The sequence below is a fragment of the Brienomyrus brachyistius genome, chromosome 2, assembly GCF_023856365.1.
Source record: "Brienomyrus brachyistius isolate T26 chromosome 2, BBRACH_0.4, whole genome shotgun sequence".
NCBI classification, from domain to species: domain Eukaryota; kingdom Metazoa; phylum Chordata; class Actinopteri; order Osteoglossiformes; family Mormyridae; genus Brienomyrus; species Brienomyrus brachyistius.
This window is the reverse complement of record NC_064534.1, coordinates 1,671,280-1,743,368: the sequence shown is the minus strand read 5'-3', so window position 1 is coordinate 1,743,368 and position 72,089 is coordinate 1,671,280. Positions and strand designations below refer to the sequence as shown.

The 72,089-nt window shown below is 45.9% G+C and overlaps 3 protein-coding genes across 5 annotated transcripts in view; 2 read left to right on the top strand and 1 right to left on the bottom strand.

The window, feature by feature from the left end:
• The first annotated feature begins 6,993 nt into the window (after positions 1-6,993).
• LOC125728076 (beta-1,4-galactosyltransferase galt-1-like) lies at positions 6,994-11,589 on the top strand. Of its 2 annotated transcripts, XM_049005146.1 has the most exons (4): positions 7,041-7,133; positions 7,228-7,371; positions 8,400-8,481; positions 9,169-11,589. In XM_049005146.1, exon 4 carries the CDS (start codon positions 9,196-9,198, stop codon positions 10,528-10,530), a length of 1,335 nt encoding a protein of 444 aa, XP_048861103.1. In that variant the 5' UTR covers positions 7,041-7,133; positions 7,228-7,371; positions 8,400-8,481; positions 9,169-9,195; the 3' UTR covers positions 10,531-11,589. The 2 variants fall into 2 exon arrangements, with proteins under 2 accessions (XP_048861110.1, XP_048861103.1); XM_049005153.1 differs by lacking the exons at positions 7,228-7,371; positions 8,400-8,481 and having other exon boundaries at positions 6,994-7,133.
• Positions 11,590-21,092: 9,503 nt separating this feature from the next.
• Positions 21,093-54,975, bottom strand: LOC125727418 (neural proliferation differentiation and control protein 1-like). 2 transcript variants are annotated; one of them, XM_049004102.1, is made up of 9 exons: positions 54,662-54,975; positions 38,207-38,353; positions 29,500-29,589; positions 27,839-27,997; positions 26,452-26,518; positions 25,936-26,023; positions 25,769-25,848; positions 25,363-25,462; positions 21,093-25,008 (listed from the first exon to the last, which is right to left on the bottom strand). In XM_049004102.1, exons 1-9 carry the CDS (start codon positions 54,762-54,764, stop codon positions 24,937-24,939), a joined length of 906 nt encoding a protein of 301 aa, XP_048860059.1. In that variant the 5' UTR covers positions 54,765-54,975; the 3' UTR covers positions 21,093-24,936. The 2 variants fall into 2 exon arrangements, with proteins under 2 accessions (XP_048860059.1, XP_048860064.1); XM_049004107.1 differs by having other exon boundaries at positions 25,936-26,020.
• Positions 54,976-69,486: 14,511 nt separating this feature from the next.
• cux2b (cut-like homeobox 2b) overlaps positions 69,487-72,089 on the top strand; it is a 126,600-nt gene continuing 123,997 nt past the window's right edge. Inside the window, 2 exon segments of the mRNA XM_049001679.1 lie at positions 69,487-69,548; positions 69,893-69,955. Of these exon segments, the coding sequence (XP_048857636.1) occupies positions 69,543-69,548; positions 69,893-69,955 (69 nt within the window). The 5' untranslated portion in view covers positions 69,487-69,542.

The following is a 72,089-nucleotide window of genomic DNA, read 5'->3' as shown; positions in this document are numbered from 1 at the left end:
CCGAGCTTCAGTCGGCAGGTTGGAGGGGGCTGTGGAAGCTGTTCTGTACGATTTACGGGAGGCCCGGGACGGAATGCTGGAAATCATTTTACTGGAACAGGACTTGTTTGAACAGAACCCTGTACTTAAGCAGATCCTGGAAGAAGAATTTATGACTCATTAGGAGGCCGAAGACTAAAAAAGGCAGATCGTGATGGGGAACGCTATCGGCATGGCCTTACGCCGCTTTATGCTAAATGTTTTTTTAGAAAAAGTTAGTCCTCTGTTGTTGCATGCCATTGATGAAAAGTGAATGTCGGGATGTTCCAAAGGATGGTTATGCGTGTTGCTGCTTTCATAGACTGATATCTGAGATCGCGGAAGTTGGGGATAATTATCACCGCGGAAAAGTTTTACTCACCCAGCTGATGAGGAAGAGAGAAGGGGAATCCCCCGAGAGTCTCATACACGCCTGTCTATATTGTATTCCTGACAATGACTTTGATTATAATCACATTTTTGTATTTTACGCTTTAATCGTAGATGTAGTTGCCTTTAAATTTCGTGATAAGCAACCTGTTGATGTTAATCTATTGCTTTCTACTCTGCATACCTGTATCTCTGAAAAAGCCAGTACATGGACCTACTGCATATGACTTCGCTAATCTACCTCAACAACTGTCACGGTTGTAACTGAATGTGTAATACTACCGCAACAGTATTTTTAAACTGTATCTTTGACAAAATGTATACCTGTGTAATACGATTTTTAAACTACCTCAGTAGTATTTTTTAAACTCTATGCATGTATAATACAATTTTAAACCGTCTCTTCTGTAAAATGTATACCATTGTAATAAAAAAAAATAAATAAATTGAATATCGACGTAATAGTCTTTTTAAGTACACAAATGTATATATGACCATGTTTATCAGGGTGGCCGAGTGGTTAAGGTGTTGCACTTAAGATCCAATGGATGTATGTCCGCGTGAGTTTGATCCCCACCCCAAGTAGAACATTTTGTGGGTAGTAGTAGTAGGTTAAATGTAGAGAGAGAGAGGGAGGACACATTACATTGTTGTGCACTGGGTTCTGTGCACTGGGTTCTGTGCACTGGGTTCTGTGCACTGGGTTCTATGCACTGTGTGTCAGCAATGACAATTAATCACTAAATTCTAAATAAACCCACCCCCAGACACCTACAAAACACATAATCCTTACTCTTACCCCCCACTCATTTTGTGAAAAGCATGCCTGCTGCCAAGACTACAGCTCGTGTCTTGAGCCGTACATACTACGACCCCAGCCACCCGGGGTCATACGGGGGTGGGGGGTGCCTCCAGACTGCAGAGAGCGGTAGAGGAAGATACGGGGAAAAAAGTGGGTATCAGAGTTTGGCTGTCTATGCAAGACAGTGATACTTTACATAAACCGGTTAAAAAGAATTTCCCCAGGAACAGAGTGTTTGTACCGACAACCTTGTGTCAGGCCAATTTATGCGACATGCAAGGGTTGGCGACGTACAACGATGGGTTAAAGTATCTGCTTACGGTGATTGATATTTTTTCCAAAAAGGCCTACGCGTGTGCGTTAAGAGACACGACTGGGGTGGCAGTGGGTGTGCGTTTGTATGTATGTATGTGTGCGCGTGCACCCACATTCATTCGTTCGTCCGTCCGTCCGTCCGTGGTCAGTGTTAGTTGTGAACTGTGTGCTTGGTTTTCTAGTCCTGCTCTCTGTTTAGCCCAGTTCCTTAATTGTGTTACTTAGTGTTTTTTTAGTTCATTCTTATTTCCCCCAGCTTGTTTCGGACCCCTCGCGGTCCTTTTGTTCAGTGTTTTACCCCAGGGGGGCTCTGTTTTTCTTTAATAAACCCCATTTTCGTCTTGGAGCTGCTAGTGGATCATCACCTTTTTCCTGCCTGTGCCATAAAGATTGGCCTTTTCAGAAAGTATAGGCAGTGCTGTGCTTCGCCTACTACCACTTAGACATTTTTTTGTTGCAAGCACAGGTCACAGACCTGTCTTCAAATTTTATATTGCAAGTTCAGTGACAAACACCGAAAATAATTGCCGGGTCACAAGCACAGACCCCCTCTAGCCTTTAACACAAAGGGGGCAAATAAATAATCCAAATGTGCAGAAAATCAATAAAATGAAAATTAGACACAAACTAGTTCAACTCGAGAAAGAAAATATTATTAAGATAAGAGAAGTTTTTAAGTTTACCATTCATGTAGTACTGGAGACTCACTCAGACCATAGAATCATACAGATTAGCATTAAAGACACAATTTAGTCATTTAAGCTTCCAAAAAGAGGGGCAGGGCGACTGCTCATTTGTACTACTCCCTGTATACTTTCTCATAATGCTACACCATGGGGTTCCCACAACAGGCCTTGAGGAAACCTCTGTCCGGGACAGGTTACTTGTCACACAGGTGGACCACAGTCATCAATGATGAGATATTTACCTATTTCATTAAATGATTAAAAAAATTATACTTGAATATTCTAATGGAACTGTAATTCATCATGTACCGGCAAGAAACCTTCAGCATACAACACAATGTTTTAAGCAGCAGACATGCTTTAATCACAGGACTTGTTCACCATGTCATATTAACCAAACAGTCTTTAGTCCTGACAAACTGCAAGTACAAGAGACGTTTCCAAGAAATGGTCATATATAACATGCCTTCAGAAATTCATGACACACTGTCTGATATTACAATACAGTTCATAAAAATGCCGGGGGCGAACCTAAAATAAAAGGAAGATGACACTTCACGATTCTAATACACATATCACTTAATTTCAGAGTACCGCAATTCACATAACTTCTACTACAAGAATCTCACACCGACATGCCAGGTAAAATCAGGCTCAGACGACACTTCTAGCTGCAGAAGAAAAATACATTTGTGACCAACTTAAATTCTGCCTCAACGTCTGCCTTTTAAAACGCGACGCTTCATTCCCAATATATTTGTCTAAATACAAATATGGCTAAAGTGTCTCGGGGATAGTTAGCCGCATCTTAAAAACGTAAGAGCCCCACTGTTCGCAGCGTTACATCAGCTAGCAGCTCGCACCACACCGCACACTCCCTCGCGCTCAGTGCCATTGACGTGTCCGGCATCGCAAAAAGGGTGCTGTACGTCTTTAAAAATACTCCATCGAATGTTTTTTAATGTAACATGATGGTTTTTTCAAAGTAAGATGTACAGATGTTTTAAAATGTTACATGAAAGTTTTTTGCAAGATGCAACATTTACAGGTGTTGTACAAAATGTATGCATTTATCAAATGTGTTTTTGTTAATATAACTTGAACATAGTTCATGTTACACAAATTGTATAAATTTCTCAGATGAGTATTTTTTGGTAATATAACTTGACCATAGTTTTTTAGTTACACAAATCTTTTAAGATGTAACATGAAAGTTTTTTCAGAGTAAGATGTTTTAAGATGTAAGATGTTTGGGTGTTTTATTTTCCAGAGGCGTTGTACAAAAACATTTTGTTACTGTATGTGTATGCAGCCTAAGTGTGTTTTTAAAATGTACAAAGTTTTATGCATTCATTTTGCCAATTAGTTTTGAAATGTAATATGAACATGGCTTTTATTTTATAAAAGCAAAGTTGTAAAAATTTTGTATGCTTTTTTTATCAAAGGAGATTTTGTTAATGTAACATGAAGTTTTCTTATTTTAAAAGTTGCACAAGTGTTTTAAAATGTATCATGTATACCTGTGTTGTATTTTTCAAGCTGGTACAAAAATATTTGTGTACATTCATCAAATGAGTTTTTAAAATGTAACATGGCTGGATGTTTTATTATTCAAAATAAAAGTTGTACATATATTTTGTTATATGTATGTAGCACTGTCACGCTCAGCTCATACGATCCTCGTGTGTGCCACACCCCCTGATTATCCACGTGTGCTTCCCTGATTGTACCCAGCTGTACCCTGTTGTCTTGTCTATTTCCGTCCCTGTTTTGCCTTAGTTGATGGTCTGTCATTGATGTTAGTTATCGTCTGGTTCCTGTCCTTAGTCATTTCAATAAACCCCTAGTTTGCCCCGTATTCTGCCTGCCTGATCCTTGCCTGCCTGATCCTTGCCTGCCTGATCCTTGCCTGCCTGATCCTTGCCTGCCTGATCCTTGCCTGCCTGATCCTTGCCTGCCTGCTTGTCCGTGCACCTTACCCGCGTACAGCGATCAAAACAGAATGACAGACCATCTCAACGAGGCACAGCAGCAGACCGAGAGCCAACATCTCGGTCTGCTGCAGGAGGCATACTACTGGCTCTCCCAGCCCGACGTTCAGGAGGACCCGTCGCGCTGGAGCTGGCCACCCAAAGCAACGATCTCCTGCTGGCAATGTCCCCATTAGGGGGCAGGTACTACCTGGGAGAAGTGCGTGCCCACCTCTATCAGCTGGTTCAACGGATGACTGTGCGGAGGTTGGGAATAGACGCACCGTGTGTCGCGGTGGAGGTTCCCCAGTCGTCTGTTCCGCCAGACGTAGAGCAGCCTCCAGCGGCAACCGTGACACGGCGGGAGAAGAAGCGGAGAAAGCCGGCGATCGCCCCGACGATCGTCCTGGGAGCGTGCACGCTCATCCCCGCTTCCCTCCCAACCGGAGAAGAGGACTTCCCGGCCGAGCCCAACATCACCATCGCTGCTAAACTGCCTGCGCAGGCAACTTTCCCCGTCCTGGAAAAGCGCCCAGCTGCCGCGGAGCTGCCACCGCCCCTCGAGCGGTATTGCTTCCGGACTGAGCGGCTGGCCAACAAGGGGGCCAGCGCGGTATGGGACGCTATCCCGCGTGTGCCCTCGACGTTTAAAGGCACGTGGTCAAACTGAAGAACAATGTATGGCAGACCTACCTGTTGACCGTGTTGAGCCATCACCCCCATTTACTTATACGGGAATGGACTGCTTTGGTCCATTTTACACAAAACAAGGCCGGAAAGAATTTAAGTGGTATGGGTTGCTGTTCACGTGTCTGAGCTTAAGAGCCATTCACTTAGAGATGTTAGAGGATCTCACAACTGATGCATTTTTGAATGTTCTAAGATGTTTCATTGCAATACGAGGAACAGTAAAACAGATTAGATCCGACCAAGGTACAAATTTTGTGGGGGCAAAAAATGAATTGGAAAGGGGTTTGATGGAATTGGACAAAAAGAGGATCTCTATATACCTTGCAAGAAAACAATGTGATTTCCTGATGGATGTTCCTGAGGCCAGTCACACAAGAGGTGTTTGGGAACGCCAAATAAGAACAGTCAGGAGTGTGATGATTACTGTTCTTGCGCAAGCTAAAGGAAGACTTGATGATACTTCATTGAGAACTTTCTTCTACGAGGCCATGGCGATTGTCAACAGCCGTCCACTCACAACGAACACACTCAACGATCCAAGAAGTATGGAACCACTGACACCAAACCATTTACTCACGAAGTCATCTATGCCCCTTCCGCCTCCAGGTTCCTTTGTTAGAGAAGATTTGTATGCCAAGAAAAGGTGGCGAAGGGTGCAATACTTATCAGAACAGTTTTGGAGCCGATGGCGTAGGGCGTATCTGGCTAATACAAGCCTCCGACAACAATGGCATATGCCCAGAAGGAATGTGCACGTTGGAGATGTAGTGATTGTTAAGGAGGACAAAATTCCCAGAAATGAGTGGAAGATAGCCAGAGTTGTTGAAGCAAGTGCAGATGATGATGGTTTAGTTCGAAAGGTTAAATTTCAAATAGGACAAAGTAATTTAGGAAAGGTGAACGGTTGATGCAGCCATCATTTCTTGAACGTCCAGTTCAAAAAATAGTGGTACTTGTAGAGAACAATTCTTAAATCCGCATGGAAATCCTCCCAGAACCTGGTTAGCTTGTTATTTAACATAACATGTATATGGGAGTTGAAAATTTGTGTGAAAATTACAAGATTAATTTCATTTGTTTGTGTTGTATTTCATTTAATGTTTATTTGTATTTTGTCCAGCGAATGTATTTTGTTTTATTTTGTTGCAAACATGTTACTGTTTGAAATATTATTTATAAAAGGTTAATTTACAGTTTTTCTGGTAACAGTGCCTCCTATTGTTCAGCGGAAACAGCTACATTTACGTGATCACATGACCTAACGTAATGAGCAATGAAAAGAAGACAAGGTGAGCAAGTAGAATGAAAATGGCTAAGAAAAGAAACTCAAAAAAGACTACAAGAGGTTACAGTGTAATAATGTCTCCTAATTCTGATCAGAAGGAGCACACGGTATGTTACTATTTTGCCTTTTCTTGTTTTTGTTATATGTATGTTTGTGATTTTGCGCTGTGTTGTAAATGCAGTAGACCATTTACTTAAGACTCGTGAATGGTTACCGTATGTATAATGGCGAAAAGTGTTTTGTAAAAATTGAGTTAGTAATAGTAATATTCTTTATTTCTGTTTTTCACGGTGTTTGATTTGCCACGTCGATGGAAGGAGAGATTAAAAAATATCGTGCTGAACATCAGTTGAATCGTGATCTGATTTCTGACAGAAGAAAACAGGAGTAATTACAGTATCCATAAGAACACAATTGAATAAAATCTAATTGAATAAATATTACCAACCATAACTAATTTCATATCCCCACACGCAACATCTGGAAAAATTATCATCAACCATGAACAATATTTGTGACATCACATGGTCCCCTGCCTGGCCCCGCCCACAATGACCTTTGACCCTTTGATCTTCGTGACCTTTGACCCAACCTGTCATTTTGACGAAAGCGATATGATTCTCTCTATCTCTCTATCAGCTTACTAGCCTGGCTGAGGGAACTTGTAGTTCCTCATGGGAAGAAAGCATGAATGAGCCGTCAGGGAGGTGGACCGCATTGGTCGCAGGTTGACCTGTTCGTCACAGACGGACGCGCTGTCATTGGAGCTTCCATAGTTGGTCATGCCCAAAGCGATTCCCATAGTGAAACACCGAGCAAAGTTAGATAAAGAACTGTCCTTATTAAGGCAGCCTGACTGGTGACTCGGTGGTGTTGGTAAGGAAGGGAATTATTACCTATGACTGTGCCGATGCAACTGCTGATCTAAGAACATTGTAGGGAGTAATTCAGTTATTTGGATTCATCCCAGAGCTCAAGTAAGTTGATTCATGTTTTATTTGAGAGAAACTCAAGACCAAATAAACGCTTCATGGCTTGAGACTAATACCACTGGGCTTTGTCTTACGGCAGCTCTGATAGTAACAAGGCTTCCTGCCTCATCTGGAAAACCTTATAAATAAAGGGAGCTGCGCGGGAATGGGGAAAGTTGGACAATCCATGCAAATGGGGAAAAAATGAAAATATTACCGCAGTGGGAATGGAGATGAATAAAATGTATGGTAACACCGTGGTAACACTAATTGCTGGTTTACGCATATTCTTATATGTGCTATATTAATTGTCCTTTTGTTCTGTTAAATTATTTGTTCTTACCCCAACACCACCTGGTAGCAATGTGGTCTGGGCTGTACAGGGGTACATTAATAATTAATAATAATAATAGACGAGAATACAGATTCGCGCTACAATGCATAAAAAATGAAAATTAAATATCTATTTCACTGCCTCCGCATAAAACTTATTCAAAATAAGACATTTTGCTTTAGTTAATGTCAATGGACAATTGATACCCCTAAATGTACGAAGTGCTGGGAGAGTAATTTAATTTCACATTGCACTGTCGTTGTGCGGGTGAATGCAGGGACAGGGTGGGGACGCTTTTCGCGTACCTTTGCAGGGGTAGACGGAGATAGATATCATCCCCGTGCCGCTCTCTAACACCTAAACTTACTGAGCATATGTGCTACGCAGTGGCATTCCGCCTGTGTCGGCTTGCAAAGAGGGTGTTATTTTATTTTTTATGCTGTAATGAAAAAGAAAGAGATTGTGTTGATTGCATTTAAGCCAAGGCATCGAATTATACAACTTGTTATACAAGTCATACAAAGTGTGCCTCGGTCGAGTCATAAACGATTCTTATCCTTTCATTTTTAATTTGTAGGAGTGTTTGGTTTATTTACAGACATGGACACAACTCCATTATTTGAGTCAAAATATAGATACTCCTGGTCAAGTATGACTGCAATACAAGTTAAAGCTGCTCAGTCTAATTTTTACTTGAGTAAAAATGTGTGTGTGTATGTGTGTGTGTGTGTGTGTCTGTGTGTGTGTGTGTATGTGTGTCTGTGTGTATGTGTGTGTGTGTGTGTGTTCATGCACATGCATTCATCAGTAAAAAAACGATTACTATCTGCATTATTACCACCAACGTATGACGTCATTATCACCAGCTCGCTGTTGCTGATATGTCAATCACTTCCCACCCACTCCCGCACTCAAAAAAGAAAATTAGTCTTCTGCAGAAGTCTACTGGTCAAAAAAGGGATGGGATGATGTAAGTAGACAAAAAAAGGTATCAAAAGAACAGAGGATGCAAAATGAAAGGTGAACATGGACTAAAGTATTAAGTCTTCAGTAAGAGGGAGACGGACTCAGCATCTCTCGCATGAACTAGCAGACTGTTCCATAATATAGGGGCACCGTCACTAAATGCTTTACGACAAAGTTTTATTTCATTTGTATGTCGGATAACGACATTCGGATCGCTACGTTTTGTGATCTAAGTGAATGATGTGGCGTGTAGATATTGATCAGTTCTGTTACATAGGCAGGTGCTTGACCATTGACTGCCTTAAACGTAAGTTAAAAGAACTTTGAAGTCAGTGCAGGGAGGCCTAACTATTGGACAGGTTACATCATAGCAACGATTCTAGCTGCTCTATTGTGAATATGTCATAAGGTGTTTAATGTGTGATGTGTGCTCCCTTAAAATGGAGCATTACGGTAGTCTAACCTGCTGTATAAAATTCAGTTTAGTTTTATACAGCACATTTCACAACACCTTTGCCCCAGGACACAAAAGGGTGCGGCAAGATCACGTTCACAGGGTAAATGGGACCACTGGTATTATTAACATTATGAAGAATGATGATCTCAGTGTATTTCGCTCAGCATATTAATAGATGTTACTTCTGTGCTCTTGAAACTTCCATACATGTTAAATTAACCTATAATGGGTATGATCAGTTAAGATATTATGCATTTATAATTTTCTGTGTTTTCCTTCTCCAGATATACTGAACAGCCAATTTCATCTTCATGGAGAAAACGTGTTTTACAAAATATTTTTTTTTGTCATTAATACTTTTTGCAGTGATGTGGATAATCTATAACATATTCTTAGGGCGAAATCTGACTATATATCCACATTCATGGGGAAATAAGTTACATCCAACAGCTGATCTGAGTAATCAGTCTGCAGCAAACTTGACTGAGCAAAATATAACGCCGATTAAGGAGACAAAACATTTCCTAGTCTCTGCCTACAAAGATCACAGGATTAATGGAACCATTCGTATCATTAGCATATTTAGGAGGGATGATGTCAGAAGACTTTATTGCGTCATTGGTTGTGTTCAACATGGATATTTAGTTACAGCAGCAGAGGTCGACATACACAGTGATCATTTTGGGTTCCCTTACCAGACCACAGACCTGCTGTGTAAAACTGAACCAAAGTGTGATGCTACAAATGTCACCATCAGTAATTCTCCATACACCTCAGACATTCCAGACATGATCTTTCTTCCCATCCGAAACAAAGAGAGGAAAGAGCACAACTTCACATACAACTTCACTGTCTGCATCTCCAACCTCTTTGGAACTTATAACAACGTACTGCAGTTTGTGCAGACCCTAGAAGTGTACAAGCTCCTGGGCATACAGAAGGTGGTCATCTATAACACCAGCTGTGGTCCAGACCTCGATAAGGTTCTGCAGTACTACAGGGAGGAGGGTACACTTGAAATCCACCAATGGCCAATAGATCAGTTCCTCAATCCCTCCAAAGGCTGGAAATTCCAAAGGGACAAAGGTGACCTCCATTACTATGGGCAGTTAACTACTCTGAACGACTGTATCTATAGAAACATGTATAGATCCAAGTATCTTCTGCTGAACGACATTGATGAAATAATTGTGCCTTATCAGCACGCTACACTGGAGCTTCTCCTGGAGGACCTGCAAAGGCAAAACCCCACAGTAGGAGTCTTTCTTATCGAGAATCATATCTTCCCCAAAACCGTCTTTGATGATAAAGGCACATTTAACTTAACACAGTGGAAAAACGTTCCAGGAATAAACATCATGGAACACATTTACAGGGAACCTGTCAAGAAAGATGTTCAGAACCCCAGCAAGATAATCATGAACCCAAGGCAAGTGGTGCAGACATCAGTGCATTCAGTGCTGAAGAAGTACGGAGGCACACTGAGAGTTCCACCTGGTGTGAGCAGAATTGTACATGTCAGAGTTCCTCTACAGGGGAGACTCACCAAAGAGCAACTGATTGTGGATAAAAAGCTGTGGGAATATCAGAAGGACCTTGTGCCAAATGTTGACCGTGTGTTGAATAAATTAGGGATCTACGACTGAATTATTAAGTATGTATATCAAAAGGATTGTTTTCCAATTTATGTGATAAATCACTCAAAAAAACATGTTATGAAATTGAACAAAAATACATAATAATGTGATTCTTATGAGAAAACAGCAAAGGCACATTCTTAATTAGGGTTCCTTTAGTGTCCTCAGTATAGTGATTCAAATTTCATACAAAAGTTGCTAAGCACTGTTTTATTTTCTGAATGCATAAGTAGTTCTGAGCGGAAATGCTGTAGGTGACGTCAGACGCCGGAGACTTGGCGGAAAATCTGAATGAACAGCGTGGGGAATTTGGAATCTCTTCAGGAATACATCGACTGGTACTTCGACATTATAGTCATGATGAACGCAATTGAATCTTCTCCAGCCAAAAGCGAGACGCCGTCCTCCAAAAGAAGTCATCCGGCAGACTCCCCCAGAACAGTATCGCTGATCTGACTTTGCCGGCATCCTGGATTCAATCGACAAGCGATTGTCCAGCTTCGACATGAGGTTGTCTCTGGTCGAGATTCTACATCAGGAATTCAAATCAAATTCAATTCAGCCAGCAGCAGGTGGAAACACTCGCTGCTGAAAACGCCTCACTACGGGACTCGGTTAAGTCTCTAACTGAGAATGTGACCCATCTGAATGAAGAAAATAAAAAAATAAAAGAGACTGTCATCGATCTACAGGCCCGTAGCATGAGAAATAACCTGGTGTTCTCAGGCATTCCGGAATCTGCCGAAGAGGACGCAGAAGTTACTGTCAAAACCTTTATCAAGAACCACCTGAAGCTTTCGGAGGACACTGTGAAAAACATCTACTTTGAGAGAGTCCATCCGCTGGGAGCCAAGAGGCCTGGTGCACTAAGACCGCGTCCTATTGTGGCTAAATTTGGATATTTTAAGCAGAAGGAGCAGGTGAAGAGCTGCGGCAGGGAGCTGAAAGGAACGGACTTTGGCGTAAAAGACCAGTTCCCCAAAGAGATCCTGGAGCGACGCAGAGTTCTGTTCCCAATCCGACGCAGATTTATTCCGACGGGCTCCCGAGCTGCCATCGCCGTAGACCGGCTCTGTACAAGTAACATCTGAACGGCTTGTACTCCTGTTCAAGTAACATCTCTCTAGTTTATACATGTTAATCTGCTAATTTAACGTGATGTCATATCAAATACATTACCGTCAGTCTCCGCAGAGCTACAGTGCTAACAATTCCGCTTCTCTCTTGTCCTCACGTATACCCTTACTCTCTCTCTCACTTCCCCCTTCTCTCACTGCACCGATCACCTGCTTTTCTACTCTGTCACACACAACACCCTCGACCGTTACGCATCTGCACGACATGACCACGTACATATGCACTCAGCGTCAGCACAACCACTCCGACCTCATTGCGCACGCAGACACACAGGACACACACAAGCGCGTACACGCTCGCTCAAACCTCATTCATTTGCATGGACAACATTAGCTGCACACACCGGTCTATGGGCACACTAAGGTTTGTCTCATGGAATGTGCTCCAGAGAAAAGGGGTTAAAAATATTTAGCCAGCTTAAAAAACTACAGGCATACGTTGTTTTATTACAAGAGACTCTGCCAAAGCTACTGATGAACTTAAAACACCTGAGTTTCCTAATGTGCTCTCAGCCTGCTATAACTGTAAGCAAAGAGGGGTAGCAATTTTAATACATAAAAATGTTAATTTCACAGTACTCAACATAATTATAGATCCAGATGGTAAATTTATAATCATTAAACTATCTATACCTAACAAAATGTATTGTTAATATATATGGTCCAAATGTTGATAACCCCTCATTCTTCCACGTTTTCTTTACCACACTCTCTGAACACCTAGATTGTGCACTTGTTCTGGGGGGCGACCTCAACTTCGGAATAAATAAAGGGGCTCCATGGGCATCATTCCTGATTTTGATGAAAACTTGGTATTTTGATCCTTATAGAGAACACTGAAAATTCCCCAAGTGTTATTGAAAAATTCTGATGCCGTCCAAAGTTCTAAAAATGACTGAGTCTTCATTAATGAAGTGATGAACATGCAAATGTTCTCCCATCAGTAACAACCCTGATGTACTACTAAATAATAATATGATAAACTTACCAGATTGGAGTTGTAAAGGTATTAAATACTTGGAACATATATTCGAAGGAATAGACTTTATTCCCTTTGACATATTAGTTAAACGATATGGGATTAACAAGAATAGATTTTTAGAATATCAACAAGTTAAATCTATAGTAAAAAAAAGAAATTAAGGTCTAATCAAATCAAATTACAAATACCACCAAGTGTGGCAGAATTCTTTAATCTCAAACCCCCCCGAATTACTGTATAAAATATACAGGACACTTTCTAAAATGGATGAATCAATATCCCTTCCTATTGCAAAATGGGAGGCAGAACTATAAGTCAGCTGGGACCACAATTTCTGGTCTAAGATATGTTTAAAACCATTTGAACTGATTAGAAATCCCAGTTTACAGTTAATACAATACAAAATCCTGCGTAGAGTGCACTATACAGGGCATCGGATGTTCAGGATGGGTGTTACGTCTTCTAACATCTGCTCACACTGTCAAGGCGACACGCCTGACAGTTACATCCACGCTTTTTGGTTCTGTCCACCTACTCAGATGCTCTGGCTCAGGATCTGTGAAGACTTATCAAAGTGTCTGAAATATACCATTCCAGCATCCCCTTCAGTCTGCTTGTTGGGCGACCTAGATGGTGTCACTACAGATTTTAACACAACCCACATGGCTTTCACCGCCCTATGCATTGCTAAGAAGACTGTCCTTATGAACTGGAAGAATAAAAATAACCTTAATATCAACCAATATAGAGACAGTTTGTTGAACCATATTAGTCTTGATACAGCTTCTGCCACCACACTAGATCAATCTCTCTGGGCTCCTTTGATCAGCTCCATCACCTAGTAGGGGTGGGGGGTCAGGGTTTTGTCCTGCTTTGGTCGGTGTCGTTGGCATGGGGGGGGGCATATTAGTTCGGGGTGTCTGGGGGTTCCCTGGGGGTGGGTTGCTGGGGGGGTTCGGCGCTGGGACTGCGGTCCTGGCCTGGATGGGGCTTTGGTGGCTCTTGGGTGGGGTCCTTCTGGCGGCTGCAGGCGGCGCTGCTGGGGGAGCCTGTGCCGGCGGACGTAGGTTCCCGGCCTGGCGGCCGCGCTGCTCCTAAGTGGATCCGGGGCGGGCTTGGGGTTCTGGGGGCGCTCTGCCTCCGGGCTGGGGTTCCGGCTGGGCCGGGGGGGGATTGGTGCATGCACTGGGGCTCGGCCCTGGTGCGGGGGCCTTTGGCGCATCGGTGGAGCTGGGGGCCTCCTTAGCTGGCGGGGAGGTTGTTACTATCTGTCCGCAAGGGGTCCCTGCTTTTGGGGTATACACTCTGCGGGGGGGGGGGATCCAATAGAGGAGGAGGATGGACTCAACCTGTCTTTTGTCTTATGCAGTCTGAGAGTTGACTGAATGCTGGGCTGGGTGTAGTTTTTCCTCTGTGCAGGGGTCCGGTGGGCCTCCCTGGGTTCTGTGGGGCCCGGTTTGGATGGGCCTGGGCCCCCCCCCCATTTTGGGTGGATTTCGGGGAACAGGGGTGCCTATGGGGGTCAGCGGGGGAGCTGGCTCCAGAGGGGGGGGTACTTTGCCCCCCCCATTCCTTTCCTCCCCATCCCTAAATGCTTCCCTCCTCCCGCTCCATCACACCACCACACATGTAGGGCTTTGAGGTGCAGGTGCATGGCTGGGATACAGGGGAGGTATTCCTCCTCTGTCCCCTCGCGACCACCTGTATCTTATTCATATAGTACACCACAACTTAAACACTCTCATTACCTATTCTCTCATGACACATACATTTAGGGCCTTGGGGGTGGGCACACAGAATGGCATCCAGAGGGCGGTCTGTTCATTCAGCCTTACCTCTGGTGCCAGTGCCCACTTCTCAATTTTAATCGCACATAGACATTGAGGGTTCTGGGGAAGGCCGAGCTAACACCAGCTGTTGGTTGGCAGAGGGTAGTTAGCGCCATGCCCTTCCCCTGTTTTAAAAGCATTTTAAAACAACATACACCAACACCACATCTGAGCGGGCGAAGGGGGGCATGGGGTCTTTTCACACCCCAGTTCTCTGTTCGCCATTTGAGCTGGGGGCTGAGAGGAAGAGCTGGCTGTCTGGTCAGGGTCTGGGCTGGTGGGCTTCTCGGCTGCTGCGGGGTCTGGGGTGGTCTTCTGGTCTCCACGCCAGAGGAAGAAATAGGGGTCAATATAGAGTATATATGGAGAGTGAGAGTATGTGTACAGCGTTAATTTCTGTGTGTCTCTATGTTGGGTGAATGTGTGAATATTTGTTTATGTGTGCATGAGGGTGGGAACGTATGCTTGTATATGTGTGTGCCTGTTTGTCTATACGCATGTCTCAGGTTGGGTCCTAGACTCCACCTGAATTAACATCTCGGGCTCTATTCCCCCCCACCACACTCCCTGCCGGTGGATGGGGCCCCCGGCCGCTGGTGCGTTGGTGGTTCTCGATGTCCGGGGCTGGATGCTCGGGTGGGTAATGGCTCACTCTCGGCGGTTGCCTGACGGGGTCTGGCCCTCCTGGCTTTCTCGGGCCCCTGCTGTGTGGTGGGGGGGCCCTTGGATTTCTGGGCCCGGGGACCGGTCTGCCCTGGTGTGGCCGGCCGCCGACGGAGCCTGCGGACTCGCCACCACGGCCCCCTGGGGAAACTTTATGAACAGCAACGCGCTCACACACTGACTGGTGTTCAGAGACACACACTGACTGGTGTTCAGAGACACACACTGACTGGTGTTCACAGACACACACTGACTGGTGTTCAGAGACACACACTGACTGGTGTTCAGAGACACACACTGACTGGTGTTCAGAGACACACACTGACTGGTGTTCACAGACACACACTGTCTTGATCAGCTGTTGCTTCTGTAACGGGTCAGTTCCTGCCTGTACTCCGCGTTGCGTTTGAGGGTGTTATCAGGTGTGTGGGGTGCAGGAGGAAGGGATAAAACAGACGCCGCTGTCGCTCCTGAGTTTATTGAACCTGTTGGTAACAATAGGAAAGGGGGTAAACCTCATGTGCTCCGGCCCTCTCGCTCTCTCTACACAAAGTAAAACAACGTATATGCTTATGCATAGACGTGTTTTCTATCCCCTACTTATGATGAATAATAAATCAAATAATTATACAACAATTAACTGATTCATTAACTCGGGGGACCCTGCCACTAGATCCTCGCCTCTTCCCGCATAAAAAGGAAAACAGAATCTTGTATAAACAAAAGTAAAATAACAACCTTTTACACATCTTAACATGTTCATTGTGACTCATACAGATGTTGGTTGTTGTCTTCTCTCTTCAGCAGGTATTGAAGCAGATTATCTTTCTTTTCTCTCCCTCTGTCTTCCTCTCCTTCTCTTGAGGAAATAAATAAATAAATAAATAAATAAATAAATAAGTAGAAATTAAGCAGTCCCCCGCAGAGGGGGGGGGGGGGGGGATGGAGGGGGAAAAAAAAGAATTCACAAACTGGACACTTCTGTAGATTCTGCAGTTCACGAGGACGTGATTGGTCTCCTTCACCGCACCATCAGTTTTGCAGTCCCAATTCCATCGTTGCAGCGGCCCGTAGCCCCTGACTACCCACCGCGGTCGAAGCATACATTGAAACAACAGATAAGACACCCAAGGAGAGCCTTAGCCTGAGTCTCATGATACGCTCATTGAAAGGAGTCATATCAGATGCCATCAGAAAGAGCCGGTCTGCTACAGCTAATAGCTACACCCTGAGTATGGCAGCCGTCAGACCGACCAGACCAAAAGTAGGTATGAAGTAGGTACACCCACCTACAGAGATCTGGCCACTCCCCGGTCTGTGTACCTCAGAGTGCTGCCTGAAGCTCCCCCAACAGCAGAGGACAAGATGTTCCATGTGCCTACCTGGATGGGTCACCTCAAACTGGGTCCTGAGTGCCGCCATGCAGCAGGTGCGTGTTGAATAAATCAGGGATCTTCAGCTGACAGTGTGTTGAATAAATCAGGGACAATTGCACTAGTCAACGAGCTATTAATTATAGTTGAAATAAGGAGGGTAATTGTAGTAACATTCTTCTTTAAAAAGACATGATTGTATAATGTCTGAGGGGCAGTGGGTGGCATTCGTGTGTGACACCACCTCAGATAGCTGGGCAGACGACACTGGCTGAAATTGCTGGAGGTGGCTGATTGGTGTCTCTGAGGGATTCATGTCTGGGACTGAGATTTTAAATTGAATGTTACTGTTTTTGTCAACAGCCACTACATAGCACTCAGGGATAAATACTAAACACACGCATTGCGAGGGCTGCCAACTCTCATATGTCTGGCATTATGCTCACAATTTTTGACTCGTGTCTGCCGTGACTCTCACACTCTTTGACTCTCATGTCTTTGCCATGACTCTCACGTTTTTTGACTCTCATGTCTTTGCCATGACTCACGCTTTTTGACTCTCATGTGTCTGCCGTAACGATCACGCTTTTTGACTCATGTGTCTGCCGTGACTCTCACACATTTTGAAGCTCATGTGTCTGCCGTAACTATCACGCTTTTTGACTCTCATGTGTCTGCCGTGACTCTCACTCTTTTTGACTCTCATGTGTCTACCGTTACTCTCACGCTTTTTGACTCTCATGTGTCTGCCGTGACACACATGCTTTTTGACTCATGTGTCAGCCGTGACTCTCACGCTTTTTGACTCATGTGTCTGCCGTGACTCTCACGCTTTTTGACTCTCATGTCTTTGCCGTGACTCTCACGTTTTTTAACTCTCATGTGTCTGGCGTGACGCTCACACTTTTTGATTCTCATGTGTCTGGCGTGACTCACACTTTTTGACTCTCATGTGTCTACCATGACACTCACGCTTTTTGACTCCTGTGTCTGCGTGACTCTCACACTTTTTGACTTTCATGTGTCTGGCGTGACTCACACATTTTGACTCTCATGTGTCTACCGTGACACTCACGCTTTTTGACTCCTGTGTCTGCGTGACTCTCACACTTTTTGACTTTCATGTGTCTAGCATGACTCTCACGCTTTTTGACTCTCATGTGTCTGCCGTGACTCTTACGCTTTTTGACACTCATGTGTCTTCTGTGACTCTCACGCTTTTTGAGGCTCATGTGTTTGCCGTGACTCACGTTTTTTGACTCATATGTCTGCCGTGACTCTCACAATTTTTGACTCTCATGTGTCTGGCATGACACACACGCTTTTTGACTCATGTGTCTGCAATGACTCACGCTTTTTGACTCTCATGTGTCTGCCATGACTCACGCTTTTTGACTCATGTGTCTGCCGTGATTCTCGCACATTTTAAAGCTCATGTGTCTAGCATGACACACATGCTTTTTGACTCTCATGTGTCTAGCATGACTCTCACGCTTTTTGACTCTTATGTGTTTGGCATGATGCTCACGCTTCTTGATTCTCATGTGTCTGGCGTGACTCACACTTTTTGACTCTCATGTGTCTGCTGTAACTATCACGCTTTTTGTCTCTCATGTGTCTGCCGTGACTCAGGCTTTTTGACTCATGTGTCTGCCGTGACTCTCACACATTTTGAAGCTCTTGTGTCTGGCATGACACACATGCTTTTTGACTCATGTGTCTGTCGTGACACTCATAATTTTTGACTCTCATGTGTCTGGCATCACATGATTTTTGACTCATGTGTCTGCCGTGACTCTCACGCTTTTTGACTCTCATGTCTTTGCCGTGACTCTCATGCTTTTTGACTCTCATGTCTTTGCCGTGACTCTCACGTTTTTTGATTCTTATGTGTCTACCGTAACTATCAAACTTTTTGACTCTCATGTGTCTGGCGTGACGCTCACAGTTTTTGATTCATGTGTCTGCCGTGACACAATTTTTTACTCTTATATGTCTGACATGACACTCACGCTTTTTGACTCATGTGACTGCTGTGACTCTCATGCTTTTTGAGTCTCATGTCTTTGCCGTAACTCTCACGCTTTTTGACTCTCATGTGTCTAGCATGACTCTCACGCTTTTTGACTCATGTGTCTGCCGTGACTCACGCTTTTTGACTCTCATGTGTCTAGCATGACTCTCACACTTTTTGACTCTCATGGGTCTGTCGTGACTCTCACGCTTTTTGACACTCATGTGTCTGCCGTTACTCTCACGCTTTTTGAGTCTCATGTCTTTGCCGTGACTCTCACGCTTTTTGACTCTCATGTGTCTAGCGTGACTCTCACACTTTTTGACTCTCATATGTCTGGCGTGACTCTCACGCTTTTTGACTCATGTGTCTGCCGTGACTCACGCTTTTTTACTCATGTGTCTAGCATGACTCTCACGCTTTTTGACTCTCATGAGTCTGTCGTGACTCTCACGCTTTTTGACACTCATGTGTCTGCCGTGACTCTCACGCTTTTTGAGGCTCATGTGTTTGGCATGACACTCACGCTTTTTGACTCTCATGTGTCTGCCGTGACTCACACTTTTCGACTCTCATGTGTTTGCCATGACTCTCACGCTTTTTGACTCAGATGTGCCTGGTGTGACACTCACACTTTTTGACTCTCATGTGTCTGGCGTGACTCTCATGCTTTTTGACTATCGTGTTTGCCGTGACTCTCACGGTTTTTGACTGGTGTTTGACCTGACCAGAAGGGGTTCTATTGAAGAAAAATTGTACAATTTTTTACATGGGTGCAAATCGTCAAAATAGCAAATTATTTTGCATATGCTTTCCACTCGTAGAAATCTGGAACACCACCGCTTATGTGTTGTCTTAAGCGCACATGTGATTACGTGCCCTCTTGACATGTAATTGTTTTTTTGTGGGTCATGTTGACACATAACAAACGTGTTATTCACTCAGTTACGCCTCCTGTTTTTCACACGTAAAAAATGCCTTGATGTAACATAATTTCCACGTACCTAAGGCATAAAATATGCATGTTTGAGGTGCTTTTTTGCACGTATGCTCAATATAACACATAAGTTGACGCATTTGTGACCCTTTCGGTGTTCCATACAGAAGTGGTGTTTCCGAAATGAGGCGTGGCCGGGCCCATTGTTGTGTCATTGCTATTCTGTAATAGCAGAATGGATTTGGGGACACCCATAACTGCTACTTCCACTGAATGCTTTATGCTTTGATCTAGCATATGGCCCTTCTCATGTGTTGGAAACGATACTGATTGGATAAAATGAAATGAATCCAAAAGGCATAAAACTCATTAACCAAAGATTTTGATGAACAGCAAATATGGGTGTCCCGGCTCCCAGCCAATCAGGAACACTGAATACCCGGTACAGGTGCACTGGGGGCTGGGAGGGAGCAAAAATGTGCACTGTGTGGGGTTTCCAAAGGACTGGGTGGGAAACACTGGTCTAGCCACACTAATCCCTGTGATTTGTGCTTGGCTAGATTATGTGCTGTTGACGGCCAGAATGTTTTGTTTTGTTAGCAGCCAGTTGCCATTTGGACTGTGCACTTCCTATTTCTTTACATGAATAACATAACACTCACCGAACAAGGTATGCTGATCTCGGCATTCGTATCTCCGGAAAGGTCCAAAGATTGGTATTTTTCATAGGCCTTTAGTCTAAAAACAAGCTATGATGCTCAGAAACAGCAAAAAACTACCCCAATAAATACTGTGACATCGTCAGTTTTCCATAGTATCGTCAGTATAGCCATATCTGCCGGAGCTTGCACATTGCACTTCATATTGCACTCACCTAGCTTTTAGCACTGCCAATAGCCTCCTCTGCTATGCCTAATTGTACATTTTAGTTCCCCTACTCCTCCTGGGGGGTGATGCCTGGAGACCTCAATCTATCAAGATATCCAGCACACCCGGCCACATGTGACGTCGCCACCACCAGTGACGTCCCTGCATCCAGCTCGCCGTTCTGATCTTCCATGTATGACCCGCTGCCTTACCTCTGGTTGCCTGGCAATTGGAAGAAGACTCGGCATCGGCATTGGCTTATCGTCTTCCTTGCTCTCCTCTCACTATTTGACTATCCCTGCCGGCCCCTGGAGGATGGGCTCCCCCTTTGAGTCTGGTCCCTCTCAAGGTTTCTTCCTTCTTGGGAGTTTTTCCTTGCCACTGTCGCCTATGGCTTACTCACTGGGGGCTTTGGGTGGGGATGCTGTAAAGCGCTTTGAGACAATGTAATGTTGTGATAATGCGCTATATAAAAATAAATTTGTTGTTGTTGTAGTTTTCTCCCATGGATTTCGGCAGAACTTTCATGTTTCCAGCTCAAGTGCTAGGTGGCGCCTCCTGGTGTTGAACCCCTTGAACTTCAGTGAATAGCAGTGAGGTCCTGTTTTATAGCCACATATTTCCTGTAGGAATCCTGTACTGTGCCCAGGGGCACCTTGGAAGTTTTGTTATATAGAAGATTGTTATATATGCTGCATCATGCCTAGAGGATCCTTCACGGTGAAGCACTGAGTAATGATATTGACCATAAAAACAGTCCCGCCTCAGTCTTTTCGTATAATATAAATGTTTATTGAATTTTATGCTTGATTTCTACAACTTTCTAGTATTTACATGCGATCAGACAGCCCCATTAATTAATGAAACATTTTTACGGAGCCTCACACTTACAGTAGTACCGGCTTAGACGCCTCCGCGTTGCGATCTTGGATGAGGACGTGGTCGGCCACCTGCCCGCACGCACAGCTCGCTTCCTCTGGGTTTCATGTGTATTTTACCCCCCTTAGTGCCGTCCCTTATCCTCCCAAAAGCAGTAAATGTCAGTGCTTACATCCAGTTCATGCTTCACTTTTCCACGTGCCGTTATGGTCTGCACACGGTCGTACATCCTGTAGTCTGTGAATGCAGAGGGCTGTGGTCAGAGCATGCAAGCAGCTGTGGTATTCCAACAGACCAGCAGAGGGCAGTAGTACTGCCAAAAACACAAAACGTGCAGACTAGTGAATGGGTACTTTACTTCTGAGGATGTTACTTGGATTAGGTGGCACTATGGTAACACGGCATACTGCAGTATTTAGAAATATTAGCTACAAAATTAGTCCCCACCCACCCACACAAACATCTGTTATTGTATCACCAAGATTTCGAAATTCCAGGATAGCATTTTTTTGAAAATACAGTATACTGCAGTGCATGAAAAATTAGATATACTGGTATCCAGTGCCGCCACCTACTGGAAATACCAAGTCAATTTCCTTGTGCATGTGCAGTTGATAATGTCTGTTGGACAATAAAATCCCAGCTGCATGGGCACAGTCCGCCAGACACCGCTGAGGATGAACTTTACGTCACTCGCACCGTGTTTGGACCATAACGGCACTTGGGATGCAAAGTGTGAGCCCAAAGGAACCATTGCAGGCTCTGCGGGCCCAAGCCAGGCGCCTCCCACTGCCCCAAACTAAGGTATCACAGTTAATGCGGCTGGGCCTGGCTGGTGTTGCTGGGACGCCTCCCATGTCAGGATGGCCTCCAGGCTGAAGACATGATGGAAAGCAGCACTGATGCACTTCCTCAGCAAGAAACCAAAATAATAATGACTGATAATATTGAGAATCTAAGCAGTGTAGGCCAACTTAGGTACCTAGACAAAATAATAATAATGATAATAATAATAATTATTATCATTATTAGTAAAAATCTGTTTGCATGAGGGGGTACATCCAGTGTTATCTGACTGGGCAATGCATACATACTTACAGTAGGAATTAAATTTATTAAACATGTCATTAATCAAAACACGTAGACACAAGACTCGTTAAAAACTTATTTTTAGAAGAAGAAAAAGGAGATAATCGCCTGACTGGAGCAGCAACGGGGACAGCAGATTTTTACATCAACACACATGCAAGGGTCCTGCCTTTTCTTGATGATTATATCTACATGGCCGATGACATTCAGTCATTGCTGAGCGCAGGGCAAAGCAACAGCGAGACACTTTGCTCTGTTTCCGTGGCCCACGGGAGATGCTACAGACCACAGGGCATTTACATTTCATTTAGATAATATTACTGTCCTTGGATATAACTCCCAGCTTCCCGAAATGTCCATTTCTCCAAGGAATGTCTAGTGTCTTCCTTTTTTCAGAAGTGAAACATCTCCATCCGTGTATGAGACGTCATTCAGTCTGATTATGGATGATTTAAATTCATAACAGATCTGACTCTTAGGGTCTCGAAAGGAGCACGGTTTGTTTGTCCTGTTGTATTGGGGGAAGGAGGAATATCCACCAAAGCAGAGGACCAGTGTCTCTTGCTGAGCAGTGGATGTTGGGAAGTGTAGTTCAGCACATAATCGAAAGTGGCATTCCTGAGACTGTGGTGGTAGGCAACTGTGTTAGACAGTGACTCCATTTAAGAAATGAACGCAATGTACACAGCAAAAGCAACAAGAAACAAAACTAACCTAAGCACTAGGTCAGCTGATTTTGTGACAGTTCCTTTATTTTCTATGCGCAACATTTATGTATATACATTTAAGGTCCAGGGAGTGATGCATGATGGGAGGTGACAATGAGCGTCCCCCTGGTAACGAGGCCCAGGGAGTGATGCATGATGGGAAGTGACAATGAGCATCCCCCTGGTAATGAGGCCCAGGGTGTGATGCATGATGGGAGGTGAGAATAAGCATCCCCCCCCCGGTAATGAGGTCCAGCGAGTGATGCATGATGGGAGGTGAGAATAAGCGCCCCACCTTCCGGTAGTGAGGTCCAGCGAGTGATGCATGATGGGAGGTGAGAATAAGCGTCCCCCCTGGTAAGGAGGTCCAGCGAGTGATGCATGATGGGAGGTGAGAATAAGCGTCCCCCCCTGGTAATGAGGTCCAGCGAGTGATGCATGATGGGAGGTGAGAATAAGCGTCCCCCCCCTGGAAATGAGGTCCAGCACTCAGCAGCTTTCCATGGTTCCATGGTTGGACCAGCTGCAGCAAGCACACAAACTACATGTTCAAACCCAGCAAACTCCAGCTGGGCATCGGTCCTGCTTATTTTCCTCATAGACAATCTGTCTTAACATAAACTGGACAAAATGGACTAGTAATTCCCCCCCGCTGCATGGTTAGGGTGTATCAGTTATATTTGAATACATTTTCATATTCCCTCCAACAAGAAGGTAGAAGCAGTACTTGACCAAAACAATACACGACCTATGTAGGACGACCAGTGGAGTCATGTGATCTGTCGTTCAGCATGCATGGCAGCCCAGCTATTAAAAGTGAGGGGCTTTCACTGACAGACAGCCGTAGGCTTACAGACGCCACCACATGGAAACCCTAGAAAAATTTGTAAGAAAAAATTTCATTCTTTATCCTTTGATTTCCTCTTCATTGCAAACAAGGAACTTTAGAACTTAAACTGAAAATTTGACAAAATGAGCAAAAATGAAAAATACATAGCAGGTGTGTTGCATGTGTTTCGTGTTCGTGTGTGTTTGTGGGGCAGGTTAATGAAAAGGATATGCAGGTCTCTGTAGCGGCCCTGGCAGAGTGTGGACGAGCGGTAAAAGCGTGTTACAGGGTGTTACTGCTGTATTTTCAGTGATACGGCTCAGTGCACATGGGGCAAGGGGCTCTGCACCCCCAACAGCTGCTCATTACCGCACCATGCCACGTGCTGATGAGTCGGATGAGTAACACGCCGACAGATTCACTGCTAACTCTTACAGGCAAACTGGAAGAAGTGGATCTCTGAAAAAGAAACACTGGCAAATCAACTGGACAGAGGCGAAAGACAGGCAAGTGACACCATGCAAAGGAACCCATGTGTGGGAAGTGATCAGAGGGGGCTGTTGGCGTGGGGACCGAGGGCAAGATGGAGTGGCAGTACCACAGAGATTCCACCAGGGGGTGGTGCTGCTCACTGCTCACATTCTTCCTGGAGGTTTTTCTTAAACATTGGCCATCCTTCCTGCCTGATTCAGAGAGACTGCTGGGGTATCTGGCAGGCAGGCGGGCGTCTTCCAGTGTCCGCAGTGTGTGTGTGTGTGTGTGTGTGCGTGTGGTCCATATACACATTACATTGTGGGGACCAAATGTTCCTACAGTGTGATTAAAAGCTGTTATTTTGACATGGTGGGGAGCATTTCTTAGGCCCTCACAAGGGGAAATTCAATTATATAAATGTCGGTGACTGCAACCAAAAAAGTAAAAATTCCAAAAGTCTGTATTTTGTTTGGTTATTTATGGTTGCAGCTGGGTGGGGGTTAGGGTCCTCATTTTTGGGATTAGAGATGCACATAAAAATAATAGAGAGTCCCCACAAAGATATGAATGGACCGTGCGTACGTGCGTGTGTGTGTGTGTGCGCGTGTGTGTGTGTAAGAGAGACAGTCCAGCATGTTACTCCTCATTCCTCCTCAGGGTTAGAGTAGAGTCATCAAACAGAGGATTCCTCACTTCCATTTCTCCAGTCTAATGGGAGAAGAGAAGAAAAACAAATGATTACGGCTCAAAACCAACTAAAAACAACAACTGCCGACACACACACACATATGGGCACATGCTGCGGAATACTGGCAAATGGTATCAGGGTTGCAGTTTGAATTTTGTATGTTTTCTCTATGTTGATACAGCTCTGCCCCATTTCTGAGAGCTGTCACTGAGTATAGCATTTCAGCTGCTCTGGATCACTGGTGGATGTTCATAGGGGAGTAATACTGACATAACGTACATGGCTCTTAAACCAAGGCTGTTACTTATGAGTTTACACTCAGTAAAACGTGCAGAATCCCAAAGCCCGGCTGGGCAGCACAGCGGCAGACTCACCGGAGCCAGGCCAGGACATTCATACACAGTAAAATCTCCATCCTCATTCTCCTCGTCCGAGGTGGTTCCAGAGTCCGGAACCTTATGCTCACCTCTGTGTCTGAGAAACATCAGGAGACAGAACTGGTCAGAGGGACGAAGGTGGCTCATTCTTTGGCGTTAAGTCGATGTGTGTGTTCAGCAAGACCCAGCCGCCTGATATTTTGCTACAGCACTTCAGGTTAAAGATCATTACATGGTCAGACTCTCCTGGGATTCTTCCACGTTCATCACCTGCTGCCTTGTACACAACATTAACGACGGGTCTGACACAGTACTGCCGATGAATGTGTGTGTGCGGAAAACGGAAGCATTTCATGGTTTCTGGGGGCCGGCCAATCAGAGTGCAGATATAATGGAGGTTCACCTCTCTAGGGACAGCATCTGCTGTTTCTGCTGCTGATAGTGATACATCTGGGCACTGTGGGCCAGCTTCTTATCTCCTGTCTGGAGCAGAACAACACAAGGAGGCTCTTCAGTTCACAGCCAGCCCACTGACTGCCCCACATTGCACTGCGTCTGAGCGCTACTCACTAGCGTGCTGTCAAAGGTATGGGAACCCAACAGGCCGAAAGCTGGGTAATCCACCTTCTGAGCAAGGCGGGCACCCTTCCGGAGCCTGCTGGGGGCGAGAGATGCGGTAAGGGGGGCAGCTGAAAGCTTCGACACATTTTGGAAGCCATTCACTGTATTTTAGCATAACTATACATAAATATTACAGTGAATGTGAAGTGGAGTCTTTAAATCCATTGCAGTGTGTATTCTGTCAATGGTTTGTCCTTCTAGTGAACTTCTGAAAGGGGAACTGAAGCTTTAACTGTGTTTAAAGAAAGGTCTTCATAAGAAGGGCTGTAAATACAGTTTTTATCAATAACAACAAGAAAGGAATCTACCAGAGGTTGGTGTTAGATAATAAACATCCATGCTGAGGTGAAACAGGAGCTCTTTTATTTAATCATGAACAGATCTTCTATTATATTGATCTGCCAGGACTCCAGAGAATCCAAATTCTAAGGGACTTTTTGAAGCAGTTAAAAATAAAAAAATCACCTGATCCAACAAGCCACCACCACAGTCAAGGCCAAGGTGCCCAGGATGGAGAAGGCAGCCGTCATGACTGAGAATGCAGAGAGGAGAACGGAGAAAGGGGGGAGAGTGAGCAGTGCTAGAAGAGAAGATCCCACAAGGGAGGGAAGAGCAGCTGTGCAGGTTCTCACACACAGGGGCAGCCTGGTGACGGGTGAGTGACAAACGCAGGTGTCCCTGGGCGCAGAGTGACCCCTTAGGCCTGGTGTCCGAGCAGCGGGCAGCACAGCTAAACTCTGTGCGCATTTTCCCTTCTGAAGTTAGTGTCTCTGCTACTTGAATATTTGTAGTCTTGTTAAATAGAATAAACTTAATGGAGGTAAGTGAGAGTGGGGGGGTGTATCAGGCTGCAGCGGAGGTACGTCGGTGTGCCGTCGATCCGACACAGAGGTATAAATCAGCCTTTAGGCAGCTGCTCCTCAGCTCTATAATACAATAAATGACTCTGACATCCTTCCCGGAGCCAAAGATGCTTTTCGTTAGCAGTTAGGCTAAGATGCCGCCATACCTTCCTAACCTTTGATTTGAAACCTCCAGAACTTATTGATTCAAGCATCTCCTCTTACTGATGCAAGAAAGTCCAACAAGGAACATCCTGGTCAGTCGGACGGCACTGGCCCCTTGCTGGTCCTCGTCGGCCTCGGCCTGCATTAGCGCTGCTGGGGGATAACCGGGAGTCCTGCCAGCGACCAGGGCTTCTGGCGTGAGCAGGGCTGTGGGGTCTGATGTACCTCAGAGTATCAGCCCTGCATGAGCTAACGAGTGCTAACACCATCATGCCAGCAGAAAGGGGGAGGCTAATTTCATTGGACTGATATTAGGAATGGCTAAGCTAAACCAGATGTCTGTTTGAACCTGCCCAGGACATAATGAAATTACCGGGGCCTCCTACTGGCCTGAAGCCCCCCCCGCCCCCCCCAGGTGGCGATGCTGAGCCCCTGCCATCCCTACAGCATTGTGATATTTCTTTGTGTCACCAGGCTGCAGATATAACTTGGGTTCCTCGCAGCTGGGCTAGGTTTTACAAATGCACTGCGCTACACACTGGAGTATGCAGCCTGTCAAAACTCTAGACAGGAATTAGTGTCGCACTGGATGGCTGATAACCTGACTCTAAAATCTCTGCAACATCTGTCATGAGACGCTTATTTTTTTTATCCAAAGAAACTTTCAATTTCACCCATTTATTAAGTGAGAATAGAGTATTTCTAGTAAACCTAGTTTGAGGCAGCTTCTGAAGAACCAGACTTGGCACTTGAACATACGCAGATGACGAAAATGCCATGTTAAACACTACAGAACATGCCCAGCTGTGTACGGCTGTTGAATTTCACAAAGGCTGCATACCTACCGGTCAGAACTTTGTTCTTTGAAGGGTATGTAGCAGCGACAGGCTCCCTCCAAACAGCAGGATGTTCTGGGGTCTGGCCAAGGGAGGTTGGCTGGGGATCCACCCCGGGATGGACGAAAGGCACGGGGGTCGTGATACTCTGCTTACGTTTCTCTGGTTCTGATGTAAGAGGAGAAAAGCAGATGAGGAAGGAACAAAAAAAGATCAATGATTAGATCTGTATCACTCTTCCCATGTTATTTAAGAAGCCCTGGACTGAAAGGTCACACAGGTATTTTGGGAGGAGACAATGCAGAACCTTAAATGAGCAACAGTTTGCACCCAATGTCAGATTCAACAGGAAGCCAATGCAGGGGTCCCTGGTTCTGTTTAGCTTAGGGAATTGGGTTAGTTTTGCTTGTTCTAGCTTGACTGGACTGTTCTTTGGTTCACTGTCTACCTTGGTGTCCTGCATTCTGTCTGCTGAAAGTCTGACCTTACTTGGATCTTCATCCTTGATTGAATCAACTCAACCATCTCATTTATATTTCTAACATATATATATATATCTAACATCAGTGGCAGAATACTGAGATGAATCTGCCAAGCAAAGGTCTAATAGGCAGGAGACCTTGCATGGAGTGTGATTGAGGCTTGGAGAGTGCCCAGGTTCCCATGTCAGTATTCCTTGTTTAATTTAATTAAGGTTCTATTTTTACAGTTCTGTCCCCTATCCATACAATATGCTGTTATCCCTTTTCAGCTCTCTCCCCTATCCATACAATATGCTGTTATCCCTTTTCAGCTCTCTCCCCTATCCATACAATATGCTGTTATCCCTTTTCAGCTCTCTCCCCTATCCATACAATATGCTGTTATCCCTTTTCAGCTCTCTCCCCTATCCATACAATATGCTGTTATCCCTTTTCAGCTCTCTCCCCTATCCATACAATATGCTGTTATCCCTTTTCAGCTCTCTCCCCTATCCATACAATATGCTGTTATCCCTTTTCAGCTCTCTCCTCTATCCATACAATATGCTGTTATCCCTTTTCAGCTCTCTCCCCTATCCATACAATATGCTGTTATCCCTTTTCAGCTCTCCCTCCTATCCATAGAATATGGTGGTATCCCTTTTCAGCTCTCTCCCCTATCCATACAATATGGTGGTATCCTTTTCAGCTCTCTCCCCTATCCATACAATATGGTGGTATCCTTTTCAGCTCTCTCCCCTATCCATACAATATGCTGTTATACCTTTTCAGCTCTCTCCCCTATCCATCAATTAACTGCTACAAACCCACCGGTCACCCTCATCTAAGTATTTATGCAAATTTAACTAACAGGAAATGCTGGAATTATTGATAACCTAGACTATTGAAAATCATTCTACCTTTGTATGTTTGCTTTAATTTTTGTCATTAAATAGCTATTACTCTCTGCAAAGAGGGCCCCAGATGTATTTCAACAATAACATGACTCATAAAATGCATCTCGGCATGTGATTTCTGGGTGTGGCAAATTTTCATAATATTTAGCACAGTGACTGGGACTGGCTGGCTTTGCTTTCTCCATTGTACACCCTGTTGAGTTAAACCGCTTGCTATAAAAATATAAATGCTTTAGCAAAGAACAAAAGAAGTTGGCAATTATGTCACTATAACTACTGTGGACAGTCTTACCTGACTGTTTGACCTCTGACCTCTGCTTGGCGATGATGGAGGACAGGAAATCAATCTCCTCATCAAGTTCGGGGTGACTGGTCACCTTAGCTGAAAAATGAGAGATGAAATCGACTGACATTGATTGATAAGCAAATTGCACAGCATTTCATAATACATGGAATCCACTTGCAGTTTATGTAGTTTGACAGTGCAGATGGCTTATAAGTTAAAAGAGTCTGAAGGGACAAATGGAGGAATCGTTCATTTCAGTCACCACCCCCTCCCTCAGGAAATGAAAAAAAAGACATTGCTGTTGAGGACACAGGCGGTTTCTGGGCTACGACTAGCTTCTCCATGGCAACTGGGGCCTTGTGGTTTGTGTTCGGCCTGGGGAGGATCTATGGAGATACCTTCTCCCCCCTCGTCCGTCTCCACATCCTCAGAATGACAGGCAGTCATGAGAATACAAACATACAGGATGGCATTTTGAGATTCACGTGGTGAATTCTCTACGTCAGATACGGAGCAGGGTTGGAAGGTCACCGCTGGTAAACATGTCAGGATCAGTCCCTGTCTTGCCTGTTCTGTATGCCATTTCTCCATTTGAGCAACAGATCTCACTGGCCATCCTGTTTATTTGGTGCCTCTGTTGTTTTCTCCTCCTCCTTGGGGCACTGTGTGGCTAAATAGGCTAAGCAGGTGGCTCTAGCCCAAGCAACTCCTCTGTTGTGGGTTCTGTGTTCTTGTGTTCTGAATTCTGTTGTTGTATTGTTATCCTATGTATTGTTAATTATCTGTTCATGAATCTCTGTTTTGCGCCTTGTGTTGTACCTTTAGTTAACCCTGATTATATGTCTCTAGTCTTGTAGTAATGTTCTGTACCCATGTTTCTAGTACTTCTCATTTTTGAATCCATAGTATTTTTTAATTACCCTCACCTGTTCCTTGGTACCCCTACTCTCTAGTGTTCATGTGTAATTTGTAACAACCCACACCTGTCTTTCATCTGGCCCTTGTTATCTGAGTTTTTAAGTGACAACCCTTATTCTGTTCCTCAATCAGATATTATGTCTGCTCCTGTTTTGCTGTGTGCCTGAGTTCTGGCTTGTTACTGGAGTCTGTAGGCGTTTTATATGGTTTTGCTTGTGTTTTCCTCACCACTTCCCTGTGTCCGATCAATCATTGTTATTTCTGATTCTGTCTTCCTGCCTTTGTTCTGACTTCACATGGTCCTTGCTTTAAGTACCATTTGTATTCATTTTGTAATAAAGTTTCCTTGTCATTTGTAAACCGCATCAGGATAATCTCGTAACGGCAGCCTCCTTAAAATCACCACACTACTGTACTACTGTTATCCCCCTTAGCCTCGATCCTTAAGCAGAAGATGGCGACCTGCTCTGTGTCCAGAAGCTCCTTGCATGCCAAGAGATTTTGGTGGCATAAACTGAAGATGCAGCTAATCGAATCCCGTTGCTCGAAACGCCCAGACCCATGGATGTGAAGCCAAAGGCTAGATACAGTACTGAACACAGTACAGGAGGCAGGGGGTACACTTATATGCCAGTGAGCATGTGAGAGTGTCGAAGCAACCAACCATCTGGCTGATTACAGGATGGCTTCTGAAACTTGCAATTACCCATCATCCCCTGCACCATGCGCGCAGTGATTGTTTGTATACAAACAGAACGTGAGACGAACCGCAAAATACTTCCTCCCCCAGCACATCTGCCATGAATTCATGGTGTGACTTCATACTGGGATGCTCAAAGATCACAGCCCTACATGAATTACATCACAGCCCTACAGCATTGCACTGTTGTACTGCGACGTTATGCCCTGCAGCTCACTGGCACAGCAAAGTGACGCTGAACAAGAGGGCACAACTTTATAGTCCTGTAACACAGCAAAGTGCCGCTGAAGAACAGGGCACAGCTTCATAGCCCTGCAACACAGCAAAGTGCTGCTGAAGAACAGGACACAGCTTCATAGCCCTGTAACACAGCAAAGTGACGCTGAAGAACAGGACACAGCTTCATAGCCCTGTAACACAGCAAAGTGACGCTGAAGAACAGGGCACAGGTTTATAGCCCTGTAACACAGCAAAGTGACGCTGAAGAACAGGGCACAGCTTTATAGCCCTGTAACAAAGCAAAGTGACACTGAAGAACAGGGCACAGCTTTATAGCCCTTTAACACAGCAAAGTGATGCTGAACAACAGGGCACAGCTTTATAGCCCTGTAACACAGCAAAGTGCCGCTGAACAACAGGGCACAGCTTTATAGCCCTGTAACACAGCAAAGCCCAGATGGAGCGCAACTTCCTACATGACCGGAAGTTGTGGTTAAACTCGTGCTAAAGCACCATATCATATATTCCATATCACACTACAATCATATATATATATTTTTTAAAGACACATTCTTATAAAAGCCGAGAGTTTGTCCATGCAGGTGACCGAGGCCACAGGCACGAGCTTTGGTTAAAGAGAAAAATCACTCCTGTGAGCCTTTCCTGAGCTTATATCTGACGCAGATGGAAGGTCAGCTGCACTTTGAAAACACTGAGCAGGGACAAATGTGGAATGAATCCTCACAATGACAGTTAGGACACCTGATACTGCCTTACATGGGGGGCAGTCTTACCCAGAAAGGGCGGCTGTGTGTGCAGGTTTCCACTGCAATTCTCTAATTAAATTACTAATTAAAGGACTGACTGGCTGACGAATCCTCACTCCTGGGTTTGAACAAGGAACCTAAAAGTTATCCCAAATATCCATCCATCCATTTTCCAAACCGCTTATCCTACTGGGTCACGGGGGTCCGGAGCCTATCCCGGAAGCAATGGGCACGAGGCAGGGAACAGCCCTGGATGGGGGTTCAGCCCATCGCAGGGCACACTCACACACCATGCACCATGCACGCACACATGCACACCTACAGGCAATTTAGCAACTCCAATTAGCCTCAGCATGTCTTTGGACTGTGGGGGGAAACCAGAGTACCAGGAGGAAACCCCACAACTACATGGGGAGAACATGCAAACTCCGCACACATGTGACCCAGGCAGAGACTTGAACCTGGGTCCCAGAGGTGCGAGGCAACAGTACTAACCACTGCACCACCATGCCACCCCTTTATTATTATTATTATTATTATTATTATTATTATTATTATTATTATTATTATTATTATTATTATTATTATTATTAGTTAGAATAAGCCTGAAAGGAACTGTTTGGTTGAATAAATGCTTTATTATATTTGAAACATGAAACAATTTTTTAAATAGAAGTATGTGTCTCCCTTTGGATATAAATTTAATTAATTAGAAACCTGTACAAAATATACAGTATTAATGTAATAAAACATGTCTGTGAGCTAAATATATATATATTTTTATATTTATATATATATTTATATAAACCACTGCACCACCATGCTATCGAGCTAAATATATATAAATATAAATATATTCTTTCTTACTACCTGTCAAAACTGCTGTTCAGAATCAGGATCAGAATCAGAATCAGCTCAAACCACTTGACATGATAAGATCATGATACCAGCGATGCGCCAAGGTGCAAACACACCTGGCTTTGACAGGGGATGCAAGATGACACTGATTGGTTTATGGCATGTTACTCCCCAAACACACCCATGTCCAACTGCGAGATAAAGGCTGTGTCCGGATTGCAGGGCTGCCCCCTTCTAAGGCTGCATTCAAAGACCGAGCGCATCGCAGTGTCGCGACAAGGCTGTCCCACTTCGAAGGCTTCTGCAAATGCAGAGGATCCACCAGATGTTCCACATATCCCAAGATTCATAGCGTAGAGGTAAAGTGGGCGTGTCCCAGCTTGGTGGGAGGAGCAGTGCTTCGTGACTCATGGGCAGGAGCAGCTGGTGACGCTTTCTGTTAGACCTTCGAAGGATGCAGCCTACAAAGGCTACACCGTCGTAAAGCGTGTCCTTCAAAGGATGCAGACCCTGAATTCGGACACAGCTTAAGTATGACCCCTCCGGGCCAACCAGCTATAGAGCAGACTTACCAGTGGCTAACAGTTAACAGCTAACTGCTAGCAAATAATTGCTAACTGCTAACATGACCTCAGGAATATCACAGAGCAGCATGGGGGGCCGCCTCTCTGGAGGATTACAGCAGGACATCTGCTGGTCCTTCAGCTAGCAATGCGCCGCTAGCTGCTCTGTGTCTGGAACATGTGTGTATGTGCATTATGTTCATACTACATTTTGGGGACCAAATGTATCCCAACAATGTAATAAAAACCTGTTATTTTGACATTGTGGGGACCATTTTTCAGGTCCCCACAATGATCTGAGACTACAATCGAAAAACTAAACATGCCAAAGTCTCGTATTTTGTTTAGTTACATAAGGATGGGTAGGGTTAGGGGTAAGGAGGGGTAGGGTTAGGGTTAAGGATGGGTAGGGTTAAGGTTAGGGTTAAGGATGAGTAGGGTTAAGGTTGTCAAGTTGGGATTAGACTTTTCCCCATAGAAATTAATGGAGAGTTCCCACTGTGTGTGTGTGTACGTGTGTGTGTGTGCCGCGTGTGTGCATGCATGCATGTGTGTGTGGGTATGAAGACACCATGGGCTCGTGTTACACGGTCAGTGTGCATGTCAGTGTATTTGCTGCAGTGCCGAAGCGCTGGCTGCAGAGTGGCTGCGTGCCTGCCTGCATGTGAGCGAGTAAGCTGTAATTGGAGTGGGCGGGCCGGTCAGCGTGCCCGTGATGCGGAGTGCGGGGGCAGGAGGGAACTCGGCTGGCAAGCCAGAGGCAGCACTCCTTCAGAGCTGCCAGTAACCAAGGCAACGGGGAGGAGGCGAGCCAGAGAGTCTACAAGCAACCAGAAGCAGCGACCCAAAGCCAGAGAGCAAACAGCTGGGACGCCGACTCCCCCGGCCTGCTATGAATCTCTGCCAGTTTGAATCCCGTGGTTGGCCCGGTGATCACATCACTGGTGGCCCTTAAGAACGATTTCAGCCAGAAAATCACCCGCTGTACCAACCTTTCCTGCTGGTGCTGATCCAGGTTTGAGTTTTGGCTGGATTCAGTTCGGCCTACACAACAGAGATGGCAGTGATCCGTCAGGAGGACCAGCTGAACATTAATAATGCTGCTGATTGGCCAGTGAAGGTGTCACTCATTATTAAGCTTGGATCTGCTCTCCCACGCCTGTGAGATCTAGAAGCTATAGATGGGATATAATGTATTAACACTCAGGGTGGGGTTTGAACAGTCAGCAGGAATGTGATGTTACCTGTACTTCCCCTTCCCTTCATAATTACCCTATATGGCCAAAAGACCCTTTAAAATAGAGTCACCAATTGCTGACACAGGTGTTTAATTAACCAAATTACCACAATATTCTGCAACATTCACAGCTGAATTTACTTTCACCCGGCACTATCTTTGGACGCCATCTTTCTAAGCAGTCCGTTGGCCACATTGTTTTTTATAGCCGTGTGGTGAGTTTTTAGTTTGTTAGGTGTTTGTGTTCTTTGTGCTGCCTTAAGGTTATTTCTGATAGTTTGGGTTTGGTGGAACTTTACTTTTGCGGTGTTATTTTTGTAAATATTTTGTAACAAAAAAAACGTCCCTGCGTTCTCAAGCCCGGCCTGCTCAGTCCCTCACACCCACACACACGCATCTCCGGAGAAAGCGCTGTCACTCTCAGTTTACCTGAAATCTGCGGAAACACAAGGCGTACTACTCCAAGACGCAAACACAGATACTCTGGATATCATCTGACTCTTAGCGGATGAAGTGGGGCGTCTCAGACGTCTGTGTCTGCTGGACCCACTGCTGTTAATGTCGCATTCAAGCTGCCAGAAGGGGCCCGACCCCCAGGGCCCGACCCCCAGGGCATGAGATCTGAGGCTCCAGGGAGACGCCAAGGCAGTGAGGAGCTATAAAAAGGAGATCTGAAGACATACAGTACGTTGTATCTGCTGCTCTGGCATGGTGGCCCTCTCGCGATTTTATTTGATGAACAGCTACCTCTTTAATCACCCAATGAAAATGCAGCACCCAAGAGAATCATTAAGCACAGCACAGTACCAGGAATAAATCTGGACACACCTACTGAAAATCGTTTGCTTTCAACAAGGACTCATTTTACTATAAGGTGAATAACATAAAAACAGAGACAAATGCATTAAAAACAGGTGTGTTCAGACTTTTGACTGCTCCTGTATATATGCAATACAGTGTGTAGGGTGCAGCCTGTAATCAGAAGGGTGCCAGTTCCCGTGGCCAGCAGAATGATCATATTACTGTGTGTTAATGAGTGAGACCCTTAACTGCAGACTCTCCAGGAAGTGGCAGACCCTGATCTCTGACTTGCACATTGCTTTGGATAAAAATGATTACTAAATATATGAGTAAATGTGTCTGCGATTAGAATGCAGTGAGCCAGGAGTCTTGGTTCAGGGTTGGCTGTGACAGCATCATCACAGCCCGCGACAAATGTCACTCGGTGTCACTTCCAGGAGGAATGAACCACCATGGAGTAGAAAGAGACTTGAGACCTTTTCTTTAGTCGGTCCTCGTTGACGACTGACGCCGCTCCCCATTACGGGCCTTGCATAAGAATGCCAAGTAGAATGTTCAGCCTTAGTCGCTTCAGGTAAGATGTCAGAAGTGTACAAATGAATCATTCGGCTGAAAGCTGATAACGGTGTGCTACCTGGGTCATTTGAGATAAAGTGCAGTAAGACAAAAAAAACACTCAAAATCAGCAAGCGTGAGGTTCTCTGTCTGGGAAGGCACGGGCAACGCTAAATGCCATCTTAGCGAAGCGGCGCATGGCTCGAACAGGGGGGTGTACAGGGAGCCTCACGTTTCACTGGCAGCCGGCGGGCACGTGGAGGATGAGTCTGGGCCACATGCCACCTGGGGCTGCCACCTCAGCAGTATTACTCACCCTCTGTCCCGTCCCACTGCGAGCAGGTGCTGATGCGGCCATGTGCCTGGCTGACATGTGGCTCCTTTGGCCGGCAGGAGTCTGGGCCCTTTAAAGCACCGTGTGCCACGTTCTCGGGGAGCCACGTTCCCGGCGAGCCACGTTCCCGGCGAGCCACGTTCTCGGCGAGCCACGTTCCCGGCGAGCCACGTTCCCGGCGAGCCACGTTCCCGGCGAGCCACGTTCTCTGCGTGCCACGTTCCCGGCGAGCCACGTTCCCGGCGAGCCACGTTCCCGGCGTGCCACGTTCTCGGCGTGCCACGTTCTCGGCGTGCCACGTTCTCGGCGAGCCACGTTCCCGGCGAGCCACGTTCCCGGCGAGCCACGTTCTCGCCGAGCCACGTTCTCTGCGAGCCACGTTCCCGGCGAGCCACGTTCCCGGCGAGCCACGTTCTCGGTGTGCCACGTTCTCGCCGAGCCACGTTCTCTGCGAGCCACGTTCCCGGCGAGCCACGTTCTCGGCGAGCCACGTTCTCTGCGTGCCACGTTCTCAGCGAGCCACGTTCTCGGCGTGCCATGAGAAATGTGGGTGGACCCTCAGGTATGCAGTTAGCTTGAAGTCACACTGCTGTCAAAGCTACAGGTTATTACCCAGGTGCTACTACAGTAATACCTATTTCATGCTATTAGCTAAGCCCGTTATTTAGCCAGTTTGTATGTCACTTGTTCTGTTTGCATGTCAAAAAAAGGCAGTGACAGGCCTCGACTGATAGAGATGCATCAGTGTTACATCTGACTCTGATACAGCGACCCTGTTGTAATCTTGTATCTTTACTGAATGTCAGCTTGGGCTCATCACAAATATATTCTTTCATCAAGTCGATCTCCTTTAACATTTAAGAAAGGTAGGGCTTTCTCGCTCTGCTCTGCGATGCTGTACCTCAGTAATCAGCAGAGCCCCCGCAGGGTTGCTGGGTTTGGAAACCGACAGTGACGTAAAACCGAAGGGGTGCATCATTTACACATGATTTACTATGTGCTAATTTCCTAACTTTCTAGCACATCTGTGAGAATCACCGTGTTATCAAAACATAAAATGCCAAACTAGCATTCGCTTGCGTAGGTTTACATTACGAATACATTTTGTTCTGCTGTTCTACAGTACTATACAGTACTATATTTCAGTAGGAGTTTAGAAATTTTCAAGTTCCGAAGTATTGGGGATGCATTAATACATCATGATGTGTGATACTACTCAATAATATATACAATATGCCTTTTTTCCTTGAGACACTCCACACATAGAGCAATGGTATTGCCATTCATTTTGACCAATCAGATGGCGGTGACATCACCAGCTCGGTTAAGTTGCGCTTTCGGCCCTGCTAGATATGTTGGCATGGTTACAGCTTGGGGAGGGCTTGGGTAAAGCCCTCATACTTGACAATAGAAAACCGCCAGTTCACAGTGTGGCTCGGGTCAGGCTTGGTTCTTGGTGGCAGTGGAAAAAAATCATTCTTTTCTGGTTTGTCCCAGTGTGAATCTCTTCTCCCCCATTTAGTATTAGTATTAATACACCCTGTTAGGCCGATAGGCCGATGGTGAGCCAATGCAACGTAATTTCACTCTGATGTGCACTATGTTCTGAATGTCTGCAAACTACATATCTGACTGTAGTCTTCCAGTGTCCCTTGCAGCACAATAAATCCTGCTAATCCAAATCTTCCAAACACAACATGCTGCCAAGCCAGTGTGGGGGGGGGGGGGGGAGTTCACAGCAGAAGAGAGGAGGATACGTACCAAAATTGGTGTGCCTCTTCTTAAGCACACACCGCCTCTCGTCGTTCTCCACCAATGGGACGAGGCATGGGCCACAGTGGGAGGAGCCAGGCTGGCAGAAATGGCGGCCCTCTCTGGCACAGTCCAGGCTGCGAGGACATTGGTTCACTGCAGACAATGAGGAGAAGCAAAGCATGATGGGATCCTGTTGCCACGTCGCCAGGCTTGACACACAGTGAATCCACCCAGCACAGATCCCCGGAGCTCCGGGCCACTCCAGAGCAGAAACAACACATGCTATCCTTCCGTTTTGTGGCTACACTCCAGTTATTACCCAATGATTATGTCCCCTCTCCCAGACGAAGCCACAACATCAATAAGAGTTAATAGCGGCAGTTTTAGACAAACAAGGCGTAATGAGGAGATATTACAAGCTGCCATCTCCCTTATAAGCTATTTATTATTTAATTTCTTCCTCTTAGTGACCCCAATCCTGTTCAGCTTCGAGTCGGCCCTCCATGATCTCTGCAGGGGGGCTTTTTGTTTACCTTCCAGTCCCCACCAATCATCATCCTTCAATTTGTTGTCAGGAATGACCTAGTTTTTCTAATCCTGTAGGTTATTCTCTCATTCCATTTGCTTGTCGCATGGGTCCGCTCACCCCTGAGCGAATTGCCAGGAAATCACCGACGGCACCGACCTCGCACAACAGCAGGTGCCTGTATAAGTAATTTTTCTGCAAACAAAGCAAAGCACCATACATGGTTAATAAGGACAGTAAGGCAGCGACAGTGGGCCCAGCTAGAGCCTGTCAGCCTTGCCTGGGATCAGATCTGTCTGCGCTTTGCTCTCATAAACACCATTTCAATGTGTTTGATTATTTTACTAAACCGGTTATTAAATAACCAAATGCACTTTTTATTTCTACCTTTACATTCAACATGAATTCACTGGACTTCGCCAGTTACTGTAGCTGCTGTGTGACTCTCGCCAGGTGGTCACTGGTTCAAATCCCTGGCTCAGCAGAGTGATGTCACCATCGGGCCCCTGAGTGAGGTCCTTAGCCCCTAACTGCTCCAAGGACTGTCAGAGCCTGCTTTCTCAAAAATGTATGTCACTGTAGATATAACTTTACGATAAATAATTTGTAATTCATTATGTTGTAACTCTGCATAGGGAAGAAGACGGTGCTGGAGAGCATGTTGTCGTCTAATGACAGCTGCAGTAATCCGCACTGCCAGGATGAAAAATACGGACAGATTCAGGAGGTCATCCCTTATAAAAGAAATGTTACATAAATGTTAACCAGCAGCAGATTTAAAAGGCATGACATTAACTGTTTTTTTACAAGTAGATAAACACGCTGGCAGCGAGTGATTGGGACTAAATCTGGTTCATGAACTCATCCATATATCTGGAATGACTTCCTTTGTGTACTGTCTCCTCCCTCCTACACTGCCTTGTTACTGGGGGGGGGGGGGTGTGCAGCTGAGGGGAAGTCCTGAAGATTAGGATCTGGGTTTTAGACTAAAAGCTCAACTGAACACAATCTGAAAACACGACTGCTTACAGTTATTCACTGGCTGAAAACTGCTGAAACTGTTCACAAGCTGAAAGCACGTTTCCCTTTTCGATGTTCACTCAAAACACCATTAAAAACTCCTGCATGGCCTCACTGAGAACACTGATCTCCACCAGTCTCGTCTCATCTGCACCTGCGCTGATCATCTTGGCCTCACTGAGAACACTGATCTCCACCGGTCTCGTCTCATCTGCACCTGCGCTGATCAGCTTGGCCTCACTGAGAACACTGATCTCCACCAGTCTCGTCTCATCTGCACCTGCGCTGATCAGCTGCAGATGTCATCTGTCGACGACTGCCATGACGACTGCCCTGCCAATGGAACTGGTGACTGTTCTTTTGCATTTGAGATCCTTAAGTGGTCAAAAGCCTCGTGTCGTAAACACAGACAAAGTCTACCTGCATTTCTGAGATTTTAATGACATCACTGTTACTCAGCAAGCGGGATTCCTCTGATGACTCAGCTTATGCACCATAATGAAAACCCAGAGGCCAAATGGCCTCACAACCCACTGTCACACACCAGCATAAAGAGTCGCGATGCAAGAGGTCAGTAGTGTCCCCGTGAATAACTTGAGAGCATCAGAATACCAAGGCAAATATTAACACAAAATGTTGAACCTTTGATCATTTGTCATATAATACACAAAATGCAGCCAATGTGCTGTAACAGCACAGGATTACAGGGACGGTAATGAGCTCTAAACACTGCCGGCTAGAGGGGTGCTGGATCTGTTGTCACTGCGGTCCCGCTAATAAGGGGATCGTGTCGACAGATGGCAAATCAGCCTTTTCTTCCTCACTTGGCTCATAACGACACAAAGACCGAGGAGAATTTTGACTCTTGTTCCCGGCTTTGACTAATCGCCGTCTGATTGCTTTTAATTACACACCTCTGACAGCAGGGTCACTCCAGACCCGGAACCCACAGAAAAAAACCCAGGAGGTGCTTTGACCTCAGAGGAGGAGGCTGTTTTCACCCCCTTTTCAGCAGGGAGCGAGACTGGCTCCTGCAAGTTCTCCTAAGGAGGCGTTGGATGGAGAACAGGCCTGATCATCAAGCCCTGCTTACGCTCACACTAAAGCTGCGGAAGAAAGTAATCCCACAGCCATGCTTGTAGGCATGATCCTGCCCCATCTACCTTCCAGCTGCTCTTCCGGAGTCGATGGCTGTCCATCCTCAGGGAGATGCTCTCACATACATTCTCACAATTTACAGATGGTGATTAGGCTGACTGCATGTCTTTGGCATGGCGGAATCTGCTGGACACTTACACGACACAGAGAAGAGATGCAACCTCCTCACAGTCAGAGACGGGGGATGCAGATATCAGTAAACATTCTGTACTGCAGTCAGGAAACTACGGAGAGTGTCAATGTAGATTCAAAGTCAATAGACTGAAGACCTGTCCTTGTCCTGGATGCATAATATTCAGTTACATTAACATTATTTGGCAGATGCTTCTGTCCAAAGCTATGAGCAAGTGAAGCAAATAGCACTTTATAATCATACATATTGGCAAGGGGTCGTGATTACAGGTAGCATTCACTGAATGACCAGGAGGAAGGGGCACGCATGGCTTCCATCCATTTTCTGTAACTGTTTTTGCTATTCAGGGATGCAGGGGGGCCAGTAGCCTATGGGCGCAGGACAGGGAACAACCCAGGGTGGGGCACCAACCAATCACAGGACGCCGACCCAACACAGGGCGCCGACCCAACACAGGGCGCTGACCCAACACAGGGCACCAACCCATCACAGGACGCCGACCCAACACAGGGCGCCGACCCAACACAGGGCGCCAACCCAACACAGGATGCCAACCCAACACAGGACGCCGACCCAACACAGGGCGCCAACCCATCACAGGGCGCCGACCCAACACAGGGCGCCGACCCAACACAGGGCGCATGCACACACCATGCACTCACACACCATGCACTCACACACCATGCACGCACACACCATGCACTCACACACCATGCATTCACACACCATGCATGCACACACCATGCACTCACACACCATGCACTCACACACCATGCACTCACACACCATGCATTCACACACCATGCACTCACACACCATGCACTCACACACCATGCACGCACACACCATGCACTCACACACCATGCACGCACACACCATGCACTCACACACCATGCACTCACACACCATGCATTCACACACCATGCACTCACACACCATGCACTCACACACCATGCATGCACACACCATGCACTCACACACCATGCACTCACACACCATGCACGCACACACCATGCACTCACACACCATGCATTCACACACCATGCACTCACACACCATGCACTCACACACCATGCACGCACACACCATGCACTCACACACCATGCACTCACACACCATGAACGCACACACCTTGCACTCACACATGTACAATTAACCTCTGCATGTTTTTGGACTGTGCGCGAAAACCTGAGGGGGAGTACCTGAAGGAAACCACACAATGACACAGGGAGAATATGCAAATTCCACACACGGAGCCATGGCACAGACACAAACCCAGATCCCAGTGGTGTGAGGCGACAGTGACAACCACTGCACCTGCAAGCTGGTGGAACACCACTGCACCATCATCCAATAAAATCAAGTGCTGTGAAATGAACATTTATTTGCCGTTTGCACAAGTACAGGATCACTGGAATGCTTCTTTTCACATATTCCATCTTGCTCTCCTCTGAGACACACACACACCGGTGAGAGTGAGGCGACATGTGAGGCGACACCCAGAGACATGTGAATTTCGTCTCAAAATTATAGTTTCATGGACTGGCCTCCCATTTAACTGCCTTGTGCTGAGTGTCCTGGGACAGTCTGCAGGCTTAACTACGCCTTAGGACAAGCTATTCTGGAAAATGGTAATAAAATGATCTATTTTTGACATGCCCTTAATTACGGAGTTTCAATATTGATTTAGGAAAATGTGCACAGCAATTTATCAATGACTTTCATCACAATATGGACCAGCCCTCCTTCATTCTCAGCTTCAGTTAAACACCACAATCATTTGCAATGAAAGTGAAACTCGATGTGCCAAGATAGACAAATTTAAGCTCCAAAAGTCCCATTTCTGGCAGTGAACCGAGGAATTTCCCACCTAACAGGATGTATAATGAATAACAACCATTCACTGTCAAAGCAATACCATTAACTAACATCACTCACCTGTAAAGCATCCCTCCTTTAAGAATTTTGCCACCTGTGGGATTCTGATCAGATCTGCAGGGGTCCCTTAAGTATTGATTAACAGCACTAAGAAATTCAAACAGCACTGACCAGCAGCAGTGAGAGCAGCTGTATGCGTGGGTTTCCAAGCTTTGCCCAAAGCCCCCACCCAGCTGAGTGCAAGTGTAACATGTGCTCGTCACCATTATCCATTTAAAATGATTTACAGAGAGAAAATAAATAAATAAATAAATTAATAAATGGATGATTTACCGAGCCATGGCTGGAATGAATAGTGAAAGGGGAATAACAGCTTTGCCCCCCCCCCCCCCCCAAGGTTCTAGGTGGTAGATGTGCCACTCAGCAGGAGCTCTTGCTCACAACCCACCCATGTGCTGGGGGGCCACATGCAGACCACTCCTGAGGACCACAAATCACCATCAGCAAGACTGGCCTCCGATCTAGCAGGGCTCCTGCACAGAATCAGAATTCAACATCTCAGGAAAAAGACCACAGAGGAATGAGCATCAACCTGGAAATGGGGAGGACTGTACTTCAATGTGCAGTGCTGGGCAGTGAAAAGATTAGCCAACATTAGCTAAGCGCTACAGCAACAGGCATCAAACTGAACAAGTCGGTCAGAGCGTGAATGAAGAAGAGCAGGCGAAGGAACGGCTGAGAAAGCAGAGCCCCATGGGTCGTCATTCTGCCACCTTTGTTTGGATGCTGAGGAGAGTGGTTGCCAGGCAACCGTCGAACAAGGAAAGGCGGAGCTGAACTGCATGGCAACAATGACTGGAGTGAATCAGGGAAGTTCACAGAGGACGACAGCTATTAATATCTGCAGATACGTGCTGGGGGGGTTATTCCTCATTTGAGAAGGGTGGGGTGGCACTGTGATGATGGTTTTGGGCTGGGTCTCAGGCTCGCATGCTTACAGGCACTATATTTACCTAACGGTGTTATTCTGTCAGGCTTTAACTAGAGCAGGGGGTGCGGTGTTCCACAAAGAAGGATTTCTCAGGTAGCTGGGTTAACTTAAGTCATGATTGCCCAATAGGAATGCTCTTTACCTAAACTGTTATTGGGCAATCATGACTTCTAGCTTAAGTTAACCCAGCTAACTGAAAAATCCTGCTTCGTGAAACACCCCCCCAGGTGCCCTAACTAAATTCTGTTTTTTTACATGCAATGGAAAAATAAGCTAGATTGGGAAGGAGGGGCCATAGTGGTTGAGGTGAATCTGGGGGGGGATGCTGGGGGCTATCACTGGTAACAGCCCCCCAGACTGTTAGTCAGATATCCGTCTGACATTGTGAGAACTCACATGCAGTGGCCTTACACCCCACTCTCAGGCAGGTCATGAACACCGAAAATATCTTATATCTGAGGCACAAATTCACCGCAAACAAGTTCTGCCTTAAGAAAAATGATAGGTAATTATGTTTATATAATTTAATATTATGTGATTATGTTTTTGAACAGCCAGAGCTGTTCACTGTTGTCTGCCGTGATGGTTGGAATGACAAGGGCTCAGATGAGTAGCAATGGATGGAGGTTTAGGGAGTGAGGAGCCTGCGGATTCTGCCCTGCAGTATTTATAGGCACAGGACAGGCATCTCATTTACACCAGAAAGAAGAAGATGTAGTTTGAGTCTTTGAGAGATTTGCATTTAAGCTGCTTGGTTGTCTTTCAGGGCCTGTGAATGAGTTTTTTCTGTGTCATTGGGGTACTTGTGTTTCAGCCTGGTCTCTCTGAGTGTGGCTGTAAGTGTGACATTCTGTTCCTGGTGAAGGAGACATTGCTTCCTTCTGGGCACCATTACAGCAGTTTACCTTTTATTTAAAAAAAAAAAAACATAACCTCAGTACCTCAGAAAGAAGACCAGCCGTCTGGCACAAGCCATACTTCAGGTCTGACTGAGGCCCAGCCCACAGTGGCCAGTCAGGAGACTCGGGAGAATCCCCTGTGAGCCGCATAGCCGTGACCCGTTCAGGAAGAAAATGATAAATTCCACAACAATTCAAAACGCTTCAAAACGTTAAGCAAGTTTTCTCAAGCACATACAAAAGACCACGACTGCTCTGCATAGAGAAACACACCAATATGCAAGAGGCCCGTCAGCGTGATCGCGTGTCATTCAGAGCTGAGTGCTCGCAGCTCGCAGTTCGCAGCTCGCAGCTCGCAGTTCGCAGTGGCGGAGGTGCTACAGCTAATCGCTTGCTATCGCTATTCACTGGAAGTTTCTCAAACGAAGGATGTTAGACAGAGACCAGACCGGGCTGAAACTGTTCATTATGTCTTTTATTATTTAGTTTTATCTTGAAATGTCAGTAATAAATTTATTGGGATGATAAGACCTGAACTGTGGCATCATTTATCAAAGTCCTGAGCTGACAGTGAGCCGCAGCCTGTTCCTGTCTGAGCGACATTTCAGGAACCTCTGCCCTTCAGTGACTGAGCTCCTCTTTTCACCTCTCTGTGACTCTCTGTTCTTCCAGCGCTGCCCTTTTCTTTCAAATGCATGGCAGCTAAATGAATAGAGAATAAAATTCCATAGCAAAATGTTTTGCTTCGCTGTTACTTCTGTCTGCAGCGTATATGTGCTTTTAGGAAGGTCAGCCGCTGCCAGCTATCCTGTTAGTTCACTCATTAAGGGAAAAGCACCAGCCCATGATTTACATGCCGGGCACTTTTACCCAGAGTGCTTTGCAAACATTTTTGTCCCTTTCATCCTGAGGCTTAGCCCCCAATGCAGGCTCTGCTCTCGGCAGTATGTCTGCTTGAAGTCCCGCTCCAAATGTTTTATGGTTCTGTTCCAAGGACCCAGGCTGATTTTCCAGTCCGGCCTGCTACAGTCCACTCTAGTCACAGCCTGAGTGCTGCAGACAGTTACCTTACATGACGGACAGTGCTCATATCACAGGAGGAAGCAGAACAGAACGGAAGACCAGGTTTCCAAGCTGTCTAACCTCATAACCCATTTTCTAACACAATTTGGCTGTATGTCATTCCGTATTAGACAAGGTGCTTTGTGATACCCCCCCTCCCCCAACCCGGACACTGGGTTTCAAGGAATGCAGGTTGTAGGGGGCACAGCTGAGCTACCAGTGATCTAACTTCATGCTTGGTCATTTTTTGCTTGAGCTCTTGGTGGCCAACAAGCATCAAACGAAGGGACGGGAACCAGACTGACCTCAGGAAGGAGTCACTACTGGGGGAAGCTAACTGGCAGGACGGGGTCCTGTATTTGGTAGCTATTAACCACAAAAATGAAAGCGGATGGAAAGCTATCCTAAGCACAGGGGCAGGCTTGGTGTGAGGTCTCCAGTGGGCAAACCACAGTGTGTGTTTATAAAAATACACATCACTGCAACACTAATCAGGAAAGGCAGCTAATGAGCCTAATGACCGCCGCTCGGGGCCAGAGCATGCAGGCGCAGTGCTGAGTGATCAAACGGGAAACAAAGGAATGCGGACTGGCAAACGAAAACAGGGGCTTGGCACAGAGGTACCCACCCTCAATGAGGGCATTTCTGCCCCCGGCCAGGGCTGCATGCTGTAGAGAAGCCAACAGGACCAACGCCAACATGATCTGAGACCCAGGAAGGCTTCTTTTAAACTCCCCTGGCGGCACGATGCTGAGCAGTAAGCCGCCCTGCCATGGAAAAGGTACATGTGAAAGACAGATGAAGCAGCCATGGCTGTGCACTCCCCCCTCCCCACATGCCCGGGTCCCAGCCCTGACTCGTCTCGCCCTTCAGGCTAAGGGACACCCCATCACATGGCGGATTCGCATTCAGCCAGGTTGTTCACCATTCCCATTGGGAGCCACGGCCACCATTTTGCTGTGAAAAATTCTGTTGGATTTACAGAAAATAAGGAGTGATGGGCGTGGTCAGTAGAGGAGTCACGGCAGGTAAAGCACTGCTTAGTAAAAACAAGGAAAGACACGGTCCACCTCTCGTTTCAGCCCTCCTGTGACTCACTCCAGCTGCCTCTCATCTGCTCCTTCATCAGTAGTGTATAAAGTGCCTCCCAGTCTTGTGCTCCCCAGTCCAGTCATTGATGTTGCTCCCCACTTGTGCTCCAGAGTTAATCTCGTGTTTCAGCCCTGTCCGATCCTCACCCTCCTGTTTCACCCCCCTGCGGTTGGAATTTTCCATTTCTGTTACGGCTTCCCTCAATAAAAGCCCTCTTCATTCCTTCCTGCGCTTACCCTCACCTCCTTCCTCGCCCATATGTGACAACTTAGCATTATAGATTATGATATGATTATTATTGAAATGTAAAATAATTTTTCAAAGCTAAAGAAACTGCAATGTTTTGAACAACTCACCATTACAGACTGATTCTGTGATGATTGAAATGTAAAACAAATGTAATAAACAATATTCACTTTTAAGTGAAAAGCTGAATGCAGGACTTTTTCTTTGATAGTAATTTTACTGTGTGGTGACCTTAGTTTGTCCATATCTGTGATGTGAAACTGCAGCTGTGAAATTCAAACAGCAGATGAAGCTCTGACCCTTTCAGATCGAATGTATGAACGCAGCCGTAACGATCAGCTCACTAACAGTTACTTTTAATCATTAATCCATATTCATATAATTTACTTCACTGTGTGTGGGCTGCAGGCCGCTAGCATGTATAACACACCTGGGGCAAGGACAGATAAACTATGAGCTAGGCAGGCATACTGTGCACTTCTCCACATGCATGTGATGGACTTGTACTAGATGTTTTGACAGATTGCTTGTCTTTCTGCCGCTACATCAAAACACTTGTTGCACTTGTTGCAGGGTGCATTGTCATGTAATTATACTTTTGAACGTTTAGTTCTCTCCGCCATCTTCACTAAAAGCATGGTCTGTGTGTGTGTGTGTGCACATGTGTGTGTGTGTGCACGTGTGTGTGTGTGTGTGTGCACGTGTGTGTGTGTGTGTGTGTGTGTGTGTGCACGTGTGTGTGTGCACGTGTGTATGTGCACGTTGCTGCATGTGAGAGAGAGCAAGAAAGAGAGCAAGAGTCACTGAGCTGCCCCGTGTCCCACCTCACCTCACCCCACCCATTCCTAGCAATGAATTAGCAATCTGGCAGCCCTGGTAGCTAAGCTCCACCACACCGCACGTTATCTTACAACACATGCCTGACAGAGAGCTGTGATCGACAGGAGATGAAAATCACCTTTTCAGGGTTTAGACCATGTAAAGAACTCTTATGCTTTAAAGGGTTTCTTGTTTTCTGACCACATGGCCAACAACACAGCTGTATGTATACATTCGGTGGAAGCACTTTTATTTTCAATTCAATTCAATTAAATTTCAATTTAATATTATTTGTATAGTGCAATATTTTCACAACATTACATGATCTCAAAGCGCTTTACCTTATCCTCGCCCAATGCCCCCAGCAAGCAAGCAAGGGCAACATTGGCAAGAAAAACTCCTTGGGACCAGACTCAAAGGGATCCCATCCTCCAGGGGGCAGCAGAGGAAACCCAAACCCTAACCAGACCCAAAGGGGGAGCCCGTCCTCCAGGGGGCAGCAGAGGAAACCCTAACCCTAACCAGACCCAAAGGGGGAGCCCATCCTCTAGGGGCCACCTGGGCTTGTGTTCCACCCCCCACAGGAAGGCCAAGGTACAAGGAACACCACTGAACACCACTAACACAAATAGCACATGAGACAACCCCCCCCCCCCACCCCCCTCGCAGTCTGTAGGAAAAAACACCGGCCTGACACACAGATAAGCCCAGCCTACTCATACACACTGATAAGAGGTACTGCTGTCCTGGCCTCATGTCCTGCAGATAACACACCCAAAATGAGACACTTCAATAAGCGCCCCCCCCCCCCCCACCCCGACAAAAATAAAAACCCCATTTTCATACATCATAGGCTATCATGGGCGTATTTGTTGTTTTTCTCTTCACCAAGGGAACCTGCAAGAATTCCAGAGAACTCGCACTTCTGTACAAATGGTAAATAAAGTTTCAGTTACATTGAGTTCAGCTCATTTCACTGCTTGGTTAGATGACCTGACGTGTAAGACCGACTTGAGTTTTTGTTTCCTGTATTCTGGGCCGCGACCCAGGATTGGTCTGTCACCCTTCACGAGTAAATGTTTGGTCCCTCTCCCTTCCTGGATGGCCACAGCACCATCTTCACGCTCTGGGCTGTGACAAAGCATCTGGGGACCACTGGGACATGTAAACACGCTCTAACAACTTAGCTCGCACCATGCAACCAGGCGATGCTCTGGAAAGCCTCCATCAATGCCGAGAGCCTTCAGACACGTCTTTGCAGCAAGCTGAGCCTCGTCACACACGGCCGACCACTTGCCGCTGCTCCCTGAACCTCGGCACACACCACTGACCACTTGCCGCTGCTCCCTGAACCTCGGCACACACGCCTGACCGACCACTTGCTGCTGCTCCCTGAGCCTCCCCACACACAGCCAACCGACCACTTGCTGCTGCTCCCTGAACCTCGGCACACACGCCCGACCGTCCACTTGCTGCTACTCCCTGAGCCAAAATGCCACCTGTATGTTTTCTAGGTTTTTGTTACCGGAAAAAAACATGCAGCTCCTAATGTAATTGGATTTAGTCGGGTACAGAATAATCCCAGCCAATACTAGGGGTTTGAGATCCCAAAGTCAATGTCGACTGAAAGAGTCCAACAGTAGGAGGAAAAGACCCTCCAAATTAGTCTCACAGGAAAATCCACACCTCTGGAATATATCTTCTTTTGCCCTCTGCTAAGCCTCGTATGTGTGGACATCAAGATAGATTCCCTAACATACCAAAAAAGCGGCTTTTGTTACATGAATTCATGGCAAAACATCCCATTTTGAACAATGACACCTTGACACAAGACCCTCCCCAGGACCCATTAATGCTGAAATCCCATTTAGTAGTGCAGTGAAAAACTCTGACACCACGTGACTCCCTCTGCAACTCATCACCACCAACACCTTTTGAGCGGGAGAGGCAGAATGAGTCAGAGGGCTGGAAATGCGTCTCGTTCCTGCGTCGTGATCTAATTACTTGCACGTAGAACACCCCCCCCCACCACACACACACACACAGAAGGTCGTCCCAGCTGCACAGCAATGCCAAGCACTTTCCATGCAGATGGAATTCATTGTGCTTACAGGGCTTCCTCTCCCAGGCACAAACAGGTGTAGGCTTAGCCCCATTTTAGGGCTGTCAGGTGTGTACAGGGCATGGGTATCCTGGGGTGGCACCCAGTGACCATCTCCTGCACTCACTCCCCATGTTCACACTCCTGGCTGCACATTCAGCTAAGACTTCATTACCTGAGGTCAACAGTCCATCTCATTCTCCTTTTACCTGAAAAATATCCTTCCTCTCTACTCTTTCCCAACTGGAGTGGGTCTTACCGAGACGACACAGATGTCCGCTGTCCATGAATATCTACACGTAGGCGTAAACTTTGCAGCTGCTAACACTAAAGACAGCTGACTGTTTACATCCATCCATCTGTTTTCTAACCACTTATCTTAGTTGGTTTTCTAAGGATTCTACTAATGTACTTTGTGTAAATGAATTTTAGTGCCCCGTAAATACTTCTGTCTAACTTGACATATGCACCCAATATTAGAGCCAGTTTTGTATTTTTTTTTACATATTCAATTCAGGATCAGTACCTCCCTCAAGGGCACAATAACAGGCCACTTCTTGTAACCTGTTTTGTGTTACATGGGCAGGTCCCCAAACTAACCCCCCTTCCACATTTCTGCATAAACTCCCCACCCCACCCCGCGATCATTAACCATTGCAGGACGCACCCTGTTTCGTGGAAAGGGACACAGACCTGTAACTGGGAGTCAGGTCACCCTGGAAATCAGCTGCGTGCATGTTGAAGGAGTCAAAGTGGAACTAAAAAAAGCAACCCCCCCCCCCCCCCCCCCCCCGCCCCACAAGTCTGTCTGTTTCCATCATGCCAGTGCCGCCAGGATACGTAGATAAGGTGCTGGGGGGCATTCCAGCTCCCCAGCAGCAGGGCTAACGTGTGTCTCAAATACATATTCATTTACCAAAGCACACCCCCCCCCCCACGTCCGCTGCCACTCAGCTACAAGTGTGACTGTAGTGGGAAAGTGATTCGCATAATTCATAATTCTGTCACTGTTGCAGAGATGCTGGCATGACCTGTGACAGATTAGCAGGTAATTCTGTGCATCCCCACGTTAAGGTCGTGCCCCCTATGCAGTGTGTCACATAGGAAACAACTCAGGGCCTCCAACCCTGGGATCGCAGAGCTCGATTGAAGGTCCAATGTTTTGTAGCCAGTAAGCGGCACAGCAGATAGATCAACAATATCTCCATAACGGATCGCTGCAAGTCCACCAGCAAGCTGAGAACCTATAAGGTCAGAAATAAGGTGCACATCAACTAGACGTCACCATCAGCACACTGCATATACACCAGGATCTTCACCATCAGCACACTGCATATGCACCAGGATCTTCACCATCAGCACACTGCATATACACCTGGATCTTCACCATCAGCACACTGAATATACACCAGGATCTTCACCATCAGCACACTGCATATGCACCAGGATCTTCACCATCAGCACACTGCATATACACCTGGATCTTCACCATCAGCACACTGCATATGCACCAGGATCTTTACCATCAGCACACTGCATATACACCAGGATCTTCACCATCAGCACACTGCGTATGCACCAGGATCTTCAACATCAGCACACTGCATATGCACCAGGATCTTCACCATCAGCACACTGCATATGCACCAGGATCTTCACCATCAGCACACTGCATATGCACCAGGATCTTCACCATCAGCACACTGCGTATGCACCAGGATCTTCACCATCAGCACACTGCATATGCACCAGGATCTTCACCATCAGCACACTGCATATACACCTGGATCTTCACCATCAGCACACTGCATATGCACCAGGATCTTCATCATCAGCACACTGCATATACACTGGGATATTCACCGGCTCACAGACTGGTATCAGAGTATTCCGAGCTGGACGCCGCCCTCCCAAGCTGGGGCTTATGCATGTGCCGTACCGGCTCACAGACTGGTATCAGAGTATTCCGAGCTGGACGCCGCCCTCCCAAGCTGGGGGTTATGCATGTGCCGTACCGGCTCACAGACTGGTATCAGAGTATTCCGAGCTGGACGCCGCCCTCACAAGCTGGGGGTTATGCATGTGCCGTACCGGCTCACAGACTGGTATCAGAGTATTCCGAGCTGGACGCCGCCCTCACAAGCTGGGGGTTATGCATGTGCCGTACCGGCTCACAGACTGGTATCAGAGTATTCCGAGCTGGACGCCGCCCTCACAAGCTGGGGGTTATGCATGTGCCGTACCGGCTCACAGACTGGTATCAGAGTATTCCGAGCTGGACGCCGCCCTCCCAAGCTGGGGGTTATGCATGTGCCGTACCGGCTCACAGACTGGTATCAGAGTATTCCGAGCTGGACGCCGCCCTCACAAGCTGGGGGTTATGCATGTGCCGTACCGGCTCACAGACTGGTATCAGAGTATTCCGAGCTGGACGCCGCCCTCACAAGCTGGGGGTTATGCATGTGCCGTACCGGCTCACAGACTGGTATCAGAGTATTCCGAGCTGGACGCCGCCCTCACAAGCTGGGGGTTATGCATGTGCCGTACCGGCTCACAGACTGGTATCAGAGTATTCCGAGCTGGACGCCGCCCTCACAAGCTGGGGGTTATGCATGTGCCGTACCGGCTCACAGACTGGTATCAGAGTATTCCGAGCTGGACGCCCTCACAAGCTGGGAGTTATGCATGTGCCGTACCGGCTCACAGACTGGTATCAGAGTATTCCGAGCTGGACGCCCTCACAAGCTGGGGGTTATGCATGTGCCGTACCGGCTCATAGACTGGTATCAGAGTATTCCGAGCTGGACGCCGCCCTCACAAGCTGGGGGTTATGCATGTGCCGTACCGGCTCACAGACTGGTATCAGAGTATTCCGAGCTGGACGCCGCCCTCACAAGCTGGGAGTTATGCATGTGCCATACCGGCTCACAGACTGGTATCAGAGTATTCCGAGCTGGACGCCGCCCTCACAAGCTGGGGGTTATGCATGTGCCATACCGGCTCACAGACTGGTATCAGAGTATTTCGAGCTGGACGCCCTCACAAGCTGGGGGTTATGCATGTGCCGTACCGGCTCACAGACTGGTATCAGAGTATTCCGAGCCGGACGCCCTCACAAGCTGGGGGTTATGCATGTGCCGTACCGGCTCACAGACTGGTATCAGAGTATTCCGAGCCGGACGCCCTCACAAGCTGGGGGTTATGCATGTGCCGTACCGGCTCACAGACTGGTATCAGAGTATTCCGAGCCGGACGCCCTCACAAGCTGGGGGTTATGCATGTGCCGTACCGGCTCACAGACTGGTATCAGAGTATTCCGAGCCGGACGCCCTCACAAGCTGGGGGTTATGCATGTGCCGTACCGGCTCACAGACTGGTATCAGAGTATTCCGAGCCGGACGCCCTCACAAGCTGGGGGTTATGCATGTGCCGTACCGGCTCACAGACTGGTATCAGAGTATTCCGAGCCGGACGCCCTCACAAGCTGGGGGTTATGCATGTGCCATACCGGCTTACAGACTGGTATCAGAGCATTCCGAGCTGGACGCCCTCACAAGCTGGGGGTTATGCATGTGCCGTACCGGCTCACAGACTGGTATCAGAGCATTCCGAGCTGGACGCCCTCACAAGCTGGGGGTTATGCATGTGCCGTACCGGCTCACAGACTGGTTTTGTTCGCAGATCAGTGACCCTTTTTCACTGACAGCCCGTTCGTTTAACCCCATGAAAGAATAGCCGACGACTTTAGATGAGTTACGATAATTGCCGTCTTTGTATTAATAACGAGAACCTCTTGGGGGGCCAATATAACGCTTTTTAAAGTGACCAGGTGAGGCGAGACGAAGCCTGAATCATATTCATAATAAGACATGCTAGTTTCCAGAATGGATGTCGCCTCTGAAAGCAGTAAATCGGTGTATTTCAAACACATTAAAGGATTTTTTTCGGGACAACAAAATCATGGCGATCTGGTATAGTGAACATTACAAATCAATTAAAAAGGAAAATTTGCAAAATCACTAAAAAAAGCATTAAATGGGTTGCAGCCTGACAATGTGATAACGGCAGAATGGGCTTCGAAAGCCTGTTTGTGTAATATGAATTTAGCCCATGGAACACAATAACTGTCCCTTAGGGATAATTCATAAAATGAACTTATTCAGATATAATAAAGGCTTTAAAGGCCCACTGCACAGCTCCTCGGCATGTGTCACTTCAGTGTTAGCGATATTTTAAAATCAAACCTTCCGACTCTACGCGCCAGGACTCTGTAGAAACATTCAATAAACACTTAAAATTACCTAGTTGCCAACCATGCTCCCTATCTTGATTTATGTACAAGTAACGCATCAGTTTATTCACACCTAAAATGTTACGTTTTAAACAGTTTAATTAAAAATAAAATTACACCCCAACCCATGGCAGCTTCTGCCATAACAGCATTGCACTTTGCGAAACCCAAGGCATTACCATGCACTAAAATGTATTTTCAAAACTAATAAAAATAATAAAGAAAGAAAGAGCGATAGTTCTTACTTGGCATACTACCGCTAATGACGAGCAGGGCGGCGCAGAGAAGCAGCCCCGGGAGGAAGGAGCGCCGGGGCCGGATCTCGGCAGCGCTATTCGGGCACAGCATCCTTACGGCTTAGGACTCGGATGCGGGGGGTAGGGGCTGATCATTCCCCTGCCTCCCCCCCACCTCACTCCCCAAACGTAGAAAATCTGAAGCTGTCACCAAAGAAGGAGAGCCGAAATGATGCGCCTGGGATGCCCTTGTTGTGGTGCACGGCACCGGAGACGCAGCAGTCCGTCCGCGATCCTGAAGGACGCGCGCAGGCCGTGACGTCACAGCCCCCATTCATCGGCCGCTGGTCGGGCGGTGCGCTGCTGACGCAACGCAGCTGCTGCTGGGGGCGGAACGTAATGAGGCGTCAGGGAGACGATGAACCGCTAGCAGAACAATGGATACGGTACTGATATGTTATTTTAAAGTCTGCATGTCCAGGCCCCAAGGAGGACTGACGTATTATACTCACAGCCAGACAATACATTCACAACATGGCTACTCATCAGCTAGGGTCTGGGTCCTATAGGCCATGAAATTGCTGTCACAAGGTTGGATGTCGTTTGCACAGTGGAAATTATCCATCCATCCATTTTCCAGCCATAATACATTCTGAAATTTATTATTATTATCATTATTATTATTATTAGTAGTAGTAGTAGTAGTAGTAGTAGTAGTAGTAGGGTTGGTAGTATTCATTTTGGCGATCCACGTCTTAAAAAACACTCGTAAAATTGTATTTATCGAATCTACACCGATTTTCCCGGAAGATGTGATGTCACAACTGACATTCACTGTTAAACAGAAGTTAGGTTGAGACGTGGCTGGCTTCTGGAGAGAGATCCATCAAGAGTCCCAATGCATTTGGCTTTTCTGCTATTAATTATGAATATCAAGTGACCCCAATTTGAGATCATGCCGCCGGCCGGGGGGGGGGGGGGGCGAGGGGTGTAGTCCCGCCGATATATGGTTCGGGAACATTCCAAAATTCTTACTCATGGTTGCCTGCAATCTGTGTATGTGTTCTCTACGATATTCAGATGTATAAATGAATTCTGTATGAATTCTATAGAGGCGCATTTTCACATGTTGTTTGGAGTGAAGGTGAAGTTCACGTGCACGAGTATTTTACGTAACGTAATTATACTAACTTTTTCAAGGCATCAGCATTTGGTTTTCTCAATCCGTGATCTTAATTCTTACTATTTTTTAGTTTTGTCTCAGGAGTTACTGTAGGAAAGAACTGCACGATCTTTTAAAATGAACATTCGCAAAGTGTATCCCGAGTGGTTACAATAAGGTGGGTTTTTCTGACTTCCAAAACATGCAAAATTTCCACATTTGTTCGCTATTATTTTATTGATTATCTTTGTTTTACATTTCTGTAGCGTATGTAAATGCGTATTTCAAAGAATGAAATGTTTAAAAACAACACGATAGATCTATTCGCAATTTCATTATCTTACTTTCTGATGCGTATACGCTCTTATTTTATATTTACACAGCAGTTACCAAATTTTGTGATGCACCTTATTGTTTACTGTAGTGCCTTTTGCCTAAAATTGAACGGTGATTTTTCTGCTTTTTCAGAAGCCACACTCAGCTTAATCTGAGGTCAGATGTGTAAACTAGCCACCCCTTTGCCAGACCTGACCTGTATATATCAGTTATGAAATATTTCCAGAATTATAATATCTATTCTAGTGGAGTCTTTTTGACTGCAGAGTCACCGTGATTTCTTTGATTGGGATCACAACATCTAATGGTCACTTTCAGAAATTGTGACCCTGCTGAAGCTGATTAAGACACTAGGTCATGAAATGTTTCCGATATGATGGCAATGATGGTGAAGTCACCTGAAATGTTTTGGGCTGTCGAGTCACTGTTTTTTCCTCGATTTTCATGGAGCCACAACATCGGATTTTGTGACGCCATATAAATCAAGGGAAAAAAACGGTGACTCGCTAATCAAAAATGGCGGCACCCAGGGGCATTGTATTAAACAAGACATGTTCAGATTGCAGAAATCCAGATTGCAATATATGTTATCATTTCCAATAACACAACTGAAAAAATAAAACAAACTTCTTAAGTTCACATCTGATTTATCGCAAGGATCAGATATGTCCGGAAATCTGATATAATAGGTAATCGGCTCTCTGGTGTCGAATTTTGGAACATATCTTCTCCGGCTCAAAACAGAGTATTCAGAGACTATTGTGGCTTTTAAATGATAAATTGCATACATTATTCATTCTTAAAGCAGCAGCATGTACCAATATCTCGGACTAAAGTTGGTAACTGTATTGCACACTGCAGAGATTTCCCTATGCCGTCCTGTTGCTAACTTTAATTCATTAATTATGATAACGTCACCTGGCTCACACAGGGCTCTATGACATCCCTGTGGTCTATGCCTTTTCCTCCCTAAACATGTCCAGTGCTGAAAAGGAAACAGACAATTAATTTCACACGATGTATTAGAAAAAAAATACATTGTGGATAAATATTAAAGATAAGTATTACGACAGAATAACCACGATGCCGCCCACAGAACCAGGAATCTACTGCCCCCTGGTGGCTGCTGACGTGGTTCAGCACCACGGACAGCAGCCATTTGTTAAAAGTTCAGCACCTTCACACTGGATTTGCGGTTAAAAACTGCCCCAGTCAAAGTTCTCCACGTCTGGCTTTCTCTCACAGCTTCGGCTGGTTCAGGCACTGGAGGGTTTCATCAGCAGCCAAAAAGAGGAGTCACCCAGAGGCAGAGTGGTAAACAGCCCTGTCTGGCTATTGCTCTGTAATACTGTCTCTGGGTCAAACACAGAACTGTGGCCTGACAGGAGGGTATTGCTGGCCTGTGCCCTCTACACCAGATATATATTATTGTTTGGCCATTACTGGCGTTACTGATGAGTGCATACTGACTGATGTGAGGCATTACTGACGAGCGTATAGGGACTGGTGTGAGGCATTACTGACGAGCGTATAGGGACTGGTGTGAGGCGTTACTGATGAGTGCATAAGGACTGGTGTGAGGCGTTACTGATGAGTGCATATGGACTGGTGTGAGGCGTTACTGATGAGTGCATAGGGACTGTGTGAGGCGTTACTGATGAGAGCATAGGGACTGGTGTGAGGCGTTACTGATGAGTGCATAGGGACTGTGTGAGGAGTTACTGATGAGTGCATAGGGACTGGTGTGAGGTGTTACTGACGAGTGCATATGGACTGGTGTGAGGCGTTACTGACGAGTGCATATGGACTGGTGTGAGGCGTTACTGACGTGTGCATAGGGACTGGTGTGAGGCGTTACTGACGTGTGCATAGGGACTGGTGTGAGGCATTACTGACGAGTGCATATGGACTGGTGTGAGGTGTTAATGATAAGTGCATAGGGACTGTGTCAGGTGTTACTTATGAGTGCATAGGGACTGTGTCAGGTGTTACTTATGAGTGCATATGTACTGTGTCAGGTGTTACTTATGAGTGCATATGGACTGTGTGAGGTGTTACTGATGAGTGCATATGGACTGGTGTGAGGCGTTACTGATGAGTGCATAGGGACTGGTGTGAGGTGTTACTGATGAGTGTATTTGGACTGTGTGAGGTGTTACTGATGAGTGCATATGGACTGGTGTCAGGAGTTACTGATAAGTGCATATAGACTGGTGTGAGGCGTTACTGACGAGTGCATATGGACTGTGTGAGGCGTTACTGATGAGTGCATATGGACTGGTGTGAGGTGTTACTGATGAGTGCATAGGGACTGGTGTGAGGCGTTACTGACGAGTGCATATGGACTGTGTGAGGCGTTACTGATGAGTGCATATGGACTGGTGTGAGGTGTTACTGATGAGTGCATAGGGACTGGTGTGAGGCGTTACTGACGAGTGCATATGGACTGGTGTGAGGCGTTACTGAAGAGTGCATATGGAGTGGTGTGAGGTGTTACTGACAGGTGCATAGGGACTGGTGTGAGGCGTTACTGACAAGTGCATAGGGACTGGCACGTGGCATTACTAACAAGTGCATAGGGACTGGCACGTGGCATTACTGAGGAATGCGTAGGGACGGGCACGTGGCATTACTGACGAGTGCGTAGGGATGGGCACGTGGCATCATTGACGAGTGCGTAGGGACTGGCACGTGGCATCACTGATGAGTGCGTAGGGACGGGCACGTGGCATTACTGAGGAGTGCGTAGGGACGGGCACGTGGCATTACTGAGGAGTGCGTAGGGAGTGGCACGTGGCATTACTGAGGAGTGCGTAGGGACGGGCATGACTTGATGTGTAAGGAGCAGGGTTAAAGACTTAGGTCTGTGTCCAGAAGGATGTGGCTCCAAATACTATGCCTGGCAGTGTAGTTTTCCATCACTCTGGACAAAATTGCCTGTTAAATGTAAGACCTCTGCTAGTCAACATGTACAAACTGAAATATGGCAGTAAGTAGGGCTGTGCAATATGACGATATATATATCGGACGATGAAGTAACAACATTTATCGTGTCAAATTATGTTCTATCGTCTGTTTCTTGCTATTGCAAAATACACTGTTTACACCATCATCTTTCCATAATTTGGGTGACGGTTTCCAATGTTTCACGCCACTGCATGGGATGTCGCACTTGTTTTTATTGGATAGATGAGTGTGACACAGAAATATGTACCATGATCCGCAAATTTTTAAATATCCACAAATATATATTTTCCAATTTGTGTTCTGTAAAATCATATCCAAAAAATATGGACTGATTCGTGCACGTGAAGCAAACTTGGTGGTCAGAGCACAAGGGCAGTCGCAGGCAGCACCGCCGGAGTTGGGGGGGCAAGGGTCCTGCTCAAGGGTCCCTGGACATGTGACTGTTCTGCTGAGGCCAGGTCTCAAACCGGTGACCTTCTGATGACACGCACAGAGGGTTAGCCCTACCAGCAGGATCATGCAAACTCCACACACAGATAGCCAGTGTTAAGATTCAAAGACCCAAGCTTGGAGACGATGAGCTTTTATTTTAGTTTAATTACCGGGAGCTCCGGAGATCAAAGACACTTTGATCAAAGACACTGCTACAGTTAGGTGCAGCTAAAGACAAAACTTCAAGAAAAGTTTACAGTCTTAAAATTAGCGAATGATTTTATTTATTCTTCTAAAATGCGTAAATCTCTGATACTGATTTGCTGTCACTTCATATACACAATAAAGATCAAATCAGAACCTGACGTCCTGGCAGATTTTCAGCGCTAGGGGGCGCCTACGCCTTTATAAAGATTTAACGCTGACTTGCTAAACCGAAGATGTACGATAGCAGCAGGCTTTCCCAAACAGTCATGAAATTCAGCAGTACGCAGATGATCTGCTTCACTTAAAAATATCATTATTATAAGTCGCTTAATTAAAAAAAATACATTTGCACTTTTCGTCTGAAGTGCTATTTTCTATTAATACTAGTGACAAATTTGTAACGGGTTTACTTAATATTTATCATACCTCTAGAAAAAATGCTTTATTATAGTGCAATTTTATTCAGATAACTATATTTTGGTCCAATGGTTGTCTTATAATGATACACAGCAAATCAAAACACTATTATTGTTACATCAGTAGAACGTGTGCACTAGCGAGTGAAAGTCTGGGCTCAGAAGTTCCCAACAGTGCAACACAGCAAATAAATACAAACTGTACATAGAACATTAACTGCACAACAATATGCACTGTACATATTCATAAAATACAATTCGCAATAAACATTCTGTGCAGACTGTTGGTCCAATAACAACCGCAAATACCAACAATCATTGCATTGATTTACAACTAAGATTCACCTGGGTGAAATAAAATTGGTCTTCTGACTAAAAAGATTCAAGAACAACAGGTCAACAGCTGCGTGGTATAATACGTAATATTGCTCATTATCAATTAGAACATTAAAATGATACTCAGAGATTCACAGTTATGCTTTGATCCATGTCGATTTAAGTAACGTTATTTACTAATGTTAATGTATTTTTTACTGGCTTCCATAAGAGGGAGCCCATTTGCATAACCCAGCATGGTCCACGATATTGTAAATAGCCCTTCTCTGTCTTCTTGTTGCCAGTTGTGTCCGAAAGATGGTTCGTATAATGATCGTGATCCCTGTCCGCTCCTCGCTTGTCTCCGTTGGTTCTGTAAATACCTACCGTGTGTGCGACCTTTTATATTCGCATATCAGAGCTCTGGTTCTCACTATTTGCCTGTAAGCACCGCTTGGCGCCGTTTCTGACTGATGTCCTGCTTGTACGTGTGGGTTTGGCAGTATTATGCGAGATGTCCCATACGTAGTGTCTAGTCGTTGTGTTCGCTGTGTATGTCAGGTCTTTACTGCCTTGTGATAGACCTCTCCTTCCCTGGGCGGGTGTTCAGTGCCCTTTGGTACCATTTCTCAGTAGATAACTGCCGCTGTTCCGGTCATCCAGTGTTAAGCATGAAGGTGTTTATTATGTGTGGTGTAGCTCAGCACTATTTATAACAGTATGTTGTTGTGTTTGCCTTTCTCTTTGATTTCTATACTGAACAAAAATATAAACGCAACACTCTTGTTTCTGCTCCCATTTTTCATGAGATGGACTTAAAGATCTACAATTCATTCCAGATACACAATATTACCATTTCTCTCAAACATTTCTCACAAATCAGTCTAAATGTGTGATAGTGAGCACTTCTGCTTTGCTGAGATAATCCATCCCACCTCACAGGTGTGCCACATCAAGATGCTGATCTGACATCATGGGTAGTGCACAGGTGTACCTTATACTGCCCACAATAAAAGGCCACCCTGGAATGTGCAGTTTTTTGCTTTATTGGGGGTCTGGGGACTCAGAACCGGTCAGTATCTGGTGTGACCACCATTTGCCTCATGCAATGCAACACATCTTCTTCGCATAGAGTTTATCAGATTGTCAATTGTGGCCTGTGGAATGTTGGTCCACTCCTCTTCAATGGCTGTGCGAAGTTGTTGGATATTAGTGGGAACTGGTACACGCTGTCGTATACGCCGGTCAAGCACATCCCAAACATGCTCAACGGGTGACATGTCCGGTGAGTATGCTGGCCATGCAAGAACTGGGACATTTTCAGCTTCCAAGAACTGTGTACAGATCCTTGCAACATGGGGCCGTGCATTATCTGTCTGAGTGGCTGGTCTCAGACGATCTTGGAGGTGAACCTGCTGGATGTGGAGGTCCTGGGCTGGTGTGGTTACACGTGGTCTGCGGTTGTGAGGCCGGTTGGATGTACTGCCATATTCTCTGAAACGCCTTTGGAGACAGCTTATGGTTGAGAAATGAACATTCAATGCACGAGCAACAGATCTGGTTGACATTCCTGCTGTCCGCATGCCAATTGCACGCTCCCTCAATGCTTGTGGCATCTGTGGCATTTTGCTGTGAGACAAAACTGCACATTCCAGGGTGGCCTTTTATTGTGGGCAGTATAAGGTACACCTGTGCACTACCCATGATGTCAGATCAGCATCTTGATGTGGCACACCTGTGAGGTGGGATGGATTATCTCAGCAAAGCAGAAGTGCTCACTATCACACATTTAGACTGATTTGTGAGAAATGTTTGAGAGAAATGGTAATATTGTGTATCTGGAATGAATTGTAGATCTTTAAGTCCATCTCATGAAAAATGGGAGCAAAAACAAAAGTGTTGCGTTTATATTTTTGTTCAGTGTATTTAAAGATTAAGGTAAACAGAACATCATCATTGACTACGAGTGAGTGAGACAGATGCAGTTTTGTGGGAGGGTGAATGGCAGGACGGGGCTCTGCATGTACAGCACAGACAATCACACAGTGTCTATCTCTTCTCTCCATGTGAATCTCATAGGCACTTGCAGGCTCTCTATTCCTTGTGTATCATCAGTAACGCCTCACACAGTCCCTATGCACTCATCAGTAACGCCTCACACAGTCCCTATGCACTCGTCAGTAACACCTCACACAGTCCCTATGCATTCGTCAGTAACACCTCACACAGTCCCTATGCACTCGTCAGTAACGCCTCACACCAGTCCCTATGCACTCGTCAGTAATGCCTCACACCAGTCCCTATGCACTCGTCAGTAACGCCTCACACAGTCCCTATGCACTCGTCAGTAACGCCTCACACAGTCCCTATGCACTCGTCAGTAACGCCTCACACAGTCCATATGCACTCGTCAGTAACGCCTCACACAGTCCATATGCACTCCTCAGTAACGCCTCACACAGTCCATATGCACTCATCAGTAACACCATACACAGTCCCTATGCTCTCATCAGTAACGCCTCACACCAGACCCAATGCACTCATCAGTAACACCTCACACAGTCCCTATGCTCTCATCAGTAACGCCTCACACCAGTCCCTATGCACTCATCAGTAACACCTCACACAGTCCCTATGCTCTCATCAGTAACGCCTCACACCAGTCCATATGCACTCATCAGTAACACCTCACACAGTCCCTATGCTCAAATCAGTAACGCCTCACACCAGTCCCTATGCACTCATCAGTAACGACTCACACAGTCCCTATGCACTCATCAGAAACGCCTCACACCAGTCCCTATGCACTCATCAGTAACGACTCACACAGTCCATATGCACTCATCAGAAACGACTCACACAGTCCCTATGCACTCATCAGTAACGCCTCACACAGTCCATATGCACTCATCAGTAACACCTCACACCAGTCCCTATGCACTCGTCAGTAACGCCTCACACCAGTCCATATGCACTCGTCAGTAACGCCTCACACCAGTCCATATGCACTCATCAGTAACGCCTCACACCAGTCCCTATGCACTCGTCAGTAACGCCTCACACCAGTCCATATGCACTCATCAGTAACACCTCACACCAGTCCATATGCACTCGTCAGTAACACCTCACACCAGTCCATATGCACTCGTCAGTAACACCTCACACCAGCCCATATGCACTCGTCAGTAACGCCTCACACCAGTCCCTATGCACTCGTCAGTAACGCCTCACACAGTCCCTATGCACTCGTCAGTAACACCTCACACCAGTCCATATGCTCTCATCAGTAACACCTCACACCAGTCCATATGCACTCGTCAGTAACACCTCACACCAGCCCATATGCACTCGTCAGTAATGCCTCACACCAGTCCCTATGCTCTCATCAGTAACCCCTCACACCAGTCCATATGCACTCATCAGTAACACCTCACACCAGCCTATATGCACTCGTCAGTAACGCCTCACACCAGTCCATATGCACTCATCAGTAACACCTTACACAGTCCCTATGCACTCGTCAGTAACACCTCACACCAGTCCATATGCTCTCATCAGTAACACCTTACACAGTCCCTATGCACTCGTCAGTAACACCTTACACAGTCCCTATGCTCTCATCAGTAACGCCTCACACCAGTCCATATGCACTCATCAGTAACACCTCACACCAGTCCATATGCACTCATCAGTAACACCTCACACCAGTCCATATGCACTCATCAGTAACACCTCACACCAGTCCCTATGCACTCGTCAGTAACACCTCACACCAGCCCATATGCACTCGTCAGTAACGCCTCACACCAGCCCATATGCACTCGTCAGTAACGCCTTACACAGTCCCTATGCACTCGTCAGTAACGCCTCACACAGTCCCTATGCTCTCGTCAGTAACGCCTCACACAGTCCATATGCACTTATCAGTAACACCTCACACCAGTCCATATGCTCTCATCAGTAACGCCTCACACCAGTCCATATGCTCTCATCAGTAACGACTCACACCAGTCCCTATGCTCTCATCAGTAACACCTCACACCAGCCCATATGCACTCGTCAGTAACGACTCACACAGTCCCTATGCACTCGTCAGTAACACCTCACACCAGTCCCTATGCTCTCATCAGTAACACCTCACACCAGTCCATATGCTCTCATCAGTAACGCAGGGGACACCCTGGATGGGATGCCAGTCCATCACAGAGCATGAGGCATGGGACACCCTGGACGGGATGCCAGTCCATCACAGGACATGAGGTGGGGGACACCCTGGATGGGATGCCAGTCCCTCACAGGACATGAGGCAGGGGACACCCTGGACGGGATGCCAGTCCCTCACAGGACATGAGGCAGGGGACACCCTGGACGGGATGCCAGTCCATCACAGGACATGAGGTGGGGGACACCCTGGATGGGATGCCAGTCCCTCACAGGACATGAGGCGGGGGACACCCTGGACGGAATGCCAGTCCATCACAGAGCATGAGGCAGGGGACACCCTGGATGGGATGCCAGTCCATCACAGAGCATGAGGCAGGGGACACCCTGGACGGGATGCCAGTCCCTCACAGGACATGAGGCATGGGACACCCTGGATGGGATGCCAGTCTATCACAGAGCATGAGGCAGGGGACACCCTGGACAGGATGCCAGTCCCTCACAGGGCACGAGGCGGGGGACTGGATGTTAGTCCATGACAGGGCACACATGCAAATGGTCAAATGCTATGGGCAATTTAGAAGCAAAAATTTGCATACCCATGTCCTTACAATGCAGGAGGAATAGTTTGTATTAATTGCAGGAAAGGTGCATTTTGACTAAGTATTTACACAATACAGACAGTCCCTGGAGTTAGGGGGGACATAGGGCCTTGCTCAGGAACCCAAAGTTAAGTTACTCTGTCAAGTATTGAATTTGAACCTGACACCTTCCAGTCATAGATACAGTGTCTTAACTCGCTGAGAGGCAAGCCGCCTGTACCAGCTTGTGTCTTGTGGTCTCTTGTGTCCAGTCCAGTGTTTCACCCAATTCTACTTATGTTCTACAGAACCTGTTAAAGGTTCTAGGTAATCCACATCCAGGCTCTCCTGCCTGCTCCCGGCACCGCTAACGCGTCCCGCCGCGAGCAGATGCCTTCTAAGCGTTCATTTCGATGTCTCCCAGTAGATGGCGCTGTAGCACATTCATTTAATGTCCTATATGTCAAGTGTATTTGATTTTTGGTTCTCGGAGGATCAATCAATACTTCAGAATCCATCAGGGAGGCAATCATTTCAAAATATTCCAGGAAGTTTGCCGTGGGTCATTATTCCCAAGCATTAGACAGCTTCGCAGGGAAGTGGGACACGGTTTAATAAAGTAAATCAATGCATGCATCAAAACATTAAACGGCAGAGCCATTACTGCCCAAGTTTTCAAAGCACATTTTCTCCTGTGCAGTTTTCAGTGATGTTTTTTCTTCTAAACATTTTCAGGTGCTGTTAAGTTTGGATTTGCAGGAATTCCTTATCAGCATTACATCGGTATCCAGTTTGTTTTTTCCTTTGAACACAGCTGCTAAAATATCTATGATAAGAAATTCTGTTTTGAGAATTGCAATATTCCAGAAAATATATGTTGAAAGCCCAATTTTAACAATATTGCTAGTTATTCCTGTTTGTAAATGCAGCGTACATTTGGGATACCTGTTTACCAGTAAAGGACCTGGTATGGTTTACTGGACTTTATTTTTTAAGTCCAAAACTTAAAAAAAAAAAAATTAAATGCCATTCATTTTCACTATAACCATAGTTCTGCTTTTACTATGAGTCAAGCCCTAACTTAATGTTTGAATCACATAATTGCAATGGTGAGCTTTCAACCCTAAACTTACAACCCAATTTTTCACATCAAAGATATATCCCATCCATTATGTGCATAATTTTTCCCAGAGACGTATCCTATATATGGGCTGTTGTTTAAATATTTTATACGTCCATTCAGGTACTGAATTGAGAAAGTGATGAGGTCAAACAAAACATACGAAGGTCTCGGCCCTGCCTTAATTATGGGGATAATGTGCATTTTCATATAGAGAGATCTTTGTTGGGTCTTTCCAATGAAAACAATTCACATTATGAAGTTATTTTCATGCGTGCGATTTTGAATTTTTTTGCTTCGCAACAACTTATGAAGGGAATTTGTGCATAGCTACTGGCTTAGGAAACCCAGCGCAGATCCCTAACAGGAGAACGTTTATAGATACCCACACACCCATGTAAGACCCTGGCACTGCTGTGACTTTTCGGGGCCTGCAGGTAGCGAGGCCTCCTCGCCTTTCATGAGTCCAGCTGCTGACAGCTGCTGTTACATGCCGATAAAAGACCCCTTTTTATGGACAAAAACACAGCTGCATTCAGTCATCGTTATCGCACTTACGTGACAGCGGCGTGAGTGCTCAGCTTTCACGCTGCCGCTTCAGACAGTACGTCACATTCCCTCGTGACGCCTTCACGGCTTGTCTGGGCCCCTGAACGACAGAGATATTTGCCTGATCTAACATTGTGCGTCTGCTGATCTCCATGCCTGTCTCTGCCTGACCGGCTGCCCAGACCACAGTGACCACAGACAGACGACACACTATTGCCACGCTACAGACCGCTAGGGGAAGACACTCCATGGAGTGTGAGTCGCATGGTGTCCGTACACCGACAACAGCCTTCCAAAAGCTTTGTTCCAGAACTTAAATACATTACAGCAAAGAGTATTCAGAGCAACACTTCTGTTCTTAATACTAATGGTGAACTGGGAGCCTAACAATGGAAGCCCCAGTATGTACCATGGTGTGACTGGGAGTTTTTGTGTAGTAGACTGTTGTGTTATTGTACAGTATAATTCTATGTATATGTGAAAATGGCTTAAAATAAAGGCGGCTTTTATACCAACACTTATTTAAATTTCAAATTTAAGATGAATCATTGGCAAATAAGAAATGTTATTACTTTCTTATAAGACTCATGCATTTTATTCCAACCCTAAAGCAACAAATAAAAAGTAATAAAACTGAAACTTTTAATAAGTACCTTTTAGAATCCCCCGTAGGTGCTTTGCTTAGCAAGAAAATATCAATATTTCAACCTAAAGATTGCCTTGATTTGAATTTTGTTTAACTTGCCTTTACTTGCACGAGGAATAATGACTTGTCTGTGATTATTGTTATTATTCATGCTCTTCACTGGCATCGTGACAGTTGATAATATTGTACCTCCAAAGCAAATTAATTTCTGGTTCATTGAGACTCCGATTTTTTACCCCAGTCTTCTATCGTCATTTTTTATCAGACTGGATATGTAAGCGCAAAATCCCGTGAGTTATTTACATAGCTATATACTTAAATTATTCGTTTGAGTGCGCTGTGAAATAAGTAGCTATGATAGTTAAGAATGGATAACTGGTACCAGCCAGCTGAAAAGCGGCCCGAAATACCGTAATAGAGGCTAGGCAACGGTGTTTGTTTCTGCAGCTGTCCGTGGGACTAACAGGCCTATCGTATTAATCAGTATGAAAGATCTTCTGCGTTGATGCGTATTCCATATTTACCAAACAAAAATACCCAATTATGGAACATGGAAGACATTCCATTATACGTATTAATACAATACTGGGAAACAAAGGAATTATTCAGTAATCCAAATAGACATGCAGGGTTATAGTCTCATGAATTTCCACAGTAAGTTTAAAAAAAAAAACTAAATGACGTTGTTCTAATCGTATATAATTTTAAAAATTTAGACATCAACTGATTTGAAATTGCCACTAAACCCAAAAACCTTCAGAAAACTATTTGAAATTATAAAAGAATTGCAAAGAAATGCAGCATATTTGTAAATCCGAGAACAGCGTAGCGGTAGGTAACAGCATAATGTTCTAAGTTCATCATACAGGATTTATATTTGCGCCTTCAATTACAGTTTCTTGACACAAACGTTTAGAACCTACATATAAAATAAGAAGAAGGAATTATTGAGTTTTATTGGGTTTATATTTATTGGAAGACTAAGAACAAGTTCAGAAAAAATATCTTCCTCTATTTATTTTGAGCTTTAAATAGGCTGTTTAAATCGAGGGTTTTTTAACCGATACTTTCCAATACTGCGCATCATACAGTAGTGAAAGATCTGCATTCAAATTTTAAAATATCTGTTGGACATTTCTTTTAAAAATTAAAGAACTAAAAATTATCAAAGCTGTTAATCATAGCGTTTCATCGTGATCCGGGCATTTCATTATGAGTTATTAAGGATACATGCGGCATTTGTCCAGTAGGTTAAACGCCAGGTGTGGCATTTGTCCTGTAGGGGGTGCACTATGCAGATGAGGACTCTTTCGGGCCGCTTTCGATGGGTGTCAGCCTGATGGCACCGGGCTGACACAAGTCAGAGCTCACATCGCGCTGCCAAGCGCCTAGAGAATCTGCTGCACAAAAGGAGCAGAAAAAGACATACAGAAAAGCACACTCTCATCGGTTAAAATGTTCAGCTACCCTTCCGCATGCTGCAACATTTCCACCACTTAATATGCCGTTTGCGCATTGTTGGCATTTTGCAGCTGTCGGAAAAGTTACAGATGAGAAAAACAAGCGAGCAGAGGCAGCCCGATGTGCGGAGCTGACAGGCAGGCGCGCGTTTCTTTGCTGCTTCCCTTTCAGCGGTACGCGCCGGGCAAGCGCAGGTAGCGCGCCTTGACGTGCAGGGCGAGCGCCTTAATGCCTGCAGGTAGCGCGCCTTTACGTGCCGGGCGAGCGCCTTAATGCCTGCAGGTAGCGCGCCTTTACGTGCCGGGCTAGCGCCTTAATGCCTGCAGGTAGCGCGCCTTTACGTGCCGCGCGAGCGCTTTAATGCCTGCAGGTAGCGCGCCTTTACGTGCCGGGCGAGCGCCTTAATGCCTGCAGGTAGCGCGCCTTTACGTGCATTACTTCCTCAGTGGCGTTTATCGCAACTTTTGCCTCTTACAAATATAAAACAGTGCACGTTTGTTATTGATATAGTTGTCCGTTTCACATTAACAGGCAGTAATGAAGGTAACGTTACGTCAGTGTTGATAACTTTACCAAACCGAAATCAAGTGCAATTGCACATTACACGTATGTCCTTTAAAAGAAAAGCCTTTTGATATACAGTACGTTTTAAAATACAGGAACTCACAAAGAGCTCTGCATTTGTACATATCTTAATGTAGTTATAGACTTTTTAAATTTAAAGGGTTGTGTGTGTGTGTGTGTGTGTGTGTGTGTGTGTGTGTGTGTGCGCGTGTGTGTGGGTGGGTGTGGAACGAGCAACCGACAGCGCTGTTTATTGAAGGGAATCCAGCCCATATATTTAGTGTAGCCGCTGAGAAAAAAAAATCTCTTCAATATCCCCCAAGATGGCCGCCGATGTGGGATCGATGTTTCAATATTGGAAGAAATTTGATCTGCGACGGCTTCAGGTTAGTGGTCTTTTTCACCTTTCGTGGGAATAAGAACATGTAGATGGTGCGCTATCGGAAATTGAAGCGAAATCTCCTTTTTGGAAGTTTAAGTGGGAAAATAAGAGTGTTGCATTGATAGATATTAGAAATTGATCCTCTTCTGCCTTTGTTCAGTTCAATCATTGATCAGCGGCGGAGCGACCGCGGGGCTCCGGCTCCGGCTCCGGCTGCGCGTCAGCGGCGCAGTTTCCTTTGGCTTTAATACCTTCAGTGGCTTCTTTTCCGTGCCAGTTGCTGTTCTTTTTGAGAGAATTATAACTTTTAATGTTATCCGGCTTTTGCCTTTTGGATGTAACTGTTTTCTTGATCATTTTTTTTAGGTTTCTAAAAGATGTTCTTAATGTCGGGTGACTCCGATTTATGTCGGCGTTTCTACAGTTTGGGGTTTGCGATGCTTAAACGGTCGCTTTTAATAAGTAAACGGAATCTTAGCATTTATTTAACGGCTTTTGTATTTTAGGGAACTTTGCCAGATTCTTAGAGTTGCTCAAAGTTTCTGTGTTTTATTTTTTACACAGTTATTTTATGTAATATAAATATTCTATTTCTTAGCCGTCCATTTATTTAAACTGGGGGGTTTGGTAATGTTTGCTAGTTTGGTAGTGCTGAATGGGACGTTTTCTGTAAATGTGCACCTTACAATAACGTTGTTTCTACCTGTTTATGTGAGTTCTGCTTTATTGGACCGCGTGGTACTGAGACGTGCATTATAACTTAGCAGATTACCGTGTTGTATTTATTGGGTAGTTTACTGCATGTGGACTGGTACCGTTTTATTTTATATGCCATCTCCAAGCTATGAATAAACTTTGTAATTAGTTACTTAAAGTGGATCATATTATTCATTGTGATTTATTAGATTCCCTGTTCAGCATGAGTATTAATTTAGTTTGTTAAATATTTGCCAGATCTTACATCAGTTTATAATTCCGTTAGTGACGGCAGTCTTCGCATCTGTCCCAATGCCGTACAATGTGCAGCATCATGGAGTTCCTCTTTAAAATGTGTTTATCGTACCTTCTGAAACGCAAACCTCTCCCCCCGCCCCCAGTCCCTCTACCCCCAGCGCACTGCGAGCACTTTTCGGCCGGGGACTGTAATTCTATTCCCTGCTAATGTCTGTAAAGCAGACTTGGGCAGCGTGAGGGCAGAGTAGCTGCTGCATGATTGATGTCCCGCAACATGAGGGACGACAGCGGACTGGCGAAGCGGCTCCGGCGGAGCAGCCTGGCGGCCAGAGGATGCGCTCTGCTCCGAGCAGCCTTGGGTGGCCCAGTTACTCCCGGAGCCCGAGCGAAATTCACGGTGTCAGACGAGCCATTGTTGGCTCTGAACGGCGTTGACTTTCATTCACGCTCGGCAGCACCGCGAATTTAGGAAAAAGCATCGCGGTCGGAGCGCTCAGACTCGGCTTTTAGTCCCTGTTACACTTGGCATCCGCTCCTCTCGTGTTCTGAGTCGCGTTATTTAAAGGGTACTGCGCGGAAGCACTTGTTTTGTTATTCAAAGCGATTTATAAATACGGTCACCGGCGCATTTTGTGGTGATGCTGAAGCGGGGAAGCTGATGCAGCACTTCAGAATGGGGAGTCTTTCTAGCAGCGTGTCTTTCCGAAATAATATGCGTTTGTAGGAGCTCGTGTTAGTCTGTGTCCGTTACCCCAGGTTAACCTTAAAGGCAGCGCGAAGAAAAACGCAGGAAGGCGAGATGCTCCTGCCCATGAAAAGAATGATCAGTTACTGTATGCTTTGTATTTTAGATGCATAACGGTAATCCACTTCTGCTGCATGGGATGTAAGCTGTTTTTGCAAGATCTATTTAAAAAATCTTCTTCTTATTATTATTTATGATGTGCAGTTCAAGAAAAAGTCCTGGTTGACAGACTAATGAAGTTACATATATGCAGAAGAAATTCTCTGTAAAAAAAAAAAAAAATCTGATCTGCTGATTTTAGGATATGGGTTTGTTTTGTTACATGCGCATTTATTGCGATGTTGACACGACTGCCCTCATGCTTTGTGAAGCATGTCCCTTGGCATCATGGCAGCACTTAAGAGATGCGATGGTGCATGCAGTGTGCATGCAGTGAGAC

Coding starts and splice junctions, on each gene's coding strand:
- LOC125728076 (XM_049005153.1), top strand. CDS start 9,196: ATGGAGAAAACGTGTTTTACAAAATATTTTTTTTTGTCATTAATACTT.
- LOC125727418 (XM_049004102.1), bottom strand. CDS start 54,764: ATGCTGTGCCCGAATAGCGCTGCCGAGATCCGGCCCCGGCGCTCCTTC. Junction 25,849..25,935: donor ATACCTTTGACAGCACGCTA/GTGAGTAGCGCT, acceptor GTTCTGCTCCAG/ACAGGAGATAAGAAGCTGGC. Junction 25,463..25,768: donor CAGATGCTGTCCCTAGAGAG/GTGAACCTCCAT, acceptor GATGTTTCTCAG/ACACAGAGGTGAGCATAAGG.